Source organism: Centropristis striata, chromosome 22 (assembly GCF_030273125.1).
Source record: "Centropristis striata isolate RG_2023a ecotype Rhode Island chromosome 22, C.striata_1.0, whole genome shotgun sequence".
Classification (NCBI taxonomy): domain Eukaryota; kingdom Metazoa; phylum Chordata; class Actinopteri; order Perciformes; family Serranidae; genus Centropristis; species Centropristis striata.
The window spans coordinates 7,128,577-7,187,146 of NC_081538.1; the positions used below are offsets into that span (position 1 = coordinate 7,128,577).

A 58,570-nucleotide genomic window follows, 5' to 3' on the forward strand; every position below is an offset into this window, starting at 1 on the left:
TTTACTGAAGTAAAGGATCTGAATACTTCCTCCACCACTATATTAAAGATAGTTTTAAACTTAGTTTTTTATCCCATCTGGGTAGCTAAATTCAAACAATTTTATATATATATTTTCAGACTTGCACGATAAAATAGTCCAGGGAGAAAATGTGAAGTGAAACTTTTTGGCTTTCAGAAGTCCAACAAACACACTCACAGGTAGAGTACGCTAGGTACACATTTGCAGAGGGACAGGAAATTGACTGGAGAGATGAATGAAAAAAAAATCATTCATTTTTATTGAAAAAAACAAAGGTACATTGAAATTGTGCATGTCACAGAGTGAATGTAAGTCTCTCTTGAAAGACAGGTTAAATGCATAGGAATCATTGACAAAGCTATAGCTAGTTGGATGATTATACAAGTGAAGAGGCATAACCAGTACACCAAACACACACACACACACATTCATTAAACCTTGTCCTTCGGCACAGTTAAATGAACTTACATCATCTCACTTACATTTATTATATCAAAAAGCAATAAAAGAAAATCAGAAATTCCTTCAAATCATCTTCACACACTGAAAATGAAAAATAAGAGGAAAAAACGGACGGTTTATAAAACACAACACCAGCTCTTTGTTTGGTGTCTCATGAAGGATTTATAAAAAAACTAGATAATCAAAAACACAAGACTTAAAATATGAAGGATTTAACATCACACGGAGATATGGGAGGAAAAAATAGTGCTTGGGCAGAGTTGTTGCTGTTTGACAGTGATGCAGAAGGGTGAAAAAGAAAAGTCACATTAAAAATTATAACAACAAACTGTTTTTTACACAACCAAGTAAGGATTGAACCTTCATCTGGTACCTTAGATGAAACTAAAAAAATCAAAGCTTTTGGACACAGAAAAGATTTCAAACTCTCAGCAACATTTTCTTTAACCAATGAAGTAGACAACCTTCAGTCAAGGATTATTTATGGATTTACACTTGAAACACTCTCATCATAAAAGCATACTAAGCACCATATGAGCACACTGTGCATGTTGTGATAAGAACATCACACACTGACTGTACTTTCCTGATATCTGGGTTGGAGGCCATGCTACACAGTCCATGTCAGAAATAAACATTCTCCTTGTCGACAGATAGTTACCTAATAAAGACTTTTATATGGATTCACATCATAAATGTTTGTAAATTTATAACCCTAGTCAAGTTTTGATATTTTACCACCAACCACCACTAGAGGGCACATGGGCTGACTGTGAGATCTTCTATGAATGAAAGAATGAATGAATATCCCAGTGAGTCATCTTCTAGATACACAAGATGCTGAAAAATATACAAAATATGACCCAAAAAAAAAGCCACATTTATCCACATTTATCACATGCATGGTTCAATATCAAGGTCAATATCAAATGCAATGAACTGCATGTCAATAAATTACAATGAATGGCATTTTCTGATATGGCATTATAGTATAGAGACTACAGTGGAAACCATTATAGTGATTACAGTTACCTTGTATGGAACAAAAAGCTTTGGACAGGATGCTTTTTAAATAATTCTCCTTAGGTAATAAAGTAGTGCTTACAGTATTAATTTGGGATCTTTTAATACATGATAACAAAGGGGGAAAAACAATTAAACTATGGTAATTCTCACTTCACTCCTATAATATTTTGCCTTGCTGTAACCTTTCTGCATTATGAAACTGTTTCAAGTTTTCATCGACAGCCTGCAGTTTATTTTCAGGCCTTTTAAAAATTTAGAAATGCACCAAAACCACCACTTGCGGCTTAGTAGCATAATTCTACTTTATGCTACAGCCTAATTATAATTTCTCCAACAGTAAGCTTTAGTTTATATACAGCACTGCATTATATTATAGTGTACTTGAGTAAGTAATTGAATTTGTACAGTAATTTGAAAAGTGTTTGAAACAGCTGCAATGTATTCTGAAAAGTCAATAAAATTCATTATAGTGAAGCGGCCTGTTTCATTATTTTATATCCATATAATAAATATACAAATGTCAATTAGATGGTAATCTGCATGATCTGCATGAATCGGAAAGACGTGATTACTATAAGAGGCTTCCACTGTATTCGGCTTCATAGTGCACCACAGACAACTCTCTTTTACCCTGACAACCTTCATCACATTATCCCTATTGCGGCAGATCTTTTTGCTCCTTGTTGTTGGCTTTAAGTACCTTACATTCATCAGTATATAATAACGCATAATAAATTCAGCAATTGTCCTAAAATCAGACCAGAGAAGTGAGTAAAACCTCTCTTTCAAGTCTCACAAGCCATAAAATTGCTATAAAGTTTAAACACATTTGATGATAACGTATGCATGTTTCTGCTTACTAAAGCATAAGAAACCGACTCCGAATTACTTTAAGAAGGCACATTTACATACTAGTTGCATTGGTGTTGCTGTAGTATAAGAAACAGGTAACAAAAAAATGAAAATAACAAAAGCTAATCTACACATGAACACTTTCTCCTCCCCTAGCTTCCTACTGCTGCAGAGGGGCTTAAGCCTTCGGAGGAAATCTTTTGGGAAATTTACATTTTTTTAGAACTGAGAGGAATTATGTTACATTTTGGGTTACAAAATGCCAATTTAGCTCTGTGTACTACCTACACAGCTGCTACTGTGTTGATAAGGCCCAAATCCAATATATATCAAAACCATCTGTTTTTAAACACACAGTATCAATTTATCCTTCATTTTGTCTCTCTTCATCATCTTACACAGCTTTTTTTGTGTATTTATGTGTAATAATTGCACGTGTGGTCATGCAAGAAACAATGTGCATGTGCTCAAATTGTGTCTTTTCTATGTGTGGTGTCTACATGTATGTGACTGCGTTGCTTTATATTGTACGTTAGATGGGAGCGGGGACCTGTTGCCTTGCAGGGCCGGGCTGAGAGGAGAATTTCTGGGAGTGCCAGCGCGTCTCCTTGTACACAAACCAGGCGTTGCCCGCCCACACAAACATGTTGAGGTAGCCAAACACCTGGAATAAAGCAGACAGAATAAACAAAATACAGATTAATATTACTATAAAAACTATAAAATCAACACGTTTTATTAGGCTATACCTAATTGCTGGAAATAAATGTATTGCCATACTGTGGAAAAGTGAAAGTCCACCCACTGTCTCAATGTGGCTTAAGGAAGTTGCATCATACATGGCCTCTGAAAAAATTATGTTCAATGTGAAAAAGAAACCCCATCTTTTTGAAAAATGCTGGAGTGACTTTAAAACATATGTGGAGTTAACTAGTTGAGTACTGTCAATGGTGTAGCTGTAGTTGTTGGTTGTTACTACACCTGTAAGACCAAGCCAATATCATGACCTTTGTTGAATGTAATTTACTGTGCTCTGAACTTTGAACTTTCTTTATATTTTTTATGGTTTTCATTTATTTTTCTATTATTTACTTCTGTATTGTATTTATCTATCATCTACTTTACTATTACTGTTATTATTATCCTTTTTATTGTTATTATTATTTTATTTATTTATTTTTCATTATTATTATTATTAGGGATTACAGCAAGAGTTGGCCTTTGGGGCCTGATTTGGGAGGGGGGTGGGTTTGGGTGGAATTTGAAGTTCTACTGCCATTACTGATGCTGTAAACTGTATGAAAAAATGTTAATAAATAAATTGTTTTAAAAAAAAACTATCTATATAAACTATCTACTATAAATCTTATGTGAGGATGCATGTAAGCTCAAGGGAATAAAAAGAGGACATTTTGATATTTGATGGACACTTTGAGGACGTGCACTCTGGTCGCATTTGTGCTCATTCCAACAAATCTGCTCTGGACTTGTGACACAGATAATACTGAGCAGACCACAGCAACAATGTCTGAGGAAAATGAAAGAGTTATTGCTCAGTGTCTCATGACTGCGAGTCAGGCTGCTTAATGTTTCTGCTTAAGTCTTCCAGCGTTGTATTATATTAACTGAGGGAAATGAAACACAATCAGTGACTCTGATTTTCTTTCTACTGGCGACTGGATCTCATCATGGAAATTAATGACAGCTAAAGGGAATGCTGACTGAGACTGGGGTAACCAGTAGAGATGTACGGTGTGTTATTATTTGTGTATGTTCAAACAACAAAATGTTTCTGTCTCTGTATTCAGATAAAAGACTGGGATTTGGTGTGGTTTAAACCAGAAGTCACATTAAATCAGACAAATTTTGTATTTTGTAACTTATATTAATTGGCAATGCAATTATAGTGCCCTTAAGACATCAAACTGATTAAATATCAGCATATAATAAATCATACCGTCCATTTTTATTTTTCTCTTTCTCTCTTTAAAAAAAAAAACTAAACTAAGTATTATATACAGTCACAGTGCCACCACCACCCCCTCTTTAACTTGGCAAAACTGAAAAATGTATAATAAATGGAAAGGTTTTTCTTTTGCATTAAAAATAGAAACTATTTATCATACAGATAAGAACCTATTCAGAAATATAGCCTTCAGCTTAAGGTAATAATCTTAAATTCTAATGAGGCATATGTTTATATTTCTACAAGGTATTTTTAAATGGAAGAAGTTAACACAGTACATAGCTAAAAACTATAGATTCTTAACTTCCTTTTGATGTAGAAGTTATTTCCCAGAGTTTCCCTGAGTATAACAATTTGTGATGAAATAGCCAAGTAACTCGTGATGCGTGGGATGACCAACAACCTGTAGGTTAGCAGGTTCGGGTGAACTTACTGGAAAATATCAAGGGTTTGGCTGGGTCAGAAAGTGACAAAGCAGAGCTCAAAGTAGCTTATGAATAACTTACAGGAACATTCTGTACAACAGTCCACCTTCCACCTTCTCTGTCAGTGTCTGTCTCTCCCTCTCTCTATCTCTTTATATCACACACACACACACACACACACACACACACACACACACACACACACACACACACACACACACACACACACACACACACACACATTCTTGTACTTCTATCTTTGTGAGGACCCTCATTGTAATAGTGAATTCCCTAGCAAAGTTATAATAGTTTTGGATTTTTCATTAGTTTTAGTTTTAATTTTGTTGTGAATTTTTGTTTTCTAGTTTAAGTTAATTTTTTTTTTTTTTTAAATGCTTAGTTTTAGTTTAGTTTTTATTAGTTTTAGTTTTTGTAATGGGGTATTTGTTGGGTGGAAGATTAAAAGAGGTCACGGTAAATTTTGCCTTTATTTCCTTTGTCTTATCCATCTTCATTATGTATGAAAAAAGTTGACAAAGATGAAAACGAAGGACATTTTTACTATAATTTTAGTTATTTTTAGTCAGTTTTGTAAACACAAAATACAGTTCCAGTTATCGTTTTTTTTTTTTAAAAACTCTCGTTTTTATTTTTATTTCAGTTAACGAAAATGTTTTTTCAATTCTAGTTTGCGTTATTTTGTTAGTTTTCGTTAACTATCATAACCTTGTTCCCGAGCCCCTTACCCTAAGGTAACCATGGTTACCCTAACATACCTAACCCTAACCTGATTGTAACCTTTAACCCTAAAACAAAGTCTGAAATCTCAAAAAAGCCTTGAGGTCCGAAGTGAGGACCGGCCGAAATGTCCTCAGTTCACAAAATGTCCTCACTCTGTTGGTTAAAAACGTGTTCCGGTCCTCACTATGTAGGAAGTACAAGAACACACACACACACACACACACACACACACACACACACACACACACACACTTAAAGGAACCTTGGAGGGCAGTCCAGTCTGGACTCAGTGAGTATTGAAGTGAATGAATAGTATGCGTAGTAAATTAAATGTATAGTTAGTGAATCAAAGTCCTGTGTTGCAAACAGAATGGGAATTTCTTCCTGGTTTCCATCCACAATGATATAAATCGATGTGGAGAAATATAATGGCTGAGGCACAGGCATCATGGCTTTTTCCCTGAATAATAACAAGTAACTTCAGGTAGAGGAAATATCAGTTTCCATCAAATCATTCATGCTTTCCTGAAAGACATATTCGGGTCCAGGATCTGATTTGCAAGGCTGCACTGTATCTCTTCTCACCACAGAGATGTTGAGGGGCCGCATGCTGGCGAACTCTGTGACCTCACAGGTGATGTTGCTCCCCTTGCAGAAGTCCAGCGTTGCGCTGATGCCTTCAGTGTCCGTGGCGTACTTCACATTCTGCAGGCCCTTCGCCCAGGCGGACGAACACACCAGCCACAGGAAGACCAGGATCGCTGTGATCACAAAGTCCTAGAAACAAGGATAAACACATCATCTATACAGACAGGAACTGCAAGTCTCTTTTCTAGGTTTCTAGTCGTACATGTTTACATGCTTTAATGTTCGAAAAACACATTCTTTTTCTCATACTGTCTGAATATATCTGTATTCACCATTGTCTGAAATGCTTACAGAAGTCCTAACAGCTCATTTAAGTTGTATGTACGTTTTAGAGTCTGAATTTGTGCTTTGTGCATTTCTTCATGGATTAAGCACTTTGATACTTTCACACTATTTATATTGCACCCAAGCCTGCTTCATAATAAAACAAGATACGTAAATGTAACTTTTCATCACAATTCAGGACCTTTAAAAGTTGCTGTAGTAAACAAGCTAGCAAATGATGGTTTATTTGCAGATTTTAGCAGACACAGAGTAACATTAGCATTAATTTAGAGTTTTGTTGCTGGCCTCCTGATAACTGTAGGTCTATATTTAATGTCCTTTTAGCTCTGTTTTGGTCTCTACAATCTCTTGAGGGAAATATCTTGCTCTTTAGCTGCTAAATTATCAATCCTCTAGTTGATATCTTTGTCTGAAAACTGTCTTCGCCTGTTCTCCCTCAGCTCTGACACGCCTTTTCCACCAAGGCAGTTCCAGGGCCAGTGCCTAATCTCGAACCAGTTCTTCAGCAGTGTTATTTATATTTATTTATTATTGATTTATTATTATTTTGTTACTTAAAAACAAATCTGAAATGGAAATTGTTGTCTAACTGCACTATTAAAGTCACAATTATGATATATGTTATGGAGATGAAAACAAAAAGGCAAATGGTTATTTGTTTTTATTTATTATTGATTTATTATTATTTTGTAACTTAAAAAGAAATCTGAAAAATAATATGTTGTTAAACAGCACTATTAATGTCACACTTTTTATATATGTTGTGGAGATGCAGAGAAAAAGGAAAATGTGTGTTTCTGTAAGCAGAAAATGTGTATAGTTTATTAATTTAAAAATAAGAAATATCATAAACACAAATACCATAAACGCCCAATGTAACATATATATGTCACATCACAGATCTTTGACATTTAGGGGTAGTATTTTTTTTTTAAACTTCATAAATGTGTTCTTTGTGGTCCACTTGGTCTGTGGTATACCCCCCATAATTTACCATTAAGGATGACTGGGTCTGGGTTGTTATGGGTTAATTTAGGGGTTCTATTGGGGATCCATTGAAAAACTGACCAGCAAGATAAATACTCACAAAAATAGGTCCAAAGTCAGAGTCCTTGTAGACGTGCATGTAGCCTAAATACACCAACAGAGCCACCATGCTGTACAGAAAGCAGACGACGGCGATGCCAACGAAGAACTCTACTGCGGACGCCGAGTCGCCCACTAAGTGCGTCGTCGTGGCGGAGTGGTTACAAAGAGTGGTGTTTCCCTCGATGAGCGGGACTTGACTTAACCTGGCCACAATACAACATAAAGAGTTAGAATCATCATTATTTCTGTTTTTATTTGATGTCCTTTTTGGAGTTATATAACCAATGATAAGTGACATTTCAATCCTGTGCTTGACATTGAAATACCAACCAAAATGTGTTGAGATTCTCACCTAAATGGGTAGTGAAAGTTGGCATCGAGGGTTTCGTTCCTGCCATCGCCGCAGAAGAGAGAGATGATGTTCTTCCCCGAGTACCCGCTGCAGCTTCCAAAAGCAAATATGGCCGTGAGCTGTTTGGACAGACAAGAGAGAGCGAGAGATTTGGGACATGGTGGAGACTGTGCTCAGCTTTGGGGAAATAGATGAAGAAACTTAAGATACTGTAGTTTGTTTAGGAGGAGGGGAAGCTATCTAGTAGGTTTTTTCAAGTAGATTCTTACATTGAGTGTTAAATGGAAACCATAACCATAATTTGACTGTGATCCTCCATATAGATAGATAGATAGATAGATTGATTACTTTATTCATCCCCGAAGGAAAATTCGGTTGTCACAGCAGTCCGGTATTCAAGTACAATAAAATGCAATAGAATAAAATACTGAGGTAGCATAAATAAAAACAACAATAGAAAAAAACACAGAATAGAACAAGGACACTTAAGACGTTAAAACAAAGAACATCAGTTGGGAAGATGATGGTAATAATTAAACTGGTGATATAATGGCAACAATGCTATAGTGACTAGACGGTATATAATAATAATAATAACAATAATAATAGTACAGTATATAATATAATATATATAATATAATATGTAATAATAGATAATAAAAAATATAAAAATAAAATGAAAAATATAAATAAAGTAATTTTAAGTAAAATAATATGATATATAATATATAATAATAATAGTAATAATAATAATAATAATAATAAATAAGGCCGGTATAATAATAATAGTAGTATATTACAGTATATAGTAATAATAGTACATAATAGTACAGTATATAGTATAAACATGCACTCTTGGACAATGCAGTTTGAAAGTGTGTCACCAGAACTTCACACCCAGAAGAAAGTTGGCAACCTTAACCAGCATCAGCAGTAAAGAGCCAGAGGGATTAGCAGATGGCCAGCATTTAACTCTAACAAACAGCTGAAAACAAACTCACTACTCAACAATTTTTACAAGTCTTCAATCGTTTTCTTCTTATAATTGTTTTTCCTCTAATTTAAACACCTATTTTCGATATTCTTTTCTTTCCTTTCTCTCACGAATAAAATGAAATGTGGCTTACATGGCCGCACTAATGGTGCCATTCAGCTCTTGAATTCTTTCTCGCAGGGGCAGAAAGCATCTGATTCAGCGTGTAGGCCATGTGACACTAATACTCTCCTTAAAAGCAACTAAATTCTTTTAGTCAGACTGGCTACTGCTAGGCTTAACCCTCAAACTGCAGTGGGCAGATTTTATCATTCATGGGTATTGAGCTCGGTCAGACTCTCTTAACTCATATTTCATGGGTGATAATGATCTGATTTGCTTTTCTCAAAACGTGTTAGCAGTTTTCACACTTTCTCGTTATGCATAGCTTCATGTCCCCCGGTCATCACACATCTTCACTGACACTTCCTGTGCAACAGACAGCTGTGATGAAGTACAACACTAATTCAAACATCTAACATTACAGAATAGGGCTAAATACAGAACAACAGCCTTGCTTCTTCATCATGTGGGCTAAGAATCTAGTCATGAAGTTGTACAAAAAGCATACATACGATCAGAATTTCTCAAGTTACGGATCCAGAGGTTAATAGAAAGTTTGTTTTAATATCCTTGTTTTCCAAAAACATCTTAAACCAGCATTAATAGATTTTTCTTGGCCACCTGGGGGCAGCACAATAAGCTGTTAACATAACACTCAGCAAATTACACCTTAAAGGAAACATACTATTTTCAGGTTCACGTGTATTTTAGCTTCGTAGTAGAACACGTTTACATGCTTTTGATACTTTGACACTATCTTTATAGCACCCAAGCTTCCTCTATAATAAAAAAAAAACATCAATGTAACTTTTTACAATCCAGAACCTTTAAAAGTTGCTGTGGTGAACATGCTAGCAAATGATGGCTTATTTGCACATTTAGCAGACATTAACATTAATTTAGAGTTGTGATGCTGGCCTCCTGACACTTGTAAGTCTAAATTTACTGTCCTTTTAGCTCTGTTTTGGTCTCTACCGTAATGACGTGGCTCTTGAGCCTCTGGAAGAGAAAACTGGTTCTCAGAAGGTTCACAAGTATGAACCAGCAGCAGCAGCACCAGCCAAGCACTAGAACTAATAATAATAATAATAATAATAATACATTTTATTTGTAATGCACTTTACATTACAGGAAATCTCAAAGTGCTACAGGTTAAAAACATAACAGTCTAATTATAAAGAGGATAAAAAAGGGGGGGGGGGAAACAGCTAAAAACAGAAAACATACATACATAATCTAAAAACCATCTAGATGGGAGGAACAAAAGGTTTTGCTACTAGGTTCACGTTTGTCGAAAAGGGGTTATATATTGCCTTGAATTTGAAAATTTGAAGGTATTTCTGTTACAGTAGACAGCATGCATAGGACAGGAAGTGGATTATATGATATGAAAAAACACTGAACTCTGATTCACACCTCACATTGCAAGGTAATGGCATGCACCACAGTCTGTTCATCTCTCAGGACATTAAAAAAACTAACTGACCTCTTAAATTCTGTTTCATCAGCACAACTCTTTCACACATACGCACACCCTTGAAAAATGCTTACAACAGGCAGCCTCAACTTTTAGCCTTTAGCGTCACACCACAACACCCACTTACACGTTTACTGTACATCTACACACACACGCACACATACACAAACACACACACCTCAAGGCCTCTCTCCAGATGTTTCTCCAGATGTCACTGGCTGCCACTTCCTGTTTTTCTGGCTACACACCACAGTAAGCTACTTTTCTCACATTACCGTTTCACTGATTCTGTCACTCTCCCACCACGAGGTCATCAGCATGAATAACTGTAACAGCCAGAGTGGACCAAACACACACACCTCGACATTTTAATACTTTTGTTTACGTTCACATTTTTAAACACGGCATAAATACTACCCTGCACAAACACAGTTGGACAGTTGGGTATTTTGTCAGGTTTCCAATATCTCCATTAAGTCCTAATTAGGGCTACAGGTGGCACCTTCTCCAAACAAGGCGAATGCCAAAGACTGTGGACAAACAGCAGAGCTTTGCCAGGCTTTCTATCTCTCACACATCTGCACACCACCCAACACCAATTTATGGACATTCCAGAGACACAGGCCGTCGTCGCTCATAACCAAGCTGTGGAACAACATCGATTTGCACACATTGCAACCACTCACAATATGTCACAGAAGTTCATTTAGAGGACCCTGCATGTGATACAAACAATGTAAAGTGGACATATAGGAAAAAGAAGGACTTACTCTGGGAAGGACACCTTAGCTCAGGGGTGGGCAACCTTTACTAACTAAAGAGCCACTGGTGGCCAAAAAAAAGAGAAAATCGCAGAATGGAGCCGCAAACCTTATATTGAGTAAAAATTTAGAAAATTAAACAGCCTAATAAGTCTAAATTAGCCTACCAACATTATTAATAGTCAAATTGTGCATTTATTAATACGATTTTGAAAACTAGTCTATCTAGGGGAACTCAAAACTAAACTCAAAGTTGGCAAAACTTAAAGGTTAAGGTGCTGGGCCGGAGACTTTCGTAAGCTATGAAGCACATTTTAGTTGACTTAAATGTCAAAACTTTTTAAATATTTATGGTTAATATACTTTTTTTTTTTTTTTACAATTGAAGAATACAAATAGTTTTTGGTCTACACCATTGCTTAATTACATTTTTTTATGTAAAAATATATATGTTTTTTTTTTTTGTCTCAGCCACAGGGAGCCCCAGCAGGCAGCCTAAAGAGCCACATGAGGCTCTGGAGCCACAGGTTGACCACCCCTGCCTTAGCTGTACAAAAAATTTGAAATAGAAACAGACCGTTATGGGATTTTTGAGGCCAATGTCAATACTGATTTAACAGGGGGAAACTCATAGATAACCAGTCACTGCTACATGTAGCTACATGCTAACATAGGTAAAACCTGTAATTTTGGATGTTGATGTTATTTGATTTCCCAATTTCTGATCACATTCCTGCTGGAACATGTTTGATTGTGTTGTTTTTGGTTCGAAGCTTTGATTGGTGACTTTTCACTAGACCCTGACTGATATGGGATTTTTGAGACAGAGGCGGATACTGATTTAACACGGAAAAAAATCACGAATAACCGACATGGTGGCCGATATAGTAATTTTTTGAGCTTAAATGAAAATAGACCTTATGTGGACTGTGCGCCAATTTTTCACCACTTTGCAAAGGTACCCAGAGAGCTCCTTCCTCAAAAATAAAACTTAGCATATTTAACATTGTTATAGATGATGATACATTATACAAACAATGTATTACATTGTCAGCCAATTATACAAATGCTAACTGAGAAAATAAAGAATAAATAGGAATACAATAAATAGCTAAATAAACATCATTGCTGTTCAGTGTCTGACTTTACTGACTATGTAAAAAAATAATAAGAAGAAAATGAATAGCTAGCAACATTTCTAAATCACGGCAAGCAAAATTTACTGTGTGTAAAAAAAGTTCTCATAATGGCACATATTGGACAGCATATACAGTACAGGCCAAAAGTTTGGACACACCTTCTCATTCAATGTTTTTCCTTTATTTTCATGACTATTGACATTGTAAATTCATCAAAACTATTAATGAACACATGTGGAATTATGTACTTAACAAAAAAGTGTGAAATAACTGAAAACATGTCTTATATTCTAGTAAGCAAAGGGTGGTTACTTTGAGGAATCTAAAATACAAGACATGTTTTCAGTTATTTCACACTTTTTTTGTTAAGTACATAATTCCATATGTGTTCATTCATAGTTTTGATGAATCTACAATGTCAATAGTCATGAAAATAAAGAAAAACGCATTGAATGAGATGGGTGTGTCCAAACTTTTGGCCTGTACTGTACACCGATACTGATCGGCCCTTGATAACCAATATCGGCCGATAATATCTGTCAAGCGATATATCTGTCGGGCTATAAGTTAGAAATAGAATACTCTGCAGTGTTCCTAGACAACGGCCATGAGTCGCGGTCAGTCTGACCGAAAAACCCAAAGCCACTGAAGCATGTGCCCATTTTGTCACTGGGTTTCCTTCAGAAGCCCAGTAAACCTGTTTCTCCCTCTTTTGGCAGAGAAACCTGACATCGCTAAAGTCCAAAAGCTTCATCATCATCATGCTGACTGAATGGGGCAGCTTTGTAGCACTTGCTACTCTGAACCCTCCTTCCTGTTTACTACTGTGTGGAAGATAACATCAAGGGAGGTATGAGTGTTTAGGCGAAACCGCTCATGTGCCAAGTAAACTACTGTTGGTTCACAGGGTACGGACAGAAATGTTGGACTTTCGAGGCTGGATTCCCTCCAATTTCATCTACAGCAGCAGTGATGAACCATCTGTCAGAAATCTAAAATTATACCATCAACTGCTGATAAATCTATGTCCAAACACACATTTTCTGCTGCTGCCTGGAAGCAAAATATACAGTACTCTATGTGCATGAATTTAACAGGTGTGTTATTAATTAATGGAAGGTTTTCCGAGCATGCATGTACTAGCTTTGTGTAAAACATCTCGAAATGAAATAGTAAAATGCTTGTTACAGAAAAGTGATTATGATTATGTGCCCTCTAGAGCAAAAAAAATTGATAATGTGCCTTAATAAGTGCCCTTTTAGTGCCCTTCTGGTGCCATGGTGCCTCTCTTTGGTATCCGACGAACGGGGAATGCAAAAGAGGATTTTCTTTCATGTGGCGTCGCTATGTTGGACAGCTACATAGAGTGGTACTAAAATCCGCAATGGATAACGAAGCAAAAAGCAGATTAATAGTCTGCCTGTACCTGTAATAGAAAATCGCAATTGTCAAGTTAAAAAAATACGATAACGTGCCCCTTCAATAGAGAGAGAAAAAGAATCCCGGTGAATAAAATGATCTGCAGTGATTTAAAAAAATGTCACAGTAGGATATCAATAAAGATTCTATAATACAATATCACCCAACTGTGAAAAATGTTATGTGAGGTGTTTGCTCTCATTTAGCTCTCAAAGTCGATTAGATTGATGCATTTTACTTAAAAATTTACAAATTTTCTCCCAGGGGGGGCATGCCCCCGAACCCCGCTACAATGGTTTTAATTGTCAATACCATATCATTAATTACTTTGATCTGGATCTCCTTTAACTTAATGCTAATTGTAATAAAGGATGAGGTCTATTTCATCATACATGATGCATCATAGCTTTTTCTGTGCTGGTGGGGCTCCATGTTGTCCTTCTAATGTTTGAGGTTGACAGATGGTGGATTTTTAAAGGTTGATATAATGATAACGATGCTCGGAGCAGGAAAATAATTTAATAATCCCTTGATTAATAATTTAAATTGCACTTGAATAATGCCATGCAGTCAATGGCACAGTTTCACAGATTATGACATTTTGTAAAATGTCCTATCGGCAACCTCTATCTAAAATGCAATGTTATTCAATTTGTTGTTACATAAGACAAAGTAAATCGGAAAATCCTTATTATTAAGCACCGAAACAAGGTAATGTTTGATATTTGTGCTTAAAGAATAACATTAATGATTATGAGATTATCAAAACTACTGTAGCAGGTAAGGTACTATTAAAATGTATAGATTTGGCTGTTATAATTTGGATAATGCAAGAGAATATATCTCTGACATAATCAAACGATGCTGCATATAATAAATATATATATATATATTAAAGGATCCATATTGTAAAAAGTAAGAATACATGTTCTTTTTTATACTTACAAACCAAGGTGCCAAGTATCAAAATGCTCATTACAGGGAGAAATGCACACAGTCTGTATTCAGACACTGTGTCTTTAAATGACCTGATAGGGCTTCTGTGAGGTTGTGATGTCACCACTATACTTTATATCGTTATAAAGTGCTGCTACAGTGTTGTTACAGTCATTCCCAAACTGCAATGATGGTGCAGAGATGCAGTGTAGAGTGTAGAAAGTCCCGAAAACACTGATCACCAATCAGAGCAGCCTTGGTTTTTAAGGAGAGGGACTTAAAGAGACAGGTGCGAAAATGGAGCATTTCAGACAGAGTGTGAATACAGGTATGTTCACAAAGAAAATATAGAAAAAATAATGTGTTTTTCGAGACGTAAAAGTTTGAAACACGCTCTTCCCGAAACCCAAAATAAAAGTATGAATCTGAAAATGAGCATAATACATCCCCTTTAAAAATAATAATAATTTTCACACTTAAAACAGTCTTGTATAACTGAAGTAGTCTTGTAGTTTTTCAGAAGTTTCAAACTCCAGGACCTACTACATGATACTTTATATAGCCATGACTTCACAATGCTGGGTGGGCTGGACATAAGACATTCCCAGCATAAAAATGGACAAATATGCACAAACAATTTACGATCCAGACTCTTGTGAATTGCAAATATGTTGGTTTAGATAAGGGTTATATAAGGCCAACACAGTGAAACACTCTGTGTCACACACACAGCCTTGTCCTGAGTCAGATGACCGGCTGAAACTGCTGCTCTATAGCTCTGGATGTTTGTATTTTGAGAAAATAGAACAGCTGAGAGAAACTGCAGCTGAGCTGACCCAATTCTGTAGAGAACAACTGATTCATGGACTTTCCTGGAGGAGCTGTTGCATGCTCTCCCATGATACACAAACCGTGAACTGGAGTGTATGAGTTGCCAACTGTGTGCAGTTATTCAGAGGTAAATTATTGCTGAGAGGTGCATTAATCTTTAACTGTGTCGTCTGAAGGACAGGCCCATGCAACCAGTAATATTATCCAAAAAACTCATAACAGAGCTTAAGTTTTTTCTTTCTCAAACACACTTTCCATCCATTTATCTGGATTTTCTGTCAGATCAAGTCAAATCAAATATACATTTTCAATTGTTATTGTTATAATGGGAACATTTGTGGTTACTATTTTAGTTTTTCTTGTGTGATAAACACTTCATTTTTTCAATGAAATTACATTACTGCATGCATTTTATTCATTCTTGGAAGTGTAAAAACTTAAATATGCTCTATGAATGTGTGAAAAAGGCATGATCATTGAAACATAATTTTGCAATCAGCATTTTTGACAAATACCCCCTCAAACTTTACTTTCTCAAAAGTGAAAATCGCCGCGAAAAAGGGAAAATCCAAGGACCAAGAAAAGGACTGAACCTCCCTGTCCTCTGGGTATGACACACACACAAACACACTCACACACTGAGTGTATAAACATTTAACTCACCCACTCCACCAGTTTGACGAAGCCCAGGGGCTCCTTCAGCGGCGACAAGTTCAGCCGAAATCCGGTCATCATGATTTGAGCTTCTGATCCAAAAAACTCTTTATCCAGTTGTTCCTAAACTGTGGATGTTGGTCCAACAGGGAGGAAAAAGGGGAGTTGTTTGACAGAATGACGTGGTTTTTACAGCCGACGCTGCAAAAAATGACCAAAGTTATTTAAAGTGACTTTAAAAACCCAACAAAATCAACTGAAAAAACCTCTGGCATATATGCGAGATCATTCAACTTACTGGAAATATAATTTTACGCGTTTTTAATATAAATTTACCAACAAATCTCAATGGAAAAACCGTTAGTTGAGTTTTTTTGCAGTGTAGTTTGAAAAACGAGCGCTCCACTTGGTGATGCGCAAAATACGCAGGCGCGTATAAAGAGCGTAAAGTGTGCCAAATTACGCTTTTGGTGAGTAAGCGTCAGGCGTATTTAGTTACAGGAAACGGATGCTAAGCGAAAGAGAGTGACCCTGTCTGATGGGTTGCACACTGTTGCAGGAAAGTTTTTTTTTTTTTTTCATGTACTGGGCTGAAAAACATCCCTTTGAAACCCGTCAAAGAGAGCTTAAATACATGCAGCTTTGCATTATCATGCACAGTAACAGGAGACTAAAGTTACAGCGAGAACCAAAAGGCTTCAGAAGTGTCCTACTGAGTTTTCATTGGATCCATCCGCTACAGTCCGCAGGCTGCCTCCTCCTTGCTGAGTTTGCAGTTGGTGTGTAACTCCTCCTCGGTGCTGACTGGGTCATATGACTCTCAGAGCAGCACACCGCAGATTCTCAAAATTCTTTCAACAAAGAAAATCTCAGAGACCAGCTGAAACTCACCCAATTAACAGAAGTAAAGGGTCTCTTTTTTTTTTTCCACATGTCGACTTGATGAGGGTCCCACATGTCTGACATGGGACTGACTGAGCTTAAAAGTGCAGATGTGTTAAAGGGACGCCCCAACGATTTTACATGTTAACTTAAGTTCACTCATCATAAGTCTGATGATACAAATATCTGTTTTTTTTTAATCTTTAAAATCTGAATTTGATTTATTGATTGTATATACAGTTGAACTTCTTCTGTAACTCTGGGGGAGCAAAAAATAACTGTCATCTCGACTTAAATATTGGGGTGTTTTATAGGCAAAGAGGGTAAAATTAACAGTCGTGGAATGTAACTAAGTATATTTACTCAAGTATTGTACTTAAGTACAATTTTGAGCATCTACTCCACTACATTTTGAGGCAAATATTGTACTTTTTACTCTTAAGCTGCCAGTTTAAGTTACTTTTCAGGTCAAGATTTACCATAAAAACATGATTAATTTTAAGTGATCAGACTTTTTTTTTTTTTTTTTTAATGAAACCTCATACTAGTACATCAAGTAGTTCAAATTAGCACTATCTTTACAGAATTGAAACACTGCTTACATAAATACATAAATAATAGTTAGAATATATAAAAACAATCTGAGTGGGGCCATTCTGCATAACGAGTACTTTTTCTTTTGATACTTCAAGTACATTTTGATGCTGATACTTGCCAGTCGGGACCATAAAGGTGTTCATTCTTAATGCTGTTCTAACTTTATCACAGATATATGGTTACAATAAAACTTGTTAAGAAAAGTTGATTCTTTTAATTAAACACTTAAAATAACCTGCAATATTGTAACCCTCTGAATCCCACCATCGAAACATACTGTTTTCTTTAAGTAGTCACCAAAAATAGGCAGTTTATTCTAGAAAGAAACTGTAAAAACAGGCATCATCATCGAAAATTTGACAGTCCTTGAATGGATCATAGGTTACGAAACTTTCCGTTAGAAAAAGTAACCAAAACGAAGCCTAAAATTATGATATTTCTGTTGAAATAACTTTATTCTACATGTCTCATTTAAAAATGAACTATTTGGAATAACTAGATACTGTTAAAAACATTAAATTCTGAGCTCCTCGGCACAACTAGGAAGCCCTTGATTCTGCTGAGACAAACGGTCACCTGACAAATATTCACTGAAAATCGGACAGAACTGCAGGCTGTTTACACAGAGCTGAGAGGAGAGGACAGAAGAAGTTGCAGGTAGAAGTTGTATAAAAGCAAATAGTTGAATATTTGTCATTTTTCTTCCAATATTCTTTGAAAAATGTTATAATGTAATATATACATTTTACTCAAATAAACAAATATTTCAGAGAAATTCAACTTGTGTTTTTTCTTTTTAATGTTTATATCAACTATATCATTCTACACGAAATACATTTTTGAGGGTGGGTAAAATGTAAAAAGAGCAAAAAAAAACCCTGATACAGCTTGGGGTTCAGAGGGTTAATAGACTTTCTAGATGCTTACAGATATCTTAAATCAGTGAAAAGTGGAATATTACTGCGTTGACCTCTATGTAGCCATAATCTCTGCACAATTTACCTGAGGTTTCCTGGAAAGAAGTCTGTCATTTGGTACAATCATTGGGAAAACAGCAGCAGGGTCAAATCAATACACTTCCAATTTATTAATGTCAATTAACTGCCAGCCTCATCTACAGAGTCTTTGTTGGATCACAGCAACTAGTCAGCTTAACATGCAAATGTGTGAAATTTGCCAAAACAGACAATATGAAAAATAAAACTTCCAATAAATACAGTAAATGAATAATGAACTATTTACTTGGATTTTAATATGGAGCACATATTTTGAGGATATTTCCTATAATTGTTTTTGCCAAATTACCAAAATAAAATGTTACCTCCACGTCATTTGGGTTTTACTTTACCATTTTTGTAGAGTTTTTTCTATGTTTTGAGCCCCATTTTGCCAGATAAAGACCCTGACACAAAGCATTTGAACTGAAAACCTTAACACTAAACAGTGAAACAATATTTCACATCAGTCCTACACAAAATAAATCAACCATTGCAAACTGACTGGGTGGCATCTTTAATCAATGTATTGTTGACAATATAGCAAGTTATGTTAGTTAAAATATCAGTTGTGTTGGGAGAGAATTTCGGGACAACCAACATATACATACGAATAAAACAACAACAACAGAAAGAAAAAAAAGTATTCACAAACAGTTTGTCATCCGTTACACACACAAGGCATCCACACACACACACAAACAGAAGCTAAAAGCTCGGCAGTCACAAAAAACAGTCACACTGCCAGTTCAGTCAAGCAGGTTTGGATATTCTTCTGTTGGTACAAAAACACTTGTTCTGACAAAAATAATAATAATATTATCTAGTGTGGTCGTCTCCCTAACCTGCCTCTCTGCTTTCAGTCAAACTAGTTGTTGTATGTACAAGTGAGAAGGCAGTATGGCCGCATCGTTTGTAAATAAGGATATTTACTGCAATATTTCTGGCATTTTTTTCTCCTTTGTCATACAAAATAATAATATTTCTCTGAGGTAAGAACCGAGACAGTATCAAAATAGTAAAATCAGAGTTTTACTAAAATGCACCACATAATTGGAAAAGAAAAAGGTGTGTTGCGTTGTTGCTCCAGAACTGGATAACAGATGATCAGACAGTGGTGGCAGCTAAAAGAAACAGAAAAAAATTCAGTAGGAAATTAAAGAAAACAGTGTTGTTTTTAGCTAGTGTTGTTCACCAGCGTGTCTGTGTTTGAGCCGGGAGGCGAGAGATGGGAGTCAGTGACATCACAGGGTTCTTTTCCAAGGTCTTTCCGAAAAAAATCACAGAAAACTAGCAGGGTCGGTGTCCCCGGAGAACGTGAATAAAATCAGTGAAGGTGATAGTTCGAGTGAAGACACTTAGCAGACTGTGGCAGCAGTGTGCAGCTCCCAAGGTGAGAATATGTTAAGCGGCCGAATTAATGTCTGAAAGAGTTTGCAGGCATGAAATAAACAATTACCCAGAGTTTTAAACACTTTATAGCTATGCAAGCAGCTCTGATAGACAGTTAATGTGTCTTAATTCACATATTTCTACATTTACAGTTGATATTTTGAGAGAAAAGTGCAACATGAGTACCTGGGTGGTGCACTCAATGGACACTATCTTGATTTCTATTGAGGGGAAGCACTATCAAACTCTTCTGGTGAACACACATGAGTAAGTAAAGTAAAAGTAAAATCACGTCCATTTTTATTCAGTTTTGATAATTATCAAGTGAGCAAAACAAGCAAACAAGCCAGCAGATAGTCTAGCGGGCAACAATCATGGTCAAGCGTTGGCGGTAACTCTCCATCCGGTTATCATTAAGAAGAGGAAGAAATCAGAGAGTTCATTTACAAAAACAGATGGTTATATATTGCCTTTTTGCTTGAATATGTCAAAGAATAAGCAAATTATCACATTTTGTGTTGATTAAGTTTTAGACAGCAGTGGAAGTATTTTTGGAATCAGTGTTGAAGTATCCAATTAAAGACACAATATATGTTTGAGCTCAATGCTAAAGCCTAATGATATTTATCATGTTCCTCGTTTTAATTATTGGTGTGATAGCAAGTTAACACTGGCTCATTAGCCCAAAACACACAAAATACAGTTGAAGTTAGGAGGAATGTTGTTAGTTTTGCAGGACTTTGGTTGTACAAAAATAGCATGAGACACATTAACCATCTGTGAAGACATATTTGAAGCAACATTTTCACAACTACCGTACATATAAAATCAATGGAAAGACGCTAATTTGCACCAGGCGAGTGGAAGTGGTTTAACTTGAGCAAAAGACATTTAATTGAGCCATGCTATGGCACAAAAAAAGCCAAACAGCACTGAGTTTCTCCCGACATCACGGGGAATCGGAAATGGAGGACAAAATGATCCTTGCAGTCTCTGGGCACCTGGAGCTCTACGACTCTACATCAGTGCTGTAAAGCGACAACAAATAAGTATCGGGTTTGGAGAAAAGTGAGCAAAACTGTTAAAATATGCATTGGTTCCTTGGTTTCAGCTACTGGTTGTACTCCAGAAAGCACTCGGCATACACCAGCCATATTTCAGATCAGATTGATGTCACCTTAGAGTTTCCATCGATGGGAGGAACACTTTTTTGTTTCTGGTCTCGACCAACTATTTGTGCCCTGTGATGTCACCAGCTCCTAGCTCCTCTTAAACCCCCCCGCTAGCTCTAGCGACAGAAAAATCCCTCCACTCTGAAAGGGGCCAACTCAGCAATGTGACCAAACACACCTGCAAACAGCAGTGACGCTCCACTGGGATGCTCTGAATGGGAAGATAAGTAATTCCACAAGGCATTTTCAGCAAGATCCCATTTCAACCTGGGCAATGAATCCAAACATCACCGGGCACGGTTACGCTTTTCCCAGAAACACAGCTGTTGAAGTTTCCCTGCTTTTCACGAGTTAAGGCAGTGATACCAAGGGCAACGTTTAGCTGAACAGCAGCTGTGCGCCAACAACTGCCAAAGCATGGCCGTCAGAAAGCTATCCCTGATCCAGAGTCTCACTTTTCTACCTCTTTGTTGCTTTTACATTAGCCAAAACAAAAACAAAAACACACTCACTACTGTTTGTCACAACGCTGTGTCTCCTTTCAGAATAAATGGGCCGGCAAAGTAAAAGGAAGAGTGTTCTCTATTTCCCCGATCAACAAGTACATTTGCATAAAGGAATACTACACGATCCTTTAAAAGGAAGAAAATCTCAGCGAACACACTCACACACAACCACACAGATCCAAGCACACACACGGCACATAATCTTTCATGAACACATAGATCTTCATTCCAGTGAAGACAATTTCTGTGATGTAGTTTCTTTTTTTTTCTTTTTTTTACATCAACTCTTGGTCTTATACAGCAAAGACTGGTTTCCAAAGCATTCATCATCATGAAGAGTCAATCTAAAAATCTCGTCAGTTGAGTTTTGAGCTCTGACAACACTGGAAAGTTAAATTGGAAAATAAGCTTTTCGTTCTCATTCGTTATTTTCACAAATGCCGGAGCAGTATAATCCAATGTTTGCACATTTGTCTGAAAATTTAAAAAAAAAACATAACTTTGAGTAGCGAAATCCTCCCCTCCATGCACAGAAATTGTGATTTTGTGGTATGATTGGACCTTCATGATGTGAACGCTCTGTGACCAACATAATGGCAAGCAGATGATCATTTTATATAGCTTCAAAGATGCACCCATAACATTTTATTTGGCAGAGTAAAGAGTAGAAAATATTCAGGTAGTACTTGATAGATGACGGCCTTTTATAATCGGGGCCGTGACGACTGATTCAAAGCAAGAAAACTGAGGAAAATGACTTCCTTCATCGCCCGTAATTCAGTGTATGTTATCTTCTGTTTCCAGGTCGAAGCAACATAGAAGCTGCGATCAGTCAATGTTATCAGTGCACCGTTTATATACCATGATCATCGTTTTTCTTCCTTCACATAAAAGACAAAGCTAAGTAGATTCAGACATGTATTTTTTTCTAAACAGTTCTGTACACAATACACGGGGCGCGGTCATTGGTGTGGGTGTGGCTTCATATTTCTTTCTGTCATCATTCTCACTTTGACTGCGTTCACTCGCCACATGGCCGCCACGAGCTTATTCACAATCATCTTTTTCAGCTTTTGCGTCGGCATGGAAAAGTCTGCTGACACATTGCCTATCAGCAGCCAATCACATTCTTACGTTGCAATATGTCGAGCCTATCAGTGCAACATGCCGAAAGTACAATTTGGGGCCGGCGGCACATGGGAGTGAACGTTTTTTTAAACCATCATAATCGCAACTTCTATCTACATGCCTGTCATTCTTGACTCTTACTGTACCTCTCACACATTTGCTTCTCTTTTTCCTCACACTCATGGGGTGTTCGCCGTTCATCAGTGGTGTGTGAGTTTCCAAATTCCCCTCCCCCCGAATCTGTTGGAGAACCAACAATGGCGTTTTTTGGAACAGAGGGTGAAGATCCGTGAATTTTTAAGGGAATCAAAGATTTTTACGGGGGACGTTTCTCAAGCTTTGGGAGTGGGGATCTATTAGCAGTGCACGCCGCCTCCGTTTTTTTTTTGGAGGTGGCGTCGGAGGCCAAAAGGTGAAGGGGTTGAGGGGAAGGGAGAGAGGAGGGGATTGGTTTTGGGGTTGGAGGGTGGGAGTATAGTAGTGCTCAGTCCAGCACTACTTCAAGCTCGCTCTCTTTGAGCTTAGCATTGTCTCTGACTTCGTCGAATGTGTACGTCTTCACAATCTTCCCGTTTTGAAAGACTGTGTGCAGTAGGTCCTGGAAATAGAAAAAAAAACAAGTTGGAGGGTGGTTAAATAAAAAGATACAGGATTTATTGGGCTGATCTGTTGAACATGCTGAGGCACAGGCAGCAAACAAACAATCTATGTTACACTATGTTTTATATGGATAGGTGTGTGTATATTTGTGTGTAAGGGTGTGTGTATATATGTCGATATGTATTTTCTTATATATATATATTTTTGTACATGTATGTGTGTATGTGTATATATATGTATGTTTTATATATATATATTTTTTTTTTAATTATTTTATTTTACATATATTTTATGTATGGGTGTGTGTATATATATATATTTTTTTATTATTAATATTTTTTTTCTACACACTGTTGTTTTAACTGATCTGATGTATTAACCTATTAATACAACGATGTAAGGGTCTCTGGGGGAGTGGAATGGGTGTTGGGTTATATAAGAAAATGAAAATATGTCTCTTTGATTGTACTGTTTACTGCAACTGTGAATCAATAAAAATATATATATATAAAAATAAAAAAAAAGATACAGGATTTAAGAAAAAAAGACAGGTGACAAAGGAGAAAAATTACTAGTATTGGTGAAAATGAATTTGAGTGCATTTGTTCTGTGTTCTACTGTGGGCATTGAACTCACCACGCCATACTCCTCCAGGTCGCCCTTGCCCTCCTCCAGGGTGACAAAGTCTCCACTCTGCGTCCGGTGCAGAGACAGGCGGCCTTTCTTTGACCTCTTATTGGGGTCTGCCACTGGATCCTTGAACACATTCACCTTTTCCCGCCACATGGAAAAAAACACAACACATTTTAGACATAAAGAGAATTTCAAATCAAGAGTTTAAGCAACATTCTTTATGGATTTAATATAATATATCAGTATTATATCATATATTAACTGAGCCTGATTCCTGAACTGTGTTCTGGTGATTTGTTGCTCCTTTGACAAAAACAACAACTTTATTTCACAGAACACAGGAGTTGCTGGTCTACCTTCAACGAAGGTCTATCCTTGATCTATTTGTTTGTTTGTGCTATTATTGAATTTTCTGGAAACTACAGATATATATAAAAAAAGAGCCCTTGAAGGTCAAAAAACACTGACAACCGAACCAACCTGGCAAACTTTGTACATTTGACAAAGACATGAAACCTTCAGGAATGAAAACACAGTTTTTCAACATTTTGCAAAAAAATGATATCCTTTGGTGCATCATCTGCAGACTTTTGTCAAGTACACATACTTTTAAATTGTTACATTACTCACTGTGTAATTATCATAAAACAACAACAGTTATACACTGTATGTACTGAATGTATCAGTACCCACCCCCAGTCCGTTAGTGACCACGTAGCTGCATTTGAATGAGCAGTTGAGCAGATCTCTGGTCAGTTTCTGCAGCAGTGCGCCTCCAGACCCGAAGGCAATGTTTTCAATGGACCACTTGTGTTGCTTCATACCCTCCACTATCTGCAAAAACACAGAGTAACATTATATAAGATCTTAGAGTTGCGTCTCCTACATTGCATCTATAAGTAGCGTGTGTCCATACCTCTTGCAGTGTGTTGATATCAACTCCGTCTCCTTGAATGACTCTGATGTAAGGAGGGAGAACCTTAAAACCTTTGCTGTTCTCCACTGGATTAAACTTCTTACCCAGGATCTCCAAAACCTGACACGAGTAAAATAAGAAACACAGAGAGGGAGGAGTTAGCGTCCTAGCTTGTGTTAAGAGAACAATGCTGTGTTCCAATCAATACCCATACTTCCCGTACTTACTATACTTAGTTTGAGTATGCAGGGTGTTCCGATTCTGATCGCGGCGAAAAAAAAAGTGTACCTAAAGGACCCGGATGTTGCCCTCATAACGGTCAAAACATTGAGTGTGGAACGATGTACACTATACGCACTCAACGGCCGCCATCTTGTCTACGTAGCGGAAGAGGCGGAGCCAGGCAGAGCCGCTCAGCTCGAAAAAAATGTTTGTAATGGCGCCCGAAACAGCAGCGGAGCGGTAGGTAACGTTGCTGACGACGCCGGCGCATTCTCTACATTTGCTGCGTTAATGGAGCCATATTGCCAGATTGTAGAAGTAAAGATTAAACAACACAAAGGGTCATTTTTTTCGCCGTTCGAATGGTAAATGGACCTGCACTTATATAGCGCTTTTCTAGTCGCTTTGCAACCACTCAAAGCGCTTTACACTACAGACTGCTCTCATTCACCCTTTCACACACATTCATACTGGTGGCAGAGGCTACCCTAAACGGTGCCACCTGCCACCATTGGGAATTGGGAATTCATTCACACACCGATGAACACAGCATCGGGAGCAATTTGGGGTTCAGTATCTTGCTCAAGGATACTTCGACATCAGGCTGCGACGGCCAGGGATCGAACCACCAACCCTTCAGTTGGGGGCCAACCAACTCTACCAACTGAGCCACAGCCCCCTCAAAGCGGGAAGTTTTTCGCGGGTGACGAGCCCTGGCGGCTTTCGCAACGGCATTTCTGGTAAGTGCACCACGGAGTATTAGATTTGGAACAACACTCACCTGCTGAAATCTGCGTGCTTAGTAAGTGCGGATAGTGTACTGCGTTTAAGTGTACTCATGGAAGTATGGGTATTGGAACACAGCACAAGTCCGAAGGAAAGCTGTTCATGTGACCGCACCTTCAGAACCGTATCGAGCGGGTTTCCTGAGTCCGGTCGGACCACCAGCGGAGCGTCTGCACTGCGCGCCTCGATCAGCGACCGCAGGTCTTCTCCCCAGATCTTCTCGCAGGCGTTGTAGATGTCGTAGCTGTCGCTGACGATGGAGACGGGCACATTGGGGAACTGCTTGATGATGTGCTCAAAGGCGTCTTTTTCATGGTCTTTTCCCCAGGCTGTGATGGTACTGCAGATAGAGCGGCAGAAAAAAAGCAACATTATTTTCTGTTTTCAAAGAAAAAACTGTACCTAGACAATGTTTTTGGAGGTCTAAAATTAAGAACATAAACAAAGCTGCAAAGTACTTTTCATCGTACATAAAACATACCCTAATAATATTCATTTCATTTTCATTTATCCTTTATTTATTTTCTCGAGGAATGATAGAGGGCAACCCCTCATTTGCAATGATGTCAAGAGCACAGAGAAAACACAAAACAGAGTACAGAGAAAAAAAGAAGCAGTACAGACAAATTATTTTTATTATTATCTAAGTTCACTGAGAATGATAATTCATGTACCTTTCAGAAACATAATAAACAATTTTTTTTATTGTGAAAAAAATCCCATTTTTGGAGGGATTGATTTGAAGCTGCCAAACCTCTCTTTCCTTCTAACCTGAAATAAATTGATTCATCATTTTATATATTGTTGTTTTTTTGTTTTGTTTTAACAGATTCTTTTTAAATTTAGTTGACAACAGAAGAGAACTGAACTCTTTACTAAAATCACTCAGTTTATTAAACAAATGAAAAAATAATAAAACTTTTCCTCTGGAAACCTCTGACTGAATGTTTTTATTTGTTTATATTTCTCATTTTATGCATTTATTTTTATATAATTGACCTTATTATTTACATTTTGTGCCTTATATATATACATATATTTTCACTTATATTTGATTCTATGCATGCTGTGATTGTTGTTTTTAATTTTGTATACAACACTTCAGTCAATAATTAAAAAAAAAATCTTTGTCCACACTTCTTTGTACAGTAACTTATCTTCCTATGAGGTTTGATCATATTACAGAAAACTTCTGGGGTTCATTTAAGCGTTGTTCCTTTACATGAACAAATAAACAAATCACACTTTACTCTAAATACAGAAAAGGAAATGAATGAGTAAGAAGACTGTAAAGACAATGGGAGAAAACGAACAGGATGGAAAGCATATAAAAGTTAAATATGTTCTTAGAAAATAAAGAGACGAACAGCTGAGGAGTCACAAGACATTCATTAAATGCGAGTGCCGGAGATCGTCCAGAAGAGGGCAGTGCACTCCAGGTTTTAGTCTTTGAAAAGTCTGGTCCAAATTGTATTTTCTTAAAGGTTATAAAAGCTCTGTTGGAGCCACCTTGGAGCCCAGATGAATTACTGTTAAAAGGCAAGGTCATGTCCAGTCAAACTTCAAAAGAGGACACTTTTTCTTTTTTTCTTTTTTAACTTTTTACCGGTCAAATCTGACCCTGAAGATAGTTTCAGTTTCATGTGTTGACGTTATGAGATATCTGAGATTCCTGCCACTGCCGAAATAGAATAAACATACCTGGAAGTTTGTTTTATCTTCCATGCGAAACCTGTTCAGTGTACACAGAGTAAATCCCAGCTACTTGGCACTCACCAGGAGAAATAGTTTAAATATGTTTTTTTTTTAAATCTTATTCTAAGTTTCTGTTCTCCTGAGTGTTTTATTTTTCTGCACAGAGCATTTGTTACATTGAAAGTTTACAGTAAACACGCGAGAGCTGAGAAGGTGACACACCTCTGCTCTAAACACCCTCCTGTCCCTTTCCCACTACATCAAAATCAAAGTGGAATTTCACTGTGACCCCTCCCTCTGAGGTAAAAACCAAACTCCAGACATTCGGAGGGGGCCCATTACATAATGGTTACTATGACAACTTCTGCCACCATCCCACAATGCACTGGTGCGGGAAGAAGGGTGCGCCGGAGCAGCAGTAACTGCCCTGGTGGCAAGGAAGAAGCGACTGTGTGTGCACGAGAGCGAAACGGAAAGAGAGAAAGTGTGTGCATGCGATAAATGGATCGGTGCCATAAAACAACACCGGAGACATGTGAGGGGCCGCCTGCGTCAGGGCAGCAGCCAATCAAAACCCTTCACCTCCAGCCAATCACTACCCCCATTCACAAACTGAGACAGATGAACCAGATAATTAGTGTGAGGGTGACCAAGCTCTAATCGGGGGAAGCAAATTAACACCAACCTCGGCCAAACGATGAGTGCGTTTTCACTTGGGCTGATAAATCTCAGCCGTTGACAGCTTTGGCAGATAACCAACTGTTATTTAAAAATATTTTGGAAATCAATTTGGCTTGTCGGTGAAAAAAGTTTCCCCCCCTAGCCCTGGCTCTTAGCCAAAACGTGGACTATCTTGTCAAGACTGTACTTTCTGTGAATATGTGAATACGTGGCTTATCATTAGCGTTGTGCACAGGAATTTAGCAGCCTCCAGGGGCTTAATGCTACGCTTGAAGTTTCTGCAAACTTTGCACACCCTTTTAAAGAGTGTTGAGCATGTTGGCAGTCGCCCATCACCACTTTGAGGTGTTGTACTAGTGGCGTAATAATTAAAGTGTGTGGTGAACTACTGCCCTACATCGCAGTAGAAGCTTAACTTTCGGGAAAAACCAGGAAACACAAGCTAAGGGATGTCCTATCCTGCATATCCTGTCCCTAAGCAAGGACAGCGCTTCAAACATTTATGAAAGTGTGTTTGTGTGTGTCTACCTGTGCTCTGCAGCAGGCACTGAGAAGCCTGGCACGGGGTCCTTGGTGCCATAGTACTTCTTAATGACTCCGATGCCAGCCACCGTGTCCGTGCCCTTGAAATTGACCAGATGGGCGGAGGCCCCGATGCCCGCAGTCTGAAAATAGGAGGAGGTGGTGTTATGGGAGGTAAAGGGCAAAGACACCCTGTTACACTTTTTTTTCACATCATTTTGTTTTAATTTACTATATTTATCAATCATAGCACTTTTTGACTGTTTGGCTACTTGATATGCAGGGTAAAGAACTGTACCTATACAGGTTTATTTCAATAAATTAGAATATCATAGAAAAGTTTATTTATGTCAGTAATTCAATTCAAAAAGTGGAAATAACACATTATATAGATCCATTACACACAGAATGAAACATTTCATGTCTTAATTTATTTAGTTTCTTCTTATTATGATTATGGCTTACATTAAATAAAGACCTAAAATCTCAGAGTCTCAAAAAAATGTAAAAAGTATGTTTAATATGGAAATGTTGGCCTCTGAAAAGTATGTTCATCTATCTGCACTCAATTATTGGTTGGGGCTATTTGACCTGAACTACTGGAAATGGACTTTTCCATGATACTCTAATGTATTGATATGCACCTGTATATGTATATTCACTGTACATATGTTCACATTTATGCATTTCCTTTTTGTGTGCATTGTTGTAATGTTTTATGGTGCCTGTTTACCTTTCTTAAATTTATCTCCTTCTTTTGCACTGAAACTGAGCTACCATGCTGTATAAAAATAATTACCACCTACATTGTTGCATGACAATGATAAGTATCTTTTTTCTGCACCTTTTATTCATGCCTCCAGGGTTTTTCCTATTATTATAAGGCTTAGGTGCAACACCCAAGCCATTGTGTGCACTACCTGAGCCAAATGAATGTAAAGTCAATGTGGATGGCATCAAAACTAACCGCATGACTTTCCCAGATCTAATGGTTGTAGTTTCTCCCCAGTGGACCTGCATTTTCTGCTCCAGCTTTTTTCATATATCACAAGATATGGTAAAATATTGTACAAAATAAGGTGAAATTGCATATTTTTATTTGAAAAATGTTAACATTTTCTTTAGAAGAGGGCACCCAAACGGCACTCTAAATATATGCACCTCTATGATAGGACAAAAACAATCCCAGCTCACTACTTTAGAGCCCAACAGATACATCGGTTGACAGATATTATTGGCCGATATTGGCCTATCAAAGGCATATTGATATTGGTGCATATGCTGTCAGATATGGGTCGTTATGAAAACTTTTTTAATGCAGAAAATGTAGCTTGGCATTATTAAGAAACTGTGTTGGTGTTACATTTTTATCATATCACTTATTAACTTTTTACAGTTCTAGATATTTCTTCCATAACACATAAGCTTTCAAAAAAAAAAAATTGTATGTGCATTTTGAAGTTTCATATTAGATATTTACCAAAACGTCCTCAAATATCTACTGTATGAAAAATATACCTCTTGTGAGGAGACGCCCCTGTAGCCAAAGTCATGTAGTTTATACTCTAGTCCCTCCAAGTTCCCAGAAGTCTCCAGGAGGTACTTGGCCAGGATCTTCTTCTGCTCTCTGGAGTTGGTCGCCACAGTGATGGGGTACCAGATCTGAACTAGGATGGTCTGATGGAGGGAAGCAAAGCAAGCCGTCAGAATGTTTCAATGTAAAAGATAATTTCCCAAATGCAATCCTAACTGCAAATATATCTCAGCTCTTAAAAAAATGTTTTCAAAGCCTATTAAGTCTATTCAAACAACCCAGAAATAGTGGATTTTTCCATCACTGAACTGACCAGTGAATGTCTGGTTCGACCAGCCAGCTTTCCCAGTATCCAACTGGTATTAAAACCCAAAACTAACAGGCTCAGGGGGATCAAAGGGGGCGGATCATTCACACGAGACAAACTCTGGGAAAAATACATTCCTGGATGCCTCATGTCATCTCTGGACCAGAGTCACACATTTCAATGTCAAAACAAGTGGCTTATCTGTACTCACTACTACCTGGGAACTTTCATGAATACACACTTTCTGTGGGGACCACAATGGAAATGTAGGGACCACAATGGAAATATAGGGACCACAATGGAAATAAGCCTTAGGGCTTTATTGTGTCATCCCTGACTATTTTTTTATCTATTTATATTACGTATGACACAGGTTGCTGTTTCATATTTTTTATATCAAGAATGGTCAAATAAAATAAATCAATCAATCAATCAATCTGCCATCATAAGTGTATGTGTGTGTGTGTGTGTGTGTGAGTGTGTGTGTGTGGGGGGGGGGGTCTGCTTCTGTGCATATCCATTTCTAGGCAGATACATACTGTGCATTCATGTCCAACATTGACATTTTCCAGTTATTGTTATTTTATCAAGATATAATCAGGGTACGTTACGCATCATATTACAGCCACACCCTTCCAAGAAAAGGAAACTGATGCAATATTGTGACCGCTGGGCTAAACTGCAACATGAAGCTGACATTATTATGAGATTACTCACTGTGTTTGCAACATTTCCATGACTTCTATAAAACTGTGAGTATAACAAAAATGACAGCTAAGTACACACATGCCAAAGCTCATTAGCAGCAGATAAAGAAAGCAAGCCTGACAAAAATTCTAAACATCTGGGACCTGATGCAAAAACTAAAACGGACAAAAAATGTGCACAGGCTTTCTTTTTGTCAGATTTATAAAGCTACACGTGTGCCGGATTGTGTTTAATCGCCGTGGAGTTAGTCATAGTCATAAACAGATGTAGACATACGGATACTTGTGCCCTCTCCGCTACTTAATAGACATGTCAATGAGAAATATGGCGAAGAAAGTGCAATGTCACTGACTGTGTTGCATCAGAGAGGTGCTCAAACAGAGCAGCAGTCATTAGGAAGGGCTATTTGTAGCATCCAAATCCCAAATTCGTCACGTTTCTGCAAAGCTCAAAACATTTTATGACTGAACATCAGAAGGATGATTAATAATTCATTCATAGAGCTCATGTTGAAACAAACTTTGTAAGTGCTTGACGATCCAAGCAAACAAAACAGAGCTATAGTTGACAGGGAAAATGGCTCAAATGTAATTAAGATGAATGATCAAGTATAAATCATTGAAAATGTCGTCTTTGACTGACATTTTATCGAAAGCTGTGCAGCATGAAAAAATTATAGCACAATCAGTTAAACTTGCAAATGATTTGAAATCTATTATAAGTTTATAACTCTCACCTTATATTTCATGTTCACCTTTATAACGCCTGCAGCTATCTCGGCTAAAACTGGTCTGAAATACAACCCTGATGCCAAAAAAAAATTGGGATCTTGTGTAAAACTTAAAAAAAAACAGAATTTGATAATTTGATAATCCTTTGTGACATATATTCAATCGAAAAGTGTAAAAAAGACACAAAAACACTCAAATGAAGTGGACTTAAATTAACTTTATTATAAGCCATTTATTATCATTTTATTATTATTATCATTTATCATTGTTTGCTGTAATTTCCTGGGCTTTTCCTTGATTCATAATTTACCATTATTCCTCCTCTACAAACATACTTCACCCAAGACTAACATAACCCTGCTGTAATATTTCTTAAAGAACATTTGTTAACTGGCCTGTATTATTGTTCCTGTCCTTATCCTGTTTGTTATAGTTTTGTTCTTTTTTGTGTGCGTCTTGCAAAAAAAAAAAAGAAAATAGAAATAAATTAGATGTTTCAACTGAATTATTTTTTGTAAATATACACTAAATTCTAAATTCAATGTTTTTATTTATATTTCACACAGTGTCCCAACTTTTTTGAATGGGGGTTGTGTGTGTGACATTCTCACTAAACATTTATTTTTTTTTTTTAATCATTTTTATCCCACGATTTTGTAACCCATTTTATTTTATCACCCAATTTGTCCCCTCACTAAACATTTTCACATCATAAACACTAGTAAATGTGTGGGGGGGAAAGGATGCATTTTTTGTGTGCATACAAAAAAAAGCATCCTGATGAAATGAATCATTTATTCACCTGGCCCCTGGATCTATTAGCTGTCTTTCCTCCTTCATAGGGATTTTACTGACATTTGAGAAACTCCCCCACACACATTTTTGCAAACTTCCAGCTCTAATTTCTCACTTGACTTTGCCAACTAATACTATGCAGTGTGTCTTCTCACCCCTATAACCCTGAGTGGGTCACATGCCTCCTCAGACTAATCATAATCTAAACCATAATATGGACTCGTGACTGCCAGAGCAAGGCCAACACCGCCCCCCCCCCACACACACACACACACAAGGTCATGCGCCCTCTGCCTTAAATGCATGGTAACCTTGATGAGGAATCTATATGCATTTAATTATTTATAACATTATAATATATCACCCATTCCTATTGTCAGTTGTACCAGTTCCCATTCATCCTGTGATCTGTTTTCTTTCAAAACTATAAGTGATTGTTTTTGTGGTAAACTGAATATTCTCTTAGGAGGAAGACGATAATGATCACCATGATATGTGATCGTCGTGTGACAGTTCGTCAGTAAGGCCACCAAAGGTAAAATGGGGCAGCAGCGCAGTACAAACAACACTCAGGAGGAATGTGGACGCACACAAACACACACACGTGTGCCAACATAACCGCTCAGTCAATGTCCCAGAACAAAATGGAGGGAGATAAGGGACGAGAGAAGGAGGGGGGGGGGGGGGTGACAATGAGGAAGGCATGGAGAGCAGAGAGCTAAAACAGCAATAAAGACATTTAAAAAAAAAAAGGGAAGATAACCGAGAGAATGACAAGAAGAAGAAAACGAAGGGACAGCAGGAGCAAAGGGGAGAAACAGCCCAAGGACACAAGGCCGAACGCTATGGCTAATTTTACATGAGCCATGAAAAATGACTGTGTGTGTGTGTGTGTGTGTGTGTGTGTGTGTGTGTGTGTGTGTGTGTGTGTGTGTGTGTGTTTATGCATGTATTTTTATCAGCCGTGGGGAGTGTGTGTGTGTGTATGCGGGTGTAGTGTATCCAAATTTATCAGGACAGTGTTAGTGTGTGTTGTTACTGTGCTCTTGGCTGTAGGTGACCTACGTCCAAACACTCCTCCCTTTCATTGGTGCATCTGTTATTATAGTTGAGCGTATGCATGTCAAACTACAGATCTGAATAAAGTTGAAAACCAGGAAAGACCGGACTTGTTAAACCTGCTGGTAAACTTTGCAGTTGCACCCTTCCGCCAACAAGTGACGTTGCAGTTTCTTTGCGTGCCTGTGCAGATTCATTTGTAGCCGTGATGTGATTACAATATGGATGTTGCTGCAAAGAAGCAACAAATCGATCTTCAGAAAAGTCATACAATCACCAAACTTACAAGGCGGGCACCCAAGATTTGTGTCGCCAATTTAGCATTCGACCAAGTGTGGAATGTCGGCCCAGCTGTTCCTGTGTTATGGCGTTAAATAATGGCCAGAAAAGTGTTTTTGCAGAACATTATGGTGTCACAGTAAAGTTTATCTTTGATATTTTGGATATAAATTGTCATTATTTAATCCTGTTTGACATCTGTATGAAATTTTGTCATAATTAGCATATGAATTCTATGAGGTCACAAGCCATCTTTGAAATGTCGCATTAAAGAAAGTGTGAATTAGGGATGTTCCATCAGCTGGTTTAGAGCGAATAAACAAAGCTGCATAAATGTACTTTGGTCAGAAGATGGCAGTGTAATGTGTTGCTGTAGGCTAATCCATTAGTAAACAGTAGAAGAAGAAGAGATTGTGAAAGAGAGAAAAAACAACAACAGAGATGAGGTTGCTAATCAGACAACTTTGGCCACCCACAAGAAAAGTCTTCAGGAATTGGATTCAATTGGGAAACTTATAATTGTTCTTTCATGTCAGTTCGTCTTTACCGGCAGAGAGGAAACAGCTCAACAGTCATGTGAGGTAAATGTTCCCTACTACAGAACTTATTCGTAAAAAGCATTTCCATCTACACTAAAATAGACAAAAACCACCTCAAGCAAGCGTTAAAACTATTATGTGTATTTTCCAAAACTTTACAGAATTTTGGTGTTTCCATCAAACTTTTCTCATGTAAATCTTCAAAATGTGCATAGAAATTTTTGGATGGAAACACTGCTACAGCGACCATCGACCAATAAAGTCAGTGGACGTTTGTGCCAAAGAAGAAGAAATTCCTTCCCAAGTGTTCCTGTGAATAATAATTCACGAAAAATGGGACAGAAGGACGGACAGGCTGACTGCATTATGTTGCCGGCGTGGAGGCATAACAAGAGACAGGCAGACTTAAACCCAATCAATGACAAAGTGGTAATTACTTTAAAAATGTGTCTGCAAGACTTTCACAGATGTTCCTTTGTACATAAGGTCAAAACTTTCTTTTTGTGTCGATGGATCGAAAACAAAGAAAGCTTGTTGTTTCCGTTTGATCATCTTCAAAGAAATGGCTGCATGATTCATCTCTGGCAGCGGTCGAAAACGACGTTTATGAATGGGGCCGACATGGCGGAAAGGGGGAGACGGACAGAGTGGTTAGAGATAGGGAGAGACAGAGTGGAGATATTGCTCATGGTAAATGAATTTAGCTCTGCCGAGTCATTGAGGACAGTCTGTTCATGCGGCATTAAGTTCATGAGATCTTCCTCATCTCTGGGAGGACTCGCACAGTGCATTAGCTCAGCGTAATAAATGCACCACTGAGAAGGCTGCACCAGACACCAGACTGCCTGCTTCAAGTTATAAAAATATGTTTTACTCCAGCTGTTCTTTTTCCTCACATTAAACACATAACATTAAGTTTGTTTTAATGCGCTTTTACATGACGGATAATCACAGGTGCTGATATTTACAGATCACTCGGCCAAACGAACAGTATAAATTACAGTTGGGTGGGTCAATATCCGGTTTTGCCAGTCTGGTAAGATTTCACCAGTTTGACTTCATGCAAACCAGCTTAACCAGTATGTGTCATTAGTCAACTTTTATTGCATGAGTAATAGATAGACAGATATATCAGCTGACAGATATTATCAGCCGATCGGTGTATATGTTGTCCGATATGTGCAATTTTGAAAACTCTTTTTACACAGTATATGATGCAGACAATGTTATTTAGCGTGATTTAGAAATTTTGTTTGGTATTCATTTTTTGCTTCTTTTTTTTTTTAATAGTCAGCAATTGACTGAAATTGAACAGTAATTATGTTTATGTAGCTATTTATTTTATTCCTATTTAATCTTTATTTTCTCAGTTATCATTTATAGAATTGGCTGACATGTTAATAATAATAAAGTTATCGTATGACAGTCTGGGAAATATGCTCTTAGTTTTTTTGCAGTACATTTACTCAACAGCACCTCAGTAAAATTTTCAGGTATTGTACTTTACTTGAGTATTTCCATTTTATGTAAATTTATACTTCTACTTCACTATATTTTGAGGCAAATATTGTACTTTTTGCTTAACTGCCAGTTTTAGTTACTTTTCAGGTTGAGATTTAACATATAAACATGATCAATTTAAAATGATCAGACATTTTTTTAATTAAACCTCATAACAGTATATTAAGATGTTAAAATGAGCACTATCTTTACAAAATTAAAAAGCTGCTTACATAAATGCATCAATACAAATAATCTAATAACATTTTTTTTAGATTATATAAAACAGTCGAGTGGGGCCATTCTGTATAACGAGCACTTTTCCTTTTGATACTTAAAGTACATTTTGATGCCGAAACTTTTGCACTTTTACTTAATTAAGTTTCAAATGCAGGACTTTTACTTGTAGTGGAGTAATCAGCAGTGTGGTATTAGAACTTCTACTTAAGTAATAGATCTAAATGCTATAAATAAATGAAAAGTGTAAAAACATATAAAAATGACAGGGATCAGTTGCTGAAGCAGGAAGTGTGATACAAGTTCATAACAAGGTTATTATAGTTAACGAAAACTAACAAAATAACAAAAACTAAAATTGAAAAAACATTTTTGTTAACTGAAATAAAAATTAAAACAAGAGTTTTTAAAAAAACGATAACTAACTGAAACTGTATTGTGTGGTTACAAAATTGAAATTATAGTGAAAATGTCTTTAGTTTTCGTCTTTGTCAACTTTTTTCATACATAATTCAGTGTTTCTATTTCAACATGCAGGAACACATGGTAAATATGTTTACTGAGACTGGGATGTCTACACTCCAACCAAAATACAAAACACCCTGAACTGTAAGAATTAATAACCTTATTGGGGCTGAGATGGATAAACCAAAGGAAATGAAGGCACATACCCATTACAAAAAAACAAAAACTAACACTAAAACTAATAAAAAACTAAACTAAAGCTAAGTATTTTCAAAAAATAAAAGCTAAACTAAAACTAGCAAACTCACTCTAAAAACTAATTAAAACTAACTGAATTTGAAAACAAAAATTCACAACGAAATTAAAACTAAAACTAATGAAAAATCCAAAACTATTATAACCTTGGTTCATAACTGCATTAAAGCATCTAAAGAAAAAAAGAGAGAAGGCTTGGAACGAAAATCCTTTACAGGTGAACTTTGAGGCCTTGAAGTAAACTGGAGCAAAGTGAATAAAGTTGACACGCATTCTTTACACATTTCAGAATAATTTCAGAGATGTGATGCCTCAGGGAACAGAACATTGGTCAGGTCAAGGGGTTGATTTAGACTTTAAATTAGTTGTCAACTACAAACAGCAAGGACCGTTCTAGCACCGGACTCTCTGCTCTGGCACTTTCCAGCCGACCAGTACGACTGACTTTACTGCAGTTACAGCACATCTCTGAGCAGTGATGAAGCAATAATCCATGGCAGGGCTGTACTTCAGCGAGATTTAAGGAGAGATAAGAGGTGTCGTTGGGAGTGCTGCCAGGCTAAATAGTTTATGGCTTTTATAAAACCGTTAACTCTCCATTGTAATAAAAAGGGCATTAATGTTGCTCGTATATTTTGTCTTAAATCAATAATCGAGTAAAAATCTTACTGATTTGCCCGGCAATGTAATTTTTGTAGCTCTACGAGTAGCACATTAAAATCTAAACTGTTATATGGCTTTTACTTGACAAAGCTAATCCGGAGCTGGAGATGAAATTAAATTTGAAGCAGCTGAGGCTGTGATATGCAGAGTTTTAGTTCCCGGTGTGGTCAAAAAACACTGAATACATTTGCTACAATGCAGCCAGCAGTATCATTTAGTTGGACCATCTCTGCCTGAAACACTCTAATTGAATAATACACTTGGAGGACCCACAGGAATTGACCCGATATGCATTCTGGGCCTGCAGGACAAACAAAACAAACTTACCTCCACCCAGTTGGTGAGCCAGTAGCATTCAGGGTCTGTGCTCTCCACTGTGAACAGAACATTGCCTCGAGGAATGACGCTTCCCTCTGGCACTGCCTTGATTTCAATAGGCAGATGTCCGTTGTATTTCTGTAAACACACACATACACAAATATCCCACTCAGAATCAGATTTACTACATGAGAGGTTCTTCTCCGTAGCTTTGACACATTGTTACTTTATTGAGATGACCTAAAAAAAGGAGGCAAAATGGTGACACACATTTGGAGCTGATACAGTTTCTGGTGAGATTCGACCTTGAGACATTCCTGTCTGGGTGCAATGTTGAAAGGCAGTGAGATATTTATGGAAAGTATATGCTTTTAGAATTCCTGAAGCAAATGTGTTGCCTTTCACGCTGAAAAAAGTAAGAAGTGAATGAAAGAAACTGAATCTACAAGTAGCAGATTAACGTCCATAGCATACATTACAGACAACTACTGGGGATGGCACGACACCACTTTTTTAAGGTCCAATACGACAACCCTCAATATCTGCGAATACGGATACTAATCCAATTCAGTCTTATTTCCTTAAACAACTAAGCTGTTGAAAACAGAATCCACTTTGCTACACCTAGCCATTGAAAGACACCATGCATCATGTGAATGAATTCCTGATGGTGGCAGGTGGCACCAGGGTCGCCACCAGAACGCTGGCTGTAGTGTAAAGCAATTTCAGTGGTCACAAAGACTAGAAAAGCACTATACAAGGACAGTGCATTCACCATTTAACCCATTGAAGCCTGGAAAGCGGATACGTCGTTTTGTAGTATTTGTATAAGCTCTCAAATACTTTTTGAATTTCATTTCTATCTGCTACAGAGGCTGAAAAATCTATTATTTAGTAGAAGCGTTGACACTTCTGTTGAATTTCCAGAAAAACTTCAGGTTTTAGGGGCTTATTTTAAAATCGCCCAGAGGTTTTACAGGCAGTTTTAGGCGTCAATGGGTTAAGGAAGAAATACATTGCCCACAACCACACCTCAATATAACACTAACTGTTCACCCCTCTCTACGACACATCGCCAAAGTTTAGTGAAACATCTACCTAACAGTTTAGGCTTATGGATCGGGTTATACTTTATTTTTCTTCCGATATCCGATCCAGTGATTTTAGCCAATATCAGCCTGATGCCGAGACTGAAAATCAGATCTGCGCATCCCTAACAACTACCAAAACTGAGCAACATTTGCAGGGCTCAAAGCTAAATTTACCAAGTAGTTGCCAGGATGGTGACAAGGCATCAGCTCTTGGTTTCCTCAACTGAAAGTATAGTCTTTAATGGAGCTTGTATTTTGAGTAATTGCAGTGTGCTGCCTTGAACTTGATGTTATAGAGATGTATGTTGCTTTGCAGTAAAATTTTCCATCCAGCTCAAAGGTCCGGGTATACATCCCTCCCCAAGACTTCTGGGTTTTCTTTCGGTTTCATCTGTTTCTTTGTCAGTTGAATCATTTTGCATGTTCATTTGTGATGTTGATAGCAGTCAAAAAACGTAATTAGCTCTGCCACCGTCTCTTGCGCACGCACATGCGGTGTAGTGTATTCAAATTTCTTTTACTATCATGGGTTTCTCATTTTGGTTTTTGTCTTCCCTTTTTTTCTATGTTACAAAGTGGTTGCAACTGATGGCAACCAGAAGCCAAGCAATGTTTGCCAATGGAAACCTGGCAACTGTTACTGTCGAGCCCTGATTTTTATGCTTGATGTGCGCCTTGTGTGTGCTGGCTTATAGATCACCAACACACAGTGCTGCATCAGCTTTTTGTATGGCATTCCACAAATCACTCAATGTGCTAAAAAGATGTCAAAGGGAGAACTGAGTGGAAATAAGGCATAATTAACGCTTCACCTCACTTGAGAAAATACTTTGTCAGTACAGAGTGCTGTGCTCTCTCCAAGGTGCTGAAACAGTACCTCTCAAGAACAAGAAACATGGTATGCCCATTTTTCTTGATGCATAAACTGGCCGATTCATTTCGAGTTGATGAATCTTTCTACTTTTATTTCAAGGATTGTGCTTGTTAAGCAGTTCTCTCCTTCTATGGAAACCCACAGCACCAAATATAATGCAGGTCGTTCTTATTTTAGTGGGCAGTTCTCCATTGCATGCCAAGAAAAATGTTTTAGAAGACATACCTTTTAGCCTCCAAGCCTCCTCTGAAAATGTACAGGCTTTTTCTTTGTTTATTTTTAGCTCCACTTTGCTACTGCAGAATGTGACCCTTATGACAGTAATCAGATTGCAAGCTTGCTCTATTATGTGTGTGTCCTGAGTGTGTGTGTGTGTGTGTGTGTGTGTGTACATGTCCCAGGCAGACTTTTGCCTTCAGAATGTTTCATGTGCAAACACAAGCATGCACTGGCATCTACATATAAACAGAATAGTCTCTGTAACCCTCACTGAAAGTTCATACAGATATTCAGAAAATACTTCGGTACAACCACAAAGTATCGCCATAAAACAAGTTTATCAGGTCACTTTTGGCAGCCTCTTACCTCCAAAATGTAATTCCAGCCCTTCTCGTTGAAAACATCATCCTGGAAGTGTTCTCTGTATACCTCCTTCGCCTCCTGGATCTTTGCTGGGGTCACTACCTTTCCTGGAGAGGAAGAAGGAAAAAGAAAAAAACTCAGTAAGGTTCAGAAAGACATGTTGGAGAAACACAGTGATGTGGGGAAGGCACAGGAACGCTACTCTTCTGTCCACTGTTGTAATTCAATTAAAAGCATCCCGTGCATACTGACAAGGAGTCTTTATCCAAACACACACCAACCACCTTCTTGTTGAATTTCAAAATTTTAAACCATAGAAACCGCTGTACACAAAAAACAACAGGGAAAGATATGTACAAATGCAAGAGTGATATTCCTAAATTCAAACTGTATATTGGGGAAACAGCCAGCTTGGCTCTCTTCGGTGGACAAACGTCTGCTGGGTAATGGCAAATGGTCACCAACTTCTTTACCCCAGAAATGTGAAATAATGAAATAACAATACTGCAAATTATTTTACAGACACTGATTAAAATTTCAAGATTATTACTTTAAAAGGGATAGTTGATAATGGTCTGCACGTTTCCCAGTTTGGAGAACCAGGCGAGGGCTCCGGGCAGGAAACCGCGACTGTCACAAAACGTATTTCAACCACCGAAACAAAGGCCCACTCTATAAATGTTATACCAGTTTATGTGTATGGCTCATTCACAATATGTCCACAGATTTTTGTTGCCATCCACAGCCATTTCATTTGGCACTACTTTTTGTCAACCGTAGAACTTCCATGCCGCAGATCAGCTGTTTTGGTCTGAATCAAACAGAACCAAGTCCCACTCATGGCAGCAAGAGCTCTCCAGGTCTGTAGGCATGGGCTTACAGTTTAGACACCGGCACCACCAGGGTGCTCGGACTCTTTCTCTGGCTTCATCTTGGGGTTTAGTTTCCACAGATTTTCAGCCCCTTCAGTCTCCATCTCCAAAAGTTCTTTAGGATATTTTGGTTTATAAAGATATCCTTTTGTCTCCATGTTGAACGGCATTGGCTCATTTTTATTTTCTTGTATTGGTTGTTTCTTATAAAACTACCGACTGGATTCTGATCAAAACCGATCTGTTGCGCTCATGTGTAGGAACATGGAATTCCGCAGTTGACAAAGAGTAGTGCCAAATGAAACGGCTGTGGATAGCAGCAAAACTTGGTGGACAAATCATGAAAATAGCATACACATAAGTGGATAAAACATTTTTAGGGTGGGGCTTTATTTAGGTGGTTAAGGTCTGCACTCTGTTTCCTACTGCAAGTAATCTGTTGGTATGCACCTCATACAACCTCACTTCAAAAAATCAGAACTGTCCCTTTAATGTGAAACCTTGTAAACTCCTAATTACAGAGTATTTTTAAGCCTTATACAGGGGTTTGTGGAAACAGATGATCTGCTTTCCCTTTCACTATGACTCTTCGTCTATCCAAGAAAATCTCATTCACGTTTTTTCCCTGTGCCACTCCCTCGGTGAAAGTCCAGTTCGACAAGATTAAAATTCACACCAATGACTCAGTCTTGAAGACTCATGATGCACCCTTTCGGTTTCATAAGCTCGAGGATCAAGGATGCATCTCTAATAGTTGGCCCTAATCACTGAGCTCCGATGGACGCTCTGCGCAGACAGCTGGTCTTTCTCCCTCATACGGTGAAAGAGCAGCTGTGCTTTTGTCTTCTCTCTTTCTGTTCTCGCTGGCTCTCTGTCTCCCCCGCACCTCTGCTACCGCACCATGAAATCCTCTTAGGAGGACAGGAGGGAGATGCATTCTTTCTTTCTTTTGACTCCTTCTCTGTCTGTCTCTCGCGCTCTCTCCCATGACCCTCAGGATCATGCTAACGAACTTACACATCCACCTTTACAAACTTGAGTTAATTGGAGCATTGAATATTTTGCATGCATTATACTTTGCCTCATTTCAGTCTTTTCTCGCTCACTTTTTGGCTTTGTCTAATCAATGAGAAGCAGATTGTAACCTTCTTGTTTTTAAAGTGAGTAGTGGGACTGTTGCTGCAGGCAGAAAGCACCTGCCCTGCTGAAGTGTCCTTAAGCAATGCACTCTGCAGTCTTTAGCACCTCCAGGCATGCACTTCTGCAGCTGACCCTGCACTGCTCTGACTTTGTCCTGGAGGGGGGGGGGGGAGCAAAAAGATAAAATGCTCCCACGGGGACCAGTAACACACCACAAAAGGCTTTTGGTATGTGCCCTGATTGCAAACAGAGAATCACTGGACAACAGTAGAACAGTGTACTAGGATGCTCCCACAGAGTCTGAAAGCATTATGTGCATTGTTGACTTCAATACATGAAAGCAAAAATGCCTTGGTTATGTCTTCAAAGTATTAGAATGCAACCCTTATTTAAATTGTTAAGTTGACTGGAAACATATTTATATTTACACAGACATGAATCATTAACAGAGGTGGTGGCTTCATAGGGCAAAACCAGGAAGCTGCAAAGTCATTCAGTCTGGCAGCGTTCGCAGCTCACACTGGGTCGGAGGTGGCCGAATCACTGTTGTGCTCAAGGGCACTTTAATTCCATTGCATGCACAATAAAAACATGGGCGCTTTTTCGAGCAGCTTAATTTAATTCAGGGCTTACCTTTTAGGTATTTGTTGAGGATGTACTGAAGGCCGTAGAAGACGGTTTTGTCATATTTTACTTTTCTGCTTTTGGTGGGATCGGTCCTCTTCTCACGGCACTCAAAGTACGAGTACACTTTACTCGTGTTCGGAGGGTACTGTTTGTAATGTGTTACCTGCAGAGACAGCAAACAACAAGGAGAGGAGACATATTAGCCTGGCGATGCTATGGTAACATTTATTAAGACCCTCTTTTAAATGTCTGAAGGCCATTACATTATGAATAAACATCACAAAATGTGAATATTTCACATTAAAAGCTATTTATACCAGCAGCAAAGCGAATTTCTCAATATATTTGCATAGGCAAAGGAGCAACTTACAAGGGGAGTGTCTGACAGTCTGACTGAGGTAAGCTGTTGTATATCATGAACTACTGTAGGTTATTTTATTGAGTTTCAATTTGTCATCATGCTGTGAGTGAATTTTAGTTCCCTCTGGTAAACAGTTCTATGTCTAGGGCTTTTATTGTGAAAAGTAAGAACGGAGAGAGAAGGTCTTGTATGCTGCCTTTGTCAAGGTTCAAAGGAATAATAAAGTTTGCGATCTTTGTTTGGACTAGACAAACAGTGATGATGTTCATTCTGCACAATGATGCCAATAAAAAAGACACACACACACACACACACACACACACACACACACACACACACACACACACACACACACACACATATACCTATGATAAATGAGAAATTACATCATTGTTTGCTCTTACAGGACTGGTCTTTACTTTGAGGCATTAAAGGAAATGAGCTCTGCATGTTAACCATGAGCCTTGTTCAGTAGTTTGTCAGGAGACTTAAAATTCATGAGGTACAAATATTAAGCCTAGCAATGTGAACACAGACACACACTGTAAACCAAGTCACACAGCTTGTTTAACCTGCACAAACATGCACATTGACCTCCCTTGATAACTTTGTTTGTTAGACGATATATTGTCCCAGGAATTACTGTGATAAACAATACAATTGTAATTTAAAGACCATTATAATGCAAGTACACCCTTCCAAAGAGCAATGTACTTTAATTCTTCAGAACATTAACACATGAATGTGATTTTTTTTATTTTTAAAAATACTATAAAATAATAAATAAACAACAGAGCAGAATTACAGTAAAACATGTCTTGGTATTTTCATTAATTTCTGTTCATTAGGCTTAGGGCGCTGTGAAAACATGTTTAGGCATGTGCCCAGCTCTTATAGTAGTCGGTTAAACCTGCTGTTTGTAAGACATCATGTTGTCTAAAAAGACAGAAAGCAAAGTGACATAAACAAACTTACATGTAAACACAATGGGCGACATCGAGGTCAGCCAGAATTATCGTGGTTATGTCTACATGAATCTATGCAAAATTAAGTCTATTCCTTAAACTGTATATAAAGGATCCGAGTCATCCAGGTCGTGATATCTTGGCATTGCCAAACAGCAAATACTAGATAGACCTGCCTTTCAGAGAGACTGATGGCACCCTCCATATGAATGGTGACAAAACTTAAAATTATATACCAAGTACTTCTTTAAATTTGCAGGTGTGATCACTAGGGGTGTAACAATTCATCGATATATTGATTAATAGGTGAACGATCCAACTGCATTGACACAATGCCTAAACATCCATGCATAACGGCGTCTTTAAAATACGCTTTTATTTTGACAATCTCCCTATTTTGTTTTAAGGGGCGAGCAGAGCACAAAGATAGAACCGATCTTGGGAATGTTCTATGTTCATAATTGAAAGATCATCACACATTCTTAAAGTTAACCCATAAAAAACATTTGCACTTAAATGCAATGTGGCCCTTTATAGTGAACAGAAGGTCTATTTTTATTCTTTTCTATTCTTCTATTTAAAATTACGGAAGAGCTCCAAAATAAAATGGTAAAATCATATTTTAGTTGTTTTTTGTGAGTTGATAAAAATGTAACAGGTTGTGTTAAAAAGGCGTATGATAACGTGACGTCTCATATCACTCGATGGCGTCGTACTGCGGCAGACTTTGTGATATTGGCAAATATTGTATTGTTGTCCAATGAATCAATCTAATATTGTATCCAGATGCAACCCGCAATTTAAACACTACTTATTAAACACACTACACATCATACTCTTGGATGTCTGGGCAGTTTTTAGAATGCAAAAGCAACAATAAAATATATTCAAGCAAATAAAACTTTCATGATGTAAATTAAGGAGTCTAAAAGTTTAGCAACTTGCTGCCGGCAGCCCTGAGTGCTATTCAGGGTCACAACTGAAAAGATATGGAGCACTGCCATGGCATTTGTATTTTATCTGTGATTTGAGAAAACATTCCAGTTCGACAAAAGACCCATCAATCAATCCATTATGTTGAACCAAATAATACAGTACTAAATGTCACAATCATGGCGAGGCATGTCAGGCTTCCTCCCCCCACACACACACTCTCTCACGCTCTCTATTATTCAGAAAAATATCACTTTCAGGGCTGTGTGTGTTTCTCCTTTATGTTCTACTGTCAACTATCTGATACCGGATATAATGACCGTTAAAATAAAGAGTATGCAATTCAGAGGTGCGTGAGGCAAGTCCAGGCATGTTTCACAAACACAGAATGGATAAACTGTTTGAGAGGGACCTTAAAGACACACACACACACACACACACACAGACACACACACAGGAAGGAAAAATGATAGTGTCAGCTGTAGCCGTGCGGCGATCAAATGAGTCCATGATCTCGACAGAGTACACCGGGGGCATTTGAGGGGCAATTTTCACAAATAAGGTCAACAAGATGATAGTAACACCCACAGCTCACTCAGTAATCAGATATTAGCTTTCAGACTGATCTCTTTTCAATTTTCATACAAAATGTAGCTTAAAATACTTAATGGAAATTAATTTACAACCACAGGAGTCTAGAGACATGCCAATGGTTCTGAATAAAATAATTGTAAATACAAGTCTAAATATAGGACATTGGCTTGCCCTTCATTTGACTATAACCTTGGGAGACAAGTCATTCCTCACCATTGTAAATAAACATAAAGGTTACGTTGGAGCCACAGGTATACACATGTGAAAACTGCCTTAAGGCAAGATCGCAATCAGGAAAAACAAGGCGTTATGTACAGAGGAGGGAAATAAAAAACAACTCCTCGCCCACGCTTTGTGAATAGGAGAAGAGATAAATGTCAATGAACTACTCAGTTGCTTTGACCCCTGTCCCTGTCCTTTCCTGTGGGCTTTCGAGGACTCAAAATAGAGTCAAGACACACAACATGACACTAGGCCTGACCACGTGTGTGTACACATTCATTGGCCCACATGCCGATGTATATACACAAACACTGTTATAAAATCACAAAACATGTAGTGGTCTAGTTTGCAAGGTACAAAAGCCAGATCTGTTTGTGTATTATCCAATGATATTATCCAATATAATAGCATAATGTCACCATGGAACATCATGTAATAAAACAGCAATAAATCATATTTTTAAAGGATATCTGGCACATTTTCATGGAACCAGGAGGAAAATCATCAAAGATCCACAAATTATAGTCGTTATGTTATCAATGAAGAAAATAATGTGTAATCTGAAGTTATCACTTTCTCTTGGCTCTACAGAGCATTTTGGTTTCTTTCAGCTCATTGTTTTGGTTTTCTGACCTGTAACTTCACTGTTTTGCTTCATTCCCAGTCATTTCCAGCTAAAATGTTCTGCAAGACCTTCTATAGACCTTTTATTATAAAGACTTGCAATTTAATTTTCTGTTAGTTGAATGTTCATGACCAACACTTGCCAGTTTCAGCTTCTTCTATGTGAAGATTAGATACATTGCTTTGTTGTACATTACAGTAAACTGAATTAGGGATGCGCCAATCCATTAAACCAGATCGATACTGACTCAAATAGCTGGATTGAATATCACCATCAATGCGGTCAATCTATTTAATTTAATTAAATTATTTACTCTGTTAGCAAACAGCACTTATGGTTGACTCCCATATGCAAGGATCAGTCAGAAAGCAAAGCGTTGTCCAAATGAAATAAATATTGCTGCTGGTTTTATCACATTGTGATAAACAAAATACATGCAATCTGCATTTCAATTAAGTTTTGATGATATACATCGTCATATTCATCGATCCTAAGTGAAGCTGGCTCTACAGATTAGCGTTCAAATCAATCTCTGATCTGATTTTCTCTAAAATATTAAACAACCTCCTCCTTTAATCTGCACTGTAAAACCCTGATGGTGGTGAGGTATTTACAAATGCAACATCAATCAGATTAAAGATATATTGACTATGAAACAGACACACACAGCATGTTAAAGTATTGAAAGTCCAGGTGAAGTCAGTAATGTTCTGGGACACGGCATGCAAATGTCTTTAAAAAATGAGATAGCAGTAGCTTGCATAAAGAATTAAATGTCTGGATACAAAAAAGAATCTGGCCACCAGACAGGATTTTTCTCAGGTGATGCGTCTCTCTGCAAACAGCACAACATCTGAAGCATGCAGCAGCTGTGAGTGTGTCATAATGCTTAATGAGACCATCCCATTAGCTAAATGTCACAGGTTCAACCTTCACTGGAGCCACAAAATCGTAGCCCCCTACCTACTTACTCACTATAATTCTCTCCGGATTTAAGGATCAGAACAACTGTTACGTAAATGTGGTCATATGCCAACAAACTTGGGTTTGTATTGCTTTCATGAACAATGACATATTGTGCACCTCCACCCTGTAGTATGCTCTGATCTGACAGACCCTTAACACCAACAATGAACCCATGCATGTGTGTGTATGTGTTTCCAGACAATAGGAAAGCTTGGCTTTGAGGCTGAGCTTCTCTTTTTCAGTCCAAACAGACAACACACAAAGGCATTCAGGTGCAGATTGTTTTCATGTCCTGTGAACAAAGTGCATGCCTTTGGTTGGTCTGCGTCTTGGCCTGCACACTACCCCCTCCTCTCTTTACAAAAGGTTATTGCACAGTCATGCACAATCAACATATCCCAGCCACTGTCAAAGAAACAACAAGACACACCCAAATACACATGTTGTTACCGTTTAGGATATGACCCCCTCATGTGGTCAGACAACTGATCCTAAATGACTGGAAGGCTTTTCGTTTAGCTTACGTTTTTGCAACTCAACTGGCTGTTTAAGGAGACAATAACAGTAACTTCAGCCCTGGTATGGCAACATACATAACATGAAATTTGATCAGAACCCACCCAAACCTTTTTGTCTCTCTCTCTCTCTCTCTCTCTCTCTCTCTCTCTCTCTCTCTCTCTCTCTCTCTCCTCTCTCTCTCTCTCTCTCCTCTCTCTCTCCTCTCTCTCTCTCTCTCTCTCTCTCTCTCTCTCCTCTCTCTCTCTCTCTCTCTCTCTCTCTCTCTCTCTCTCTCTCTCTCTCTCTCTCTCTCTCTCTCTCTCTCTTCTCTCTCTCTCTCTCTCTCTCTCTAGCCTTCTTCCTATCTAGACATTACAAGAAAGATTGTTTTCATTAACGTTTTCCTTTATATTTCAAATGCAGCCTTCTACTGTTGCAGCTCATAAAGGAGCATGTTGTCTTTTCTGAGCGCAATAGGAAAGTGATTACTGAGAGATAAAGAAAGAGATGCTAATCCTTCCAAATTTCTATTATATGTTTTGATAAATCATTGCCCTGGAAATTGTTTTTCGTAGTCTTCCACCTCCAGAGGGAGTTAACTGTTTTCCTGAACTACTTCCCTTTGCAGCAGCTCAAGACAAACCAGCAACCTTGAAATGCTGTGTATGATAGAGATAAGCTAATGAAACAAGCCATTTCCATGAAATAGAAACTGAAAGTGTAGCTGCACGTTGGAAACTAAAAACGATACCCTTGAAATTCCAGGAAAGTAAACAAGGAATTCATTCTCTTCATAAATCAAATTGCTGCTTGGGGTGAGTCAGTCGAAATATAAATCATATACATTGTGTGGGCAGATATAAGTGTAATTGATTGTGTTAAATGGGGTATATGTCATATGAGGCTTGTGTTCGATATGAGATGATATCACAGTATATCATATATGATTTGAATCAAATAGAAATCCTATCATGGAAGACTTTATGACGTCAGCAAATATCATATTTATGTCCAAAGAATCAATATATTGTATCATAATTAAACTTGTGATTTACACCCCAATTTGTACGTCCCTAAATAATTGTTAAACTACATCTTAACTGCATAAGGAGAAAGATACAGCAGTTTTGATATCATTAGTATCTCCACTTCACAGAAAGAAGCATTTGTCTTCTTACATGTTAATTTACCTCAAATGAAAAGACCTCTCACACTCTCAGAGCCTGGCTGAGAATCAAAAAGAGTGCATTAGGAGACACAGGTTCATTAAACATACTTGTACAGCACTCTGTTAAGAGATATTTCAGAAATACATCTCTTACTGTAGTCCCATTCGGCCCTTAAATGCAATAATACTGGCATGTATGGTTTGAAAACAAATAAAGAAAACTTTTAACAAAATGAACAAAAATACATCTTATTAACTCAATATTTATTCAAGCCATTAGTCAACGTATTGTTGCAAACCTACACTGAAATAGATTCAATAAAACCATCAGAAAAAGTGCAGGGTGCAGGTAGAAGTACAATCTGTTCCTAGAGTCTATTTTTATTGCACTATGAGAAAGTGCCTAATGATTACATCACTTTATTGTAATAATGAAGCTAATGCTTGATTAATTGACGCTAATGTTTCATTGGACCTTACATGAGAAGCTTCAGCTAAGCTACCTTAGGAGGAAATCTAGTTTGGCTACAGTTGAAAAAAGTTGAAACAACTTTGAGCAAAAAACATGATTAAATTGACAATGCGCATATGATACATAATTATAACAAAATATAATACGACAAATGCCACTCAATTGAATTTATTGCAAAAAGTACCTAATGTTTCACACGTCATAGATAACCTATACAAAAATAAAAATACCCAACCAATCATTGGAGTATAAGGAATGTCAGCTCTGGTTTTATACAATGGTTATTAGTTAGAAACTTGAGCCCAGGTGAGGGTAAATAATTACCTTACAACACAAAAAATGACAATAAAGTAACTTAACGACTTGAATCACTATGCAAATATGAACGTATAGTTAAACTACCAGCTAAATCATCACAGTAGTTTAATTACATATAGTAATGCCACACTATTCACACAGTATTCTGTTATTTGATACATTAGGTTTAATTAAAGGCAATTTTTAATATATGATATTATGTCGTCACAGTTAAAATAATCACCCAAGTCATTTTTTGTCAAAATAGCTTTTTTGCCTAAATCATCCCCTTATGACGCCGGCCACCTATGGTAAAAACGCCTACATCCTCAGTTGATCAGATCATGTGATTTTACCCCTTTAAGATAATGGCCTTTGCCAAGAGTGTGACTTAAGCCGATTTATTATGCCTAAGTCAAAATAAAATGTGACTTAGGCAATTTTTTAACATGCCTTTGTGACTTAAGCAAGATATGATAACACTTTATTTTGAAGGTGTCTAAATAAGAGTGACATGAGCGTGTCATAAACATGACATGGGATGTGTCATGAACATTAATGACACTTTGAAGTAACATTAATGCTCATGATACTTGCCATGTCATGTTTCTGACAGGCCCGTGTGACTCTTATGTAGACACCTTCAAAATAAAGTGTTACCATATCTTGCTTAAGTCACAAAGGCATGTTCAAAAAATTGCCTTAGTCATTTATTTCTCTTAAGTTACATAATTTACACACAGTGTTATTATTATGCCAATAGCCATCCATTGTTACATTCCTTTTGAGGGAAATGATCAATAAATGTCGTATGTTACACTTTTGGTGAAGTTTTTTGTTTCCTGCAAAACTTGAAAAAATTAGTTAGGCGATTATTTTAACAGGGCGACGATATGATATTATGTGATCTCAGCCTGGACCTTTTTATTTTTATCTTTGTTGCTTTTATTTTATTCTAACTCTCTTCCCTGTCCTCTGTGTCATTTGTGTCCTTCTGTCCCATCAACACCATCACTGAACAGTCACATGACTGCTGTACCTGGCAACCGTCCCGGGTAACCAACCGCTTGCTACCTGCGATTAAACGTTCCTGCATACATGCATTTTGTTCTGTTTCCATTGTTAGTTAGTTAACGTTAGATAATACACTACTCGCTGTTATGTTTGCCATCAGGGATTTAAAAAAAGCCCGCAGTCCACTGTTAAATATCGTTTAAAGGCGCGGATCGTGCAGGACTTTGGACTCAGATAACCTAGCTGTGTCACAGAAGGAAAATACCCGTGAGTCTTTCCAACTTTCGCTTTTGATTTCTCGGAAGTGAAGCAAACACAGTGGAACAGGCTCGCACCATGCTGGCTAACGTTACGCCTGGCTGGGCTCTTGAAAGAGACTTTGTCCATGTGCAGTACACCGGGCTATGCACACAGCACTTGCTAGCTAGTGGCTAATATTAGCCTTTTTATATCAATCCCGGGCTAGCCAGCTAGCTAGTACAGCTAGCTTGATAAACTGACTAGCAAAGCCGGTGGTGAACTAGCGGCGTTACATATAAGTTAGCTTGCTAGCTCAAAGGGGGATGCTTGCTTTCTGAATTTGGTACCCTATCTCGGCTGCACCAGCCCCCTCCTCCTCTTCCTCCAGCCCATTCGGCCTGCTGTGAACCGACGGAGACCGGCCACAGAGAGCAGTGTGATGGCCTTGGGACTGATGATGAAACCACCTTGACTTTATCAATGTTCATCCATCAGCCGCTCCCCACCACCCAGCCCCCCGCCGACTGAAACCCTACATGAATCGGTACCTTGTATGAATCGGTCGCTAGCAATATGTTGAAGTCGGCGTCTCTGTGCTCCATCTTTCCCCCCTCGGTGGTGTATCAGTCGCAGCTGTCAGTGTATTGCGTGCCTTGCTGCCGGGGACTCCAGCCTGCTAGTGTAGCTGGGCAGGGGGAGACGAGCTGAGGGAACCGGGCGGGGGAAGGGGCGGCGCGCGGGCTGCTGTCGTCACCAAACTCCGGCAATTCTCGGCTATGTTCGGTTCTACTCGTCCAGCCAATCCGGTTTAACCAAAGACTGTCTATACATACAAAGATGATCCCTCGACAAGCAAAGCGAGACACAAGGCCATACGATTTTTTTTCTTTTCTTTTTTCCCCCATCATACAGGCAGTCTTAACTAAATTATTAACTCATCATTATATGACTCGGCTAGGCTCGGCTATTGCCTTCTTTTAAACGTATGGATATTATTTATTATTTTATTCATCATTTTATAAACACTGTTAGATTTTGTATCTCAGACTGATAACATGGTTATGACAATGATCTCACTACAGGATGATCATGGCCAAAATAATTCACAATAACTATATTATCCTGTCATCTATAGAAAATAAAAGAAGACACCAGTCAAAACCTTCTTTGACTTTGTTTATTGTGTTTTTTTTGTCTCTTTTGTACTGCACAAAAAGAGCAACTACACTTAATCGATAGTGAGAAGGCAGCCAGAGGAACTGATAAAATATTCACACCTCAGTGAATACCACACAGTATAATATTACATTTTTGCGGTATTACCATAGTTGCATTATTAACATGCTTTCAATATTTCAGTTTTTAAATAGCCAATCTATCATCAGTACCAGTATATTGCCACACCCCTTATTTACAACCAGAAATAAACTTAATGCACAAGTTACAGATGTTTTAGAGATTATTAGATATCTATGCAACACAATAATGTCATATCATATAACAAAGTAGGCTATAATAGTGACAATTACAACATATAGAATGATAACCTTGACAAAATAGCTATAACATTCATTTTGAAATGCCATTTATAACAGCTTGTAAATGGGATTTTGTGGGAATACTGGGAACATAAGGGCCTTTTAGGAGCCTGCCATGGCACCTTTAAATATCTGTCAAGCCTGTTTATAGTACTGTGGGAAAGTAGAGCACGAGTGGGAGCTCTTTGCTTCAGTTTCCTTTCAGAAATGATGCACGGAGGTGACCTATTCTTATGTGCAGTTTTTGTACTCAGCAGAAGGGGGCAGCGTTGCTCATAAAATGCTGGTATAATATCAGAAATGAAGGTCACCAAAAGGCTCATTGGAGTTTACTGTATATTTATCACATTTATGCATTTACGGAGTGTTGTTATTTTAGCAGTTACTTGTCAAAAAAAGCTTTTGTATTTCTACTAAATTCACACCATACCTGGTCAAATAACATCAGTTTTGATGTTTTAATTCATTATGGGGATTACTGAGGTCACCAAAAACCTTTTAACCAAAACAAATAACAGCAACAGTAAAAGTTATCCCACCTTAACATGTGTCAGAATCGGATTCAGAAAGTTTTACACGGACAAATGACACAATACTCACAGCTCAGTCAAGTGTTTTTTTATTTTTTTTATATTAACTATTATTAATAACTTCTAACAGGCTATGCCCTTATTGTGAAAAGGTTTGGTGAGCTGTATTAATGAGTATTTACAACAAAATGAAAGTTCTTTATCATAAGGTTATTGTCGAAGCTCAACAATGGCTTAAAAGTAGATCTGGATCAAAACAATGCAATCAAACAAAGCAAACAGAGGAATGATGTAACACTGCAATAAAATATGAACAAAGAGCAAGAAACCTTCATTACCATTTGCTTTTTGGAGGGAATACAAGGGAAAGACATTCACAATCATGGATGGAAATGATGTAGTATAGCACCAAATTTAGTTGCCACAAAAAAAAAAGTTTGGTTTCAGTGTACTTCTGAGTTGGCTATCTTCACAAGGAAATGTTTATTACTTTTCCTAAAATTGGTTGAAATTTAGCAATATTCAAGAATGAATTTATAGTTAGTCTGTAAAATGAAGTATGAAGTGTGTTATATAGCATTTGAAGAGGTTATTATACACAGGAAACCTGAAGGAATCTTTTTTTTTTCAACAATATTTTATTGTCATAACAATGGACGATGTACAGTTATGGATATACAAACATTTTTGTAGTTTATAGTATTTCAACCCACCCCACCTTACCCTCCCATCTAACCTGAAGGAATCTTGCACAAAAACTAAAGATCACCTTGTGATGTGATCACACCTGGAAAAGTTCCCAAAACAACATCTGAACTTTCCTGCAACAGTCGGTGTCCCCAGGAGCCACACACTGTTGTGTCTGGTAATAACCAACAAGACCTTGGTTAAAATATTCAAGGTTGATTTCCAGTGGCTTGGGAAAACTAAAAGCCTGGGAGGATAGCCAAGACTTGTGCCAACTGATATGGAAGCCCACAGCTTGCCAAATCCACTCTTTTCTAATACTTTGGCATGTCAGGAGTACGCAATTTGGCAGCATCTTAAATCAGGTTTTGGTTGTGTTTACTGCAACTTTAATGACATTTTTGATCTACAGACACCAGAATATTCCTCACTTTGTATATAACCTCTACCTGATATCCCTAAATAAAGTGAGAGAGAATAATTTATTTTATAAGAAGGTGTTTCCCATTTTATTACCTTTGTTTATTTGACTGCCAGGTTCTTTGATAACAAATATGATGATATGAATAGTGGGGGACTCATGTGTTGGGGGTGTATTTTTCCTTTGTTTTTCTCTTTCAGTATTTTTGGGAATGTCGTAAAAGTCTTAGAGGAGCTCTGCAAGACTGGCACCAAGAAAACAAGCTGAAAATGTTGGAAAATTACCTGCTGCATGACTCAGAAACTCAAAATCCATATCTTAATGTTCCAGCTAAACTTGCAGTTACAATAACAGATTATTTTTCGATCCTCAAAAGGAATTATTAGGCAGTAATTTATAATTATTTTCATTGTTGATTAATCGACCAGTAATTTTGTCAATGAGAAAAATGCCGAATCCAGTTTTATCAGTCCAAAATGTCAGCTTTAAATATATTTTTCCTTCTGACCAATTGCCCAAAATCCACTCAATTTACAATAATTTAAAAAAAACAGTCAAAAGCAGCATAAAGAAGATGCTGAACCCAGATATTTCAACTTAATGCTTGAAATAACACTGAAATGATTTATTGATTGTTATTAATATGCACATTCATTTTCTGTCTATCAGCTGTTTGAAAAACACATTTTGGTGTCTTATTTATCATTTCTTTATTCACCAGATCCCTAAGGAAGAATCCTTTAAGTTTCACCATCAGTGCAATAATGTGTGCTTAAGTATAGCAAGTCCCATGTTATAGGAAGTACCTGGGCATCAGGATGGATGAAAAATGTTCTTATAGATAGATAGATAGATAGATAGATAGATAGATAGATAGATAGATAGATAGATAGATAGATAGATAGATAGATAGATAGATAGATAGATAGATAGATAGATAGATAGATAGATAGATAGATAGATAGATAGATAGATAGATAGATAGATAGATAGATAGATAGATAGATAGATAGATATACTTTATTTATCCCAAGCTGGGAAATTACAATGTAGCAGCAGCATTACACACATAGACAATGACAATTAAATAAAAAGAACAAACCTAGGCATACTTCAAGCAATAAAATATAAAAATACAATAAAAATACAATAAAATATAAAGTGTCTAAAGAAGGAGTATGTATTAAGGAGTAGAATAGAATTCCAGTGCAGAATAAATATGAATATACAGTATAAAAATGTTGGTGCTATGAAACAAATAAGGTGCAATGAACAGTGTGCATAAAGAACACATAAAGTGCATAGACAGTATGTAATGAACCAGGCTATTATTTGTTATTGTACAGTGTGATGGCATGTGGCAGGAAAGATTTTTTATATCTGTCCCTATGACTTATAAACACATGTTGAGAACTGACTAATAAGCTTGAATCTAAATTAGGCTTCTTCTATATAAATAAACAGAGCCTCTCACTTTTAGAATTAAGCCACAGATTGTAGAGGCAATATTTTTTATCAGTGCTGTGCAGATGTAATTTACATGCGTGCTGCTGCAAATACACTCAAACCCCTTCATGCCATGTATCACCGCTCTCTTAGATTCATTACAGGTGACAGTTTTAGAACACATCATTGTATCCTTTACGAGATGTTAGGCTGGCCTTCACTTAGCCTACCACTCAGAGGGGACACCAAAGCCACCCTTAATAGGCTACCATTTCATTTATCACCCCTTTTTAAGACTTAGAAATATGGGACATTCATAAGTGGATATCTCATATGTGAATATGGAGCTGGGAAAAACTGTGTTCACTTATTACGATCCTCATTTGTGTAATAAGCTTCAGGACTTTCTTAAGCGAGACAAATGTGTAACCCTTACAGTTTAAGCTGCTCTAGAAAAGTGTTTTATACAATAAATGTTCTTTTTTTCTCCTCATTCTCCTTCGTCTGCATTATACATGTTAAAAGCAGTGGTTGGATGTGACAAAGTCCATTCACTCCAATACTGTACTTAGATATACTTAGATAGATAGATAGATAGATAGATAGATAGATAGATAGATATATAGATAGATAGCAAAACTACCTCAAAACTATACTATCTATCTATCTATCTATCTATCTATCCATCCATCCATCCATCCATCCATTTTCTACAAGCCCCTTGATGTAACTTTCCTGAAATCCATGAAATCCATTACACAGAAAAGGCTGCAGGTAAACCAGCCATCAAAGGATGATTGGATTGCAATAGTTAGCAAAATAAACTGTATGGAGAGACTGACCTTCTCATTAAGGCTGCAATCTGACCAATAAATGAAAGTCTGATGGAAATGGACTGTACAAAGTATGTAATGTAACCTGATGTAATTGGAAATCACTCATGTGCTACTGTGCTGTTTTCTCTGGGCCTTTTGTTTCTTCGCTTTTTCTTTCTACACTATTATATGGCCTATGTTACCAACATATTAGTACTTTTGCCCTTCTGTTTTGTTTTAACCTGAAATTCACAAATGAAAAGAAAGTTACAAACAATACAAAAATATCTATGTATATATTGTACATATAATACACTATTTTTTAAGAACAAGGCAACATATCAATGCATACAATCTATATATGTTTTGCTACAACTCAATGCATGTAAAGCTTAAAACCCTTTTCTTGAGTAAAGTACAAGTTTTTGTTATATTTATGTAACTTTTTACTTGTACGTCACTCGTCACTCTTCTACTCTCTACACTAGATTTTAAAGGCAAATATTGTACTTTCCAGTTCAAGAGTTAACATGAAAAACATGATCGGTTTTAAATGATCAGGTCTTTTAAAAAAAAATATTAAACCACATAACAGTGCTTTAAGTAGTTAGAGTTAGCCCTAACTGGACAAAAATGCTGCTTACATAAATGCATCAATACTAATAATCCAATAATATATTTGGATCTGAGTGGTTCTGATACTTAACCCTCTGGGGTCTGAGCATATTTTCCCTTTATATACCACATAATATTTATACCCATGTTTAGTATTTGGTATTTTCTCAGCACAACTTCAACATGATCTGACAATTATTTTTTCATTTTAACCCACTTTATTAACATATTGAGCCAAAAAATACACAAAAATCATGAAATCTGAAATAAAACTATACATAAAAATGACCATAAAAACATGTTTATTTATAGGAACAGTGTTAGATTATTAGAGCCCTTTTTTGCCATTTTTACTAAACGCCACGCCTGCCTCGTCCCATCCTACTTTTACACTTGAATACATTTTGAATACATTAAAACGATAATATATTTGATTTTACATGACCTCGGAACGTCAAACAAAAAACTGGAGAAAGTTTTAAGTCTGTAATTTGGAGTGAAGTCGACAGCAGTGCTCCACGTGACCTGGTTATTTTGTGTGTTTTTTAAAAGCCACGTTATCTAAACACGCCAGCGTGATCATAGACCCCAGAATTAAGTAAAGTACATATTGATACTGATACTTTTGTACTTTTATTTAAAGACGTTTTTTAATGTGGGACTTTTACTTGTAGTGGAGT

General features: G+C 37.5%; 2 protein-coding genes across 2 annotated transcripts; both read right to left on the minus strand.

Moving 5' to 3' along the window:
• Positions 1–248: 248 nt before the first annotated feature.
• Positions 249–16,416, minus strand: sypl1 (synaptophysin-like 1). Its single transcript, XM_059326323.1, has 5 exons — positions 16,190–16,416; positions 7,868–7,986; positions 7,514–7,718; positions 6,079–6,270; positions 249–3,025 (listed from the first exon to the last, which is right to left on the minus strand). Exons 1-5 carry the CDS (start codon positions 16,259–16,261, stop codon positions 2,894–2,896), a joined length of 720 nt encoding a protein of 239 aa, XP_059182306.1. The 5' UTR covers positions 16,262–16,416; the 3' UTR covers positions 249–2,893.
• A 2,306-nt stretch (positions 16,417–18,722) lies between these two features.
• On the minus strand, positions 18,723–52,581 carry nampt1 (nicotinamide phosphoribosyltransferase 1). The gene is made up of 11 exons (XM_059326128.1): positions 52,387–52,581; positions 43,490–43,646; positions 40,848–40,951; positions 38,307–38,435; positions 30,426–30,584; positions 28,914–29,050; positions 26,124–26,349; positions 25,002–25,121; positions 24,779–24,919; positions 24,089–24,223; positions 18,723–23,450 (listed from the first exon to the last, which is right to left on the minus strand). Exons 1-11 carry the CDS (start codon positions 52,438–52,440, stop codon positions 23,337–23,339), a joined length of 1,476 nt encoding a protein of 491 aa, XP_059182111.1. The 5' UTR covers positions 52,441–52,581; the 3' UTR covers positions 18,723–23,336.
• Positions 52,582–58,570: the final 5,989 nt, after the last annotated feature.

Excerpts from the sequence above, each read along its gene's own strand:
- sypl1 (XM_059326323.1), bottom strand. The coding sequence starts at position 16,261 with ATGATGACCGGATTTCGGCTGAACTTGTCGCCGCTGAAGGAGCCCCTG. Across the intron at positions 7,987-16,189 it reads TCGTCAAACTGGTGGAGTGG|CTCACGGCCATATTTGCTTT; the intron begins GTGAGTTAAATG and ends CTGTCCAAACAG. Across the intron at positions 3,026-6,078 it reads GGCCCCTCAACATCTCTGTG|GTGTTTGGCTACCTCAACAT; the intron begins GTGAGAAGAGAT and ends GCTTTATTCCAG.
- nampt1 (XM_059326128.1), bottom strand. The coding sequence starts at position 52,440 with ATGGAGCACAGAGACGCCGACTTCAACATATTGCTAGCGACCGATTCA. Across the intron at positions 30,585-38,306 it reads GGCTCACCAACTGGGTGGAG|ACCATCCTAGTTCAGATCTG; the intron begins GTAAGTTTGTTT and ends TCCCTCCATCAG. Across the intron at positions 25,122-26,123 it reads CGCTCGATACGGTTCTGAAG|GTTTTGGAGATCCTGGGTAA; the intron begins GTGCGGTCACAT and ends TACTCGTGTCAG.